The sequence below is a fragment of the Thermobia domestica genome, chromosome 1 (genome assembly GCF_964235325.1).
Source record: "Thermobia domestica chromosome 1, izTheDome1.hap1.1, whole genome shotgun sequence".
Taxonomy (NCBI): domain Eukaryota; kingdom Metazoa; phylum Arthropoda; class Insecta; order Zygentoma; family Lepismatidae; genus Thermobia; species Thermobia domestica.
Genome location: NC_137454.1, coordinates 210,383,071 through 210,455,159, shown reverse-complemented (window position 1 = coordinate 210,455,159; position 72,089 = coordinate 210,383,071).

The window sequence follows — 72,089 nt, the reverse complement described above, 5'->3', positions numbered from 1 at the left end:
GATATGATATTTAAAACCATCTACCTCATTCGATATGATATTTAAAACCATTTACCTCATTCGATATGATATTTAAAACCATCTACCTCATTCGATATGATATTTAAAACCATTTACCTCATTCGATATGATTTTTAAAACCATCTACCTCATTCGATATGATATTTGAAACCATCTACCTAATTCGACATGATATTTAAAACCATCTACCTAATTCGATATGATATTTAAAACCATCTAAGTCATTCGATATGATATTTAAAACCATTTACCTCATTCGATATGATATTTAAAACCATCTACCTCATTCGATATGATATTTAAAACCATTTACCTCATTCGATATGATTTTTAAAACCATCTACCTCATTCGATATGATATTTAAAACCATCTACCTAATTCGATATCATATTTGTTTAATCACATATTCGCAATAATGTCCTTTTAAAAAGTTAAATTTTCAATTCCTCGTAACTTTTTTCTATTTGTTCTAAATTCTTCTTACGATGACCGTAGTATTAAACATTAAGGTACTTTGGATGTGCATTACCTTGCGTCTCTCACTTGGCCTCCCTCCAAATTTTGGTTGTTTTTTTCGATGTCTGTGATATTGTAGCGCTCTCAGCTTGCAACAAGCACAACAAGTGTGATATTGTAGGTTTTCGTTTTAAATGAAATTTGAAATGTGTAATAACCTAAAGCAGTTATTGGAAAAAGGTACAACTTTATGTTGTGTTGGAAACTCTGTTAATCTTGTGGTATTGCAAAGTACGCCAAATAATGTCGTCCTCAAGATATTTGCACGGTGTGAAAATTTAGTGCTTTTGTGCATTAATTGAAAAGTTGCAATGATGTATCAATATTAACGGTCCTCTCTACATTTATTTATTTATTTATTTATTTATTTATTTATTTATTTATTGAACAAATTTCAGATACATCATAATTTAGTAATTTTACAAATGTAGATATCTTGTATAAATTTTTCACCACTGGTCTATATTCTGTAGCATTTTTTTTGTATAATAAATAAATAAAAATAAATAAAATGTTAACAAACAGGAAAAAAAGTATCATACAAGGTAATGCGTATATATACGGGATGGTGGGTATTGTTTCTACTGACTTCAAATGATAACTGAAACATAGTGAATGTACGTTGTAATTTAATCCACTTATGAAATTCAAATACATAAACTGGCAATTACTACAGCACGTAACACAAATCGACTAACCTCACTACACTTTCAAAATAGCGTTCTTCAAATGAACCCCGTCTGCCTTGATGCACTGGTGAAGGTGACGTGGGAAGGCTTCCATAATATGTCTTAACATATCTTGCGGAATGACGCTTGTTTCATGGTGAATGACAATCTTAAGTTTGTGAATTGCTTAAAAACGATTCGCAAGACCATTTCCTTCACATTAGTCCAGAGGAAGTAATTCGGATCTGTTACCTCTGGGGAACAGAATGGTCACGTCATATTGCCAAAGCGGGATATCACATTGTTTGGAAAATTTTGTGGGATTACAGCCATACTTTGGCGTACTGGGTGTGCAGTTCCATCATCTTGCAGAAATCAAATTATTTTCAGCAACCTTCTTGCCTGCAATTCCAGAATGAGAAAATTCTGCAACATTTTGAAGTAGCGAACGGTATTCACAGACGCTACACGCCCAACAAACCTTAAAAAATAAAAAGTAAATAGAAAAGAAGAAGAATCCCACATGTGCTAACTGCACATAATACCGACTCGACTGTAGTGGATATTCCTCAGACCAATATCGGAAGTTTTTCTTATTAACATTCCAGTGAAGAAAAAGTTTGTTTCATCGGACATCAATAGTTGTTGGAGAAAGAGTAGTTTTCAATTTATTATTGCAAGAATGTCAGTGCAGTTGGCAAGTCTGTTTTGCATACCATTGTCTCTCAACTCTTGAACCACCTGCAGTTTATACGAATGGAACTTCAAATCATCCAATAAGTGGCCGAATGTACTTCGCTAAGTCATAATGTTCGTATATGTCGCCGTGCTGAAGATCTGGGACTGCGTTCAAGTGATACGTTCTAGGTTCTCACACGGTTGAACACTTTTCTCAGCTTCGTGACTGTCGGTTTAATACACTACAAGTGTCCCTCCATTGTATCACCTACCTGAGAATACTGCCTCTCTCGAGTATAGTTACATGACGATCGTCACTCTTCAGCCGCAGTGCCTGATAAGCCTCCATAACAAAACCAATTCGAATAAAGGCCTAGCGTCTGCACAAACCACTATTCCATGGCATACTGACTGCCTGATTCCCTTCAATTTAGCGATGTACACAAGCGCAACACTAGAACGCGCATTTCGTCAGGGTTGCCAACTGCAATTAGTAGACATACTGCGCTACACTCTATATATTTTCTTAATGTAACCTCTTTATATATATATATATATATATATATATATATATATATATATATATATATATATATATATATATATATATATATATATATATATATATATAATAGAGTGTTCAATTAAGCAACATACTAACCTATATGTACAGCGAGCAGAAGGCTTGGGTGCCATCATTTGTTGTTTGTTATCTTTTCATGTTTCACTGCAATCATAAATGCATTTCCCACGTAGCTTTAGCCCTATACTAAGTTTTTAAAATTGTATGTAGTACCCTGATGAGAAAAGCGTTGATTATGCTAAATTCAACAAAGGAACATAAACACATATTTATGAATATATTCAGTCATATCTATACTTTCCTTATAAAATTAGTATGTTATCTTTTTGTTGTAAATGAAATAAATAAGTAAATGAAGGAACAGACGCTAGATGTTACGTATATATTAATCTACCCCTCTGTTGTATTTCTTGACATTAGCATCCCTGTTGTGTACTGAGAAACGACGGAAAAGACCAGGTTAAAAACTATACTACTTACGTACTTGTCAGCATACCAACAGAAAATGCTCAAAGGAATACCAAAATCAACAAAAACCAATCAGCACATAAGAAGTTTCTGTGTATCTTTCAGTGAAAGAGCATACAGCCAAAGCAAACTGAGTTGAGACATCACGTACTGTCACAGTGAACAGAGCAAAACCTACAATAAGTTGCATTTGCTTCTTTCTAGCCTTTTTTCTCTTTCTTTTCGATTTGTTAAGATCTCGTTATATTCAAGAGAAACTACTAATCCATATATATTTCCGTCTTTATTCTTATCCGATTGCTTCTAATTTAACAGCATTATGAATGTAACAAACAATATTTCATATATAGTTGCCGCTTAAAGTAAATTTGTGATCTATCGCTCTACATACGTTACTGAAAAGAGGGCATAAATGTTTCCCGGGAATTTAAAGTAAAATATAAACTTAGAACTGTTATTGATGAGAGCTCCTTGATGGCTGAGCGGTTAGCGTATGCACCTGTGGCTTAAGAGACCCGAGTTCGATTCCCGACGGGAGCTCATGTGGTTCGGATTCTACGTTAATCAGTAGGTCCACGTCTCATATAGCCTCGCTGCTGAACGAAATGTTAAACTCAAAATCAACTCAACTGTTATTGGTGATTAATGAATTTATTGTTGCTATTTCTCTCTTATAGCAGTTATATTGAGATTTGATCGCCTGGAATGGAGTTAATATCAATAAAAGTACAGAATGTTATATAATTAAGCATAATTTGCTCTGAAAACATGCGTAAATAACAAAACACGTTTAAAACAACACGAGTTGTATCAGCTTACACAAATAAAGCTATTATCAAACAAGCAAAACATCAATATTTATGAAATAAATTACACGCTCGACCAAATTAAAATAACGCTTCACAGAAAAGTTAGTCTTTACAAACAGTCATTTCATATTTTATTTTTGTTAATCATGCAATGTAATGCCGTGCAATGTAATATAATATTATTACAACCATTAATAATTATTTTGTAGAATTTTGTAATTACTAACCTTAGATGGTTCATTGTTTCAATAGAAAGCGTTCATCTTCTTTGCCAGAGATCTCTAATTCGTTCTGAAGCCATGTAGGTTTGAGGTTAACAACTTCATGTTCATAATGTGTTTTAAGAACTCACTTTTTCTATATACATTATCATTTCACAAATTATTTAATAATCATTCACTTTCATTAATTACACAGCCACACACACAAATAAAAGTTATGTGCATCGGACTCCAGGGTATGGATTCAATGTATTGTGTTACACAGAATCCAAATTTCTAAACCCCAGGACGATCGACTGTGTCAATGTTTTGTTATGGGCGAAAACCTTGAGTGATTGTGCACAGGGACGACACATGCGTTTCGCCCATAAAAACAAAATTGATCAGGTTAAGCGTCCTAACGTTTCGAAATTTGCATTTTATGTAGAAATACAGTAGAGCGTCGATTATCCGAAGTAATTGGGGGACATGGGTGTTCGGAAAACTGTTTTTTTTCGGATAATCGAACTGTACATGTTTATTTGCCAAAAAGAAGTACTGTATAGTAAATTTATTCATAAAAACAGGCATCTCTTTAAGTATTACAAAGTAACGTACAAAGACAACTTTAGTAGGAATATATAGTATGTGGTACAGTTTATTAAAAAAAATATGTACATATTACATACGCATTTTGCATGAACAATACACACAGTACACAAAATTAACGTTTAAAAAATCCTTTAAGCGAGCGAGTACACAGTTCGGTTAAGCGGTCGTTCGGTTGACCGACGTTCGGATAATCGACGCTCTACTGTACATCGAATCCATTCTCTGGAGACCGCTAGACAAAACTTTTTTTGTATGGCTATGATACATGTATTCTCCCTATCTAAAATAGCTCAAGTTTTTCGCCCATAACAAAACATTGGCACGGTCGATCGTCCTGAGGTTTCGAAATTTGGATTCTCTGTAACAAAATACATCGAATTCGTATTCTGGAGTTCGGTGCACAGAACTTTTAGTTTTTTCTGTGTGGCTGTGTTATCTACCCAGGGTCGACTCATGGTCCTGTAATTCAGCTTTCTTGGAGGCAAGACAATTGTGTTAGGAAACAATGTATAATGTAGGGAGTTAATCTTGCATCACAGTCTATGCACTCGCAATTACACCAGATTCAAGGCTCCGTCTTGATTTGGACCCTACGCTAACAGTAAGTTCCGTTGTGTACGACCACAGTTTTGTATAATGATGTAAGAAACAAAAACATCAAAACTCATCGGTCATTCATCCTCTCTAATCTACAGGAATAATTTAGTGATAAAAGCTGTTCATATTTTCTCAGACATTTTCTACCATAATTAAAATTTATATCACCAAACATTGTTAGGGACATCAAGTCTAGGAGGTTCAAGTTGGCAGATCACATAGCCATTATGGAATAAAGAGGAATACTTTTTAAGCTTTAACTTGGAATCCAATCGGAAAATGACCATTAGGAAAACCTAGGCGAAGATGAAAGGAAAATATTAAGATGGATCTCGCAAAAGATAGGATTACAAAGTAGAAACTGGATCAAATTGGCTAAGAACAGAAGTTAATGGAGAGCTTTTGTGAACACGGGATTGAACCTCCGTTGGCCATAGAGTTAGTAGCTATTGTAAATATTTGTCGATACATTCTACGCAATCAAAAAGTCCAAGTTTAATAAATTGTGGTTCTGAAGATTGAGATGAATGGAACAAAAGTTTACATTATTTTGGAATCATTGTTTGTTGTATCCTATAGTACTTGAAAATTACACACAAAGATTTTAATATTATTCTTTCTGTAATGAAATATATTTTTAAAAGTTGAAAAACGAATATGAATGGAATGTTTAAACTAAAAGCTAAATTTCATAACCTGCCATATTTTTTGAAAGAAAAGATGAAATTCAGGGGTCGATAGCGCTGCTGACCTACTTTCATACTCGATGAACAATAATTATAATTTTCATCTGTAGTGTATTCTACTTTAATATCTCTAAAAATGTTCTTTCATTTGGTGTTCTATTGGTTAATTGTTCTGGTACTATTATATAGAACATGACGTCATGTCTGGCTCCGTGATTTGAATTCCTTCTGCCGTTTGTCAGATTGACTTCAAATCGGGTGCGTATTGGTTGGATTTTTTTTTAAGTGTAAAATTGTGCCTCGCAATTCAATGGACAACGAGGGAATGGATCGAAGACGGAAGTGTTCAGTTATTTAGTTCTGTAGTTTGTGATTTTTTATTATAGTTTTTTTCCTCCAGTGTTTTCTTTTTTTTAATATACGATATTTTGTGCTTGTGAAACTTCCTGCCATCGTTCGCTCCCGAGTTGACCATTGGAAGTTGCCCTTTTCATATACAGGTAAAAGTAGTGTTAATTTAATGTATAATTAAATTCAATTAATTTTGCTAATTTGATATGAACCTACTATTACTACCGTGTTTATATATATATATATATATATATATATATATATATATATATATATATATATATATATATATATATATATATATATATATATATATATATAGAGAGAGAGAGAGAGAGAGAGAGAGAGAGAGAGAGAGAGAGAGAGAGAGAGAGAGGTTAATTGAAATTGAAATTTGAGGATATATACTATATATTTATATCTTGTTCTATATGAGCTTCACTTATATATCTATTTGTTGTTTGCTTGTTCTATATGATTCGTTAATAAATTGTTCATTGGTATACCTTTTAATTGAGGATAATGTTTTGATTTTGAAAAGCCTCTGGTTTCTACTATATCTGCCTAAGGGGGGTATAAAATCTAATAACGTGCCTTTATGTATGTGTTGTATAGGCTGCTGCTATGATGCGAGGAAGTATTGCTTATTTTTAAATTATCTAACTAGTGGTACAGTTCCTTCCTTGACTTCCGGTGGGGCATGTATGATACACTACACATCCTTTATTTTATTTTATTTATTTATTTTGACAGTACCCTAAAAATAAACACGAACCAAAAGTATTTAGCTAAAATGTTCGTTCTTCGCACGAAGAAAATAGATTTATGGAAATTATTTGAAGTCCTTAGGATACGGATGGGGATGAATTTCGCCTTGAACGGTATCACGAGCGTCACTTTTCATATCAGTGACACCAAAACCTAAGGATCGGACACTAAGATCGATCTCTTCTGAATATTATTACACGTCAACCCATTCCTACCCAACCTTTACCTCCATATGCAAATGGAGGGATAAATTTACACTTAAAAGAGATCAGAATTGTATTTTAATCATCTATGCAACTCCAAAACTACGGACTGGACACTAACACTAGTCCTTTTTCGATTAGTTTGCCGAAAATATGCTGAAAACCTAAATTCGGCCAGAGTTTACTTACATAGAGATAGTCATCAAATTCGGTGCTGAGGTCTGAGATGAGTTAAATGTCATACATGCTTTTAGATATCACCCTTATCACCCCTTCTCCTCCTCGCCAAAAATGTGGTAAAAATCTAAGTTAGAATAAAGTACACTCATGTACCAAAACTACTCAAAATCGGTCCAGTGGTCTAGGAGAAGTTAGTGACCAAACAGCGTTATATTCATTTTGTATTTATATAGATTACAGTGGTGTATTGATTTGTCTATATGAACATGAAATCGATATGCATTGTTGTTTGTCGCATTTTCTTGACAAAACGGATAAGTCGTTTGAAACGAATTTTTGAACATAACACTTGAATCAAGATTAGCTTTTGTCATTTCATTTTTATTGAAATACGTATCCTAAGAGGAAACGGGTGTTTAGATTGTCAGCCAACGAAACAAAAGAGTATTTTAAAAGGCTCTTAACTTAGAGGGATGAAACTTTGCATATAAACTCCTCGTTGAAAATAAGTGGCACGTGAATGAGAGTTTTTCGAGAATCCCTTTTAAGGAAGGGAAAATGGAAACATTTTCCAATTCTCTAATCAATTTCTGGCTAAGTATTCATAAAGATTTGGTCTAAAAATGTGCATTAAATTAAGTGAATCTATATCTTTGGATTGTGAGTAAACGAATTTCACTGAGTCTCGACGTTGTCAAGAATTATTTTGAGGTGATTGTTTTATGTTTTACGTAGCTCCAGTGAAGTTAAACTTGCATCAATAAATATCTTGAGAACTCTGGAAAAGTTAGTTTATACCTCTCAAATGTTTTCCTTAACAAAATCTTCCAGTACGAAAGATGGATTTCCTGCTGGTTCCTTAGAAAAGAACGAGCACACATTAATGCAACAATAGTAAATAATTGGTTTTTTAGGGATATTTCTACAACTGATACCAGAAATTCATTAGGTGTAGGTATTCCAAAATCAAAATTTGAAATAAATTACTATAAAGAATTCCTCATTTCTTTATGAATGGAAACCCATGGAAAATTTCGATAAGATCAGTCAGATTGTTTACCATTGAAGCACGAACAACTAAAATTTACTCCTTCAAGGAGCTCCACTACCCACACGCGCTTGTATTCAATAATGTACTACTATGTGACCCTCAATAAGAGCATTATTGCTCACGATATACATACTCTAACACATTTTGCGTATTTCTACGAGATATTTAAATCACAATCACAATAAATAGAAATGTATTTCTACAAGGTATTTTAATATTAATAAAAAACACATAAAGAATCTGCCCTTGGTCCTCCTTACCCTAACCCTTTGTGCTACTCCCATGATTCTGATCATTATCAATTGCTTCGGCTTCTTCGGGTTCCGATGGATCACAAAGAATATTTGCTCTTAAATATTTTACACCTAAGTAGAGAAGCAGCACTAACAAGTATACCTAGATAAATGCTTTTGAGAGCAGGATGGAGAAGTGATAGAGTCCTCTCCTCTGATGCAAGAGATCTATGTGGTTCGAATTGTGAGCCATGATAGTTTGTGGTAGACAATATCGTATTAGTTGTTTTCCTCTGGGATCTCCCGTTCCCTCCCACGTTCTCAATTAACCAATTCTTAACTTTCCTTAATCATAAGTCTCCTTCAGAATGCGAAACATAAACATGGAGCGTAAAAACTACTTATATCATTTCAATTCATTTCAATTGTATCCCTAGATTTAGGAACTTTCTCTTCATTGACTTATATGGGAGATGTATATATTCGGTTATTATTTCCCCGTGGTTCAACCAATTTTAATTTTTATTGCCTATAAATTTTGATATAAACAGTATTGATTGCTCAAGACACGTTAAATGGTTCAAGTAGAGAAGTATCAGGAATATGTTGCATTTCTCGATTATAATGGAATGTTGCTTTCTTTGCTCAACGCACTTCACACTCCTTTAACTGCATTTAAGACTTGCAAAACTGAATTAAGACAATTAAAGCGAAAATGAAATAAGGGAATGGATCTAATTAAACTTGATGTTCTATCGTTTTGTTTAACGATTTATGTAATATAGTTACAATAGATAAATGCTATGATTTGTGTTGGCCGTTTCAGGCAAAATAAGATAAAAAAAATAGAAAGATGAAAATAATTTTTAAAAGTTTCATTTCTTTTCACCGAAAACACGAACTTTTGAAAATAATATTTTGTTTAATTTAAGACTATACAGAGCGTTCAAAAAGTCTCTATACACCTGAATTGTGGCAAGTCAAAGTCGCATTCAAAGTCACATGAAATAAAATTTTATGCGAAGGTTTGCAACACTGCTATATTATTGCCTTGCGTGAAGCTCCTTTATTAGATTCCAGTCGGCAAAGTGACGTTGAAGTGATTGTTGCATCTAGTTAGCGGTCTCTGAAACAATGGTGCTAACTTTGGAACAACGAATATTCCTGGTTGAACATGTGTTCCGAGTACAAACAGACAGTCAAAGATAAGTTTGCAGCTAGGTTTCAGAATACACCTGTTCCGAATCGTCACACTGTAAGGGCACTGATCGATAAATTTAGAGTCATTGGAAATGGACTATGATCGAAGTGGTAGACCGTCAATGCTCGATGAAGAAAAAATTCTACACATATCGGATGCAATGCAACGTAGCCCCCATAAACCACTTCCAAAACTTGCCCAGGAAGAAGCAATAAGTGTTGGTACGGCACAAAAGGCGGTTCGTAAGAAACTGCGTCTTATGTCGTATAAGGTAAGAGCGGTGCAGCAGTTACTTCCTCCCTACAGTGTAAAACGAGTGCAGTATTGTGAATGGTTTACACGGTTTGTAATGGACAAGTCTGACGATGTTTTGGATAGTTTTTTTTTTTTTTTTTTTTTTTTTTTTTTTTACTGGTGAGGCCAGGTTCCATTTATCAAGTTACGTCAATACCCAGAGCTCACGTTTGTGGTGTACAGAAAACCCACATGTCATACATGAAGTTCCTCTGCATGACCAGAAGATAGGGGTGTGGATTGCATTATCCAGCAGAAGAATAGTCGGCCCCATATTTTTCAGACAAACAATAGATTCAACTCGTTATTATGAAATTATTCACCAGTTCATGGGAGAACTAACGGAAGACGAAATTCGTAATGCTTGGATACAACAAGATGGCGCTACAGCACATACAGCTCGCCAATCCATGAGATTACTGCAAGAGGTTTTTGGAGATCGAATAATTCCAAAGGGAATGTGGCCATCTCGGTCTCCTGATTTGTCTCCTCCGGATTTTTACTTCTGGGGTTATGCAAAGAATTCTGTTTATAAAGGGAACCCCTACACGCTACAAGAACTCGAAACAGCTATTCGAGATTTTGCTCATAGCATTTCACATGAGCAACTTGTGAGAGTATTTGGGAACAAGAAGAAACGTGTGCAAGCATGTTTGGAGGCTCGTGGGGGACATTTCCAACATTTGCTGTAAAAATGTGTGTTGAAATGTGTGTGTATATGTTACGCCCTGTACATAGTGCTTTTATGCCATAAAACATAATAAATTTTGAGTAAAATAATTTTCTCGTTGCTTTGAATATGTGACAATTCAGGTGTATAGAGACTTTTTGAACGCTCTGTATAAGAATAGATAATCAGAATATGATGAGCCAAATAAATAGAAAAGCATTTTCTTCCATATTATTCGAGTATGTCCTAGATTTTAGTAAAGATGTGAACAAGACTGATCATAATGTGTTATTTTGATTTTGTCTATATTTGGACTTTGAGCTCGATTTCTTTTTAAATCTATTTGAATATTATCTTAAAACCAGAAGGCAGTTCCCACGTTCGTACCAGTTACTTGAATATAACGTTAATTCAGATTTTCTCAAGAGTCAGAGCTTTCTTATCATGTACATATATATCGATATAACTTCACAAACAAACCAATGTCATTGTTTAATACTTCCTTAAACTATTGGAAAGAACGGGATTCACATATGTGAAAAAGACACTATAGATTTCCGAAGTGATGTAAACAAAATCCATCCAAGTGAGTGGATAAAACAATATTATAACTGAGCATTTCAAAGTATTGGTATAATAACTATGAGTCCCAAGAACTTACAACAGCAGAAATGTTTTGCTAACAATAAACGATTGACAAGAACAATCTTGTATTACTTAAGGTACTAATATTTCCTGTATTCAGCATTCATTAAATAAGTCACATGTATAAAAATACATTTCATTATTACTAACGCAAGATATTTTATTAAAAAAAACTAAAGCAATTACAATACACGAAGTACATTCTTATCCAATACGTCATAAAGTTATATATACACATCTACTTACCTATACATAAAAGTAATATCAAAATCAAACTAAAGAGTTTCGAAAATATCTTGTGACTCATTGTTTACAGAGAGCATATTTCAACTTGTCCAATATTTTTTTACTAGTAATTTCTTGTCAATGGGTAGTTCTTTTATACTTATCAGTAGAAGAGAAACCTACTGATGTTCCTTACTAAAAAAAACATTTGACGCTTTTCTGAGTATCGGTAATAATACGTTTTTTGCACGATAGGTGTTCATATGAGAAGAAAAAGTGTCCGTTTAGGAACTACTGTATCTTAGCATGTAGTTCTACTGATACCAAAAATGTAAAATTTACCTCTGTTGCCTGTGTGCTCCAAGCACAGTATATTAATAAAACAAATTTATCAATATATCAATTTACCCACGTTGGCTTCCTTTAATTCAATTCTAAATAATTAGTATTACTACAATATATCGCAGGTGTTTCCACAAACTGTTTTTGTATTGGACTTTCCTCATATCTCAATTTGCGTATTTTTTAAACTTTATTGCATTTACAACATATAGGTTAATAATTTTTATACATATGGCTGGATGCGTTCACCATATGGTGTAAAACTGTGTGTGGTTAGGTGAGCGTGCGTGTATGTGTGTGTGTGTGTTTGAGATGGATGGTTCATGAATGTGTTTGTGATGTTTTAATGACAGTGATAATACTTACCCAGCCATTTAACTCTTAGCGTATCAACTTATGAAATAGTGTTAGCTCATTCGTGTAATTTATAAGTGCGATGATCCATAATAGTAAATCTAAGTTTTATTTTTTTCTAATTTTTCTCACAATACTAAATTAGACATATTGGAAATGAAAATTGTAATTAACTTACGAATAACAGAAAAAGTTTTCTTTTCTTGCTGAAGTGTAACAAGTAAACATAGAATATAGTGTAGACCACCTAAAATATTTTTAGTATGAAACATAGTTTAATTATAAACGACCAGTTTAAGAAATGAGAAAGAAATTTGTTTAATATTTTAATATTCTCTTTCTTTCTTGATTTGCTTAATTTTGTATTCATAATTTATAAGTTGGAAATGAAACTTATATAAGTTAAAAATGAATATTGTAATATTTAATAATGGTCTTCAACTTAGGATCCGAATTATTCTTGTCTTTGTTGGGGTGGTCAGAGTGAGTTCGTTCTGAGGGGTTTCTATCAAGTATATATCTGTTTCATAATGTTGTTAAACCTTACGTATGTTATGGAACGATGACATATCAGAACTATAGGTTGGCTACACTTGAGAGTCTTTAAATATGAACATGCAGGCGCATATGTTACTTATTCGTACACTATAACATAATACTATAAAGTGCTCCTGTAAAAACGACTTACAAACAACTGGATATTATTACGAGCTTGTACACAGCTCTTGTTAATCGGGTCACTCACATAACTTAGACATATTTGCGTAACGCATAAATTTACATAAGACTTTCTATTTTCTAATGTATTCTCGTCTGTGTGTTGGAATTCGTCTGCATTTTTATAAAGTGATTACTACGTTGCTATGAACATTGAACATTCGAGCTCTTATCCCTAAAGCCTGACACTTTGGTATACAAGGTCCGGTCTTAGATTTCCGGTAGGAAGCATCAAAAGCATTACACTGGTTCACATTCCACTTTAAATTGTAGGTCTCGACCTATACTTAGTTTTGCTTCTGATAAAGTACGGAAATATACGAAATTGCAAACTTAAAACTCTCTTCACTGCTGTAGTCTTTCGAAAAAAAAAAAAAAAACGTTTGAGTGTTTGATCCAAATCTTCTGTAAGAAGTTGTCTACGTCTGAATGACGTCAATAGTAGCCAATGGAATGCATATATTGAAGGGTAAAGGATGCGATGGCACTATACCCCGCAGATATAGAGTGTACTTCTTTCTACGTCAGTATTTTACATATATTTATATTCAAAATCTCACCTTAACAAATAATATATTGCCTTCATACTGTGGTTAAATTCTGCTATTGAAGAAAAAGTGGGAATATTTTTCTTACAGCTCCTCCGTGGCTAAGCGGTTAGCGTATGCGCCTTTGGCGTAGAAGATCTGGGTTCGATTCCCAGCGGGAGCTCGTGTAGTTCGGATTCCACGTTAATCAGTAGGTCCACTTCTTAAAAAGCCTCGCTGCTGAAAGGGACGTTAAACTCAAAATTAACTCAACTCAACTATTTTTCTTACGGCTAGAATGCTAGATATAGACATACAGTTATTGACTATTACAAATAATGGAAGTTGTCGCATATGGAAAAGATGCATAGCTTCTGTGTCTCTGGAAAGTCACTGTTGTATATACTTTCTGATGCGATATACAAATCATCCACTGATTCTTTTTATTTTCTTTATTTTACTTTTTTGGTTGCCCAGAGTTTCGTACAACCATAAATGACGTTGCTATGGAATTCAGCGATCGATCAGTGTCTGGATGTTGCTTTATTCTGCAAGTACTATATATCTACGAGATACGTGCCAAGCGTTTCGCAAAATTATTTTTTTTATTTTTTTCTTCTTCCTCCTCTTCGCAAGTATTCTCTATTATTTCTGTCTTTTCTTTCCTCTGGCAACGCATACATGCATATAGAACTATATTAGATTACTGTCCTATACGTTTCTAAATTAATTCTGTAGCTTATACACAGTAATCGTTCTCTTAATAACATTAGAAAAATATGCAGGTATATATAAAAAGAGCGGCGTTTCAGAAAGGAAAAACATGACAATTGCACTCTTAAAACCTTTATTTGCCTGGTGTTTTCCATCTCTTCACTAAATTTGATTGTAATTTCTCCATGGTAAAGTAAATAGATTATTTCAGTGAGGTGCAACCATATCCCAATCTTACTGTTAATACTTAGTCAATCTTTATTGTAAGTCTGAGTCATGATATAATTTGCCTATTTAAGGGTGATTGATTATCGAATTATTCATTATTCTGAAAGTTTCACACATATTGTTGAGATAGTATCGGTCTCTGGAAAATGATGCAAGTAGTAATAAGATATAAGTTTGGTATCCGTAACGAAAATGAAAGAAATATAAAGGTATATAATTGGAGATCAAATTTTCTATACAAGTCTACGGTGGAGGTTTTCCAATTGCCCGAAAAATGTAGTGTATAATGCATGACATTTATGACTCACATGTGAAAACTCTTTCTAATCGCATTTTTTCTCCTGAATCCAAATCTGTATTTGTTTTTTCCATAGCACGTCAGGTTTTTTCACAATTTGAGAAAACGTGTTGACTCACATATGAGGAAAAATGTCTGTGCATCTACAAAACGTACATTTGGCAACCGCGCCAGGTGTGGCAACTTGCAACACCGAGACGTCAGGTGAGAAAGCATATAGCAGACAGTGAAAGTCGAGTGTTGAAGTGTTGTTGTGTCTTTCCTGCAGCTGTTTACGATTTTCCTATTCCAGTTGTTAGAAACAGCACGTTTTTTGCTAATATGGCGACTCGATATTGCGGGAATCATCCAGATTCATTTTGTTATATTTGTGGCAAGTTTGTTGTTGAAAAACAGTGACCGAAAATAAGTAAGTTTGTGAAGGTAGCGTATCGGGCGTACTTTGGCATGGATATTGGTGATCAAGACAAGAGTTTCGCGCCTCACATTGTGTGTCGAACTTGTGTTCAGGGATTGCGATTGTGGATGAAAGGCGTAAAGAAATCTATACAGTTTGCCACACCTATGGCTTGGAGACATCAGAGAGACCATAGCACTGACTGCTACTTTTGTCTTGTGAAAATTAAAGGTCACAGTAGGAAAACGAGAAATAACTTCCGTCACTGCATATAAAGTTGGGCGTTATGAAACAGTTCGTGAAGGCTTTGGACAAAAATGGGGCATGCTTCAAATACATTTGTGACAAGTTTCCAAAACTGATACAAAAACTGAAGGAAGGTATATTTGTAGGGCCACAGATAAGACAGTTAATGATGGATCCAGGTTTTGAGAGTACGATGGCTGAAGCTGAACGGCTTGCGTGGACAAGTTTTAAAAATGTGGTCAATAACTTTTTGGGTAATAACAAGGCTGAGAACTACGAAGAGCTTGTCAATGATATGTTATTGCACTTCCGACCTTTAGGATTTAATATGAGTGTGAAGCTACATTTCCTGCATAGTCACTTGAGTTACTTCTCAAGTAACCTTGGACAGTTCAGTGAGGAACACGGCGAGAGATTCCATCAGACAATTAAACTTATGGAGAAAAGATATCAAGGAAGATGGAATACAAACATGCTCGCTGAGTTTTGTTGGCTTCTGAAAAGGGAATAATGTTTGCATTCTGTTTTTTCTTAACTGGCTTCATATATGAATTTCTGTTTCATATATATATTTCAGTAATTGTTAGTATTGTTTATTGCACTACAAACTACTGAAAAACTTTAATTTACGCATTTGTGTTACATGTATATTTGTTCCTATAGTAATATTACTACTGCTGCTATAGTTACTACAAATAACACCAATGCCGATTCTAACATTGCAGACATATGTTTGGCTATTTATCATAATATACATAAATATCCATAAATAAAATTGAAGTATTTGTACCTAGGGTTTCCATTCCTGCTTACGTAATAAATAAATATGTGAATATTTTAACACTAATATGTGAAAATTAGTTGTAGATTAAAAAGTGGACGTGCTATAGAAAATGCAATCATATTTTTGAAAAATACATAAATGTATAATTTTGAAACATACTTAACATTGTATTCATCTCGAGTTTCAATTTTTTTATTTTATTTCAAAAATGCACAAATTCCGTAATTTTCACATATTTCTGTGCTTTTTGTGCAAAAACCTGATGTGTTAGGGTAAAAATAAGTCCAGTTTCGTGATCAGCATCCCCAAATTATCTAAGAACACAAGAAAAATCGAAGTCATCAGAAACTTCATCCCAAAATGTCGGACAGTGTACTTAGTCAATCTTTATTGTAAGTCTGAGTCATGATATAATTTGCCTATTTAAGGGTGATTGATTATCGAATTATTCATTATTCTGAAAGTTTCACACATATTGTTGAGATAGTATCGGTCTCTGGAAAATGATGCAAGTAGTAATAAGATATAAGTTTGGTATCAGTAACGAAAATGAAAGAAATATAAAGGTATATAATTGGAGATCAAATTTTCTATACAAGTCTACGGTGGAGGTTTTCCAATTGCCCGAAAAATGTAGTCTTTCATTAATTTTTCAAGAAAATCTTTACAAGTATTACGCTTGTAATTTTAGGATCGTATTTTTCAGTGTTAAGGGTGTGTGTGTATCACTGTCAAAAGACACGATCTGATGGTAAATAGCGCATTTTTATCTACAGTACACAAATGTAAACAAACACTCTGTTCCAGCAAAACTCTCACTTGTTATTGGCAAGGATTTAGCATATATTTTAGTACCATAAAAGTTCATTTCTGTTGATTTTCTTGGAAACAGCGCATCAGAATTTACTTGTAGGTATATTACTTTAATAAATTCAATATGATCTAGCTAGTGATGTATAGGTTATTTTTATATAATATTTTAATAAAATAGAAATTAAAATGTACGAGTTAATGATAAAGTTGGCCTATATCTTATTAATCATACTACTACTGTTATCTTACGAGTGTCATTATGAAGAGTTAATGAGAGTAAGATCTAACTATCACACTCACTTTTATTGGTAGCGTAATTCTTGCTTAGCATCAATTTTTAGATGCACAAATAAGTCCTTTTTCTCTTTTTTTTTTTTCGAAAAATTACATATGAGGTTTTACATTGGTCTATAATTTGGGAACCAAACGCCTGTACACTGTAATGTTTGGTATGCTTATTAAGCATGTCAAGTTCTTCTATTATGTCAAACTTTGTCACAATCGGTTGAGTTTCAACGATTGCGTAGAGGACTTGCTTATCCGAACTCCAAATTTAATGGTACATAACTCTAAAACCAAAAGTCTCTACATTATAGGGTATTGTGTGGTATAGCAGGCAAAGGTCTATCTCGACACCAAAGTTAATCTAGATCGAATGAGCTCGATTGATCTCATGCCATCAAAAAGCACATTTAATGGCCCATAATTTGAGAAACAAACGTCTGTACATCATAATACTCCATATACCTATGAAGCTTGTAAAGATTTACCACGATGCCTACTTCGGCGAAGATCGGACAAATTTCTTATATTTCCTATAGAAATGGATTTGCAAAATCATTTCACTAAGCGCAAACGCCAAATTTGACGACTCATAAACTCAGGAACCAAACCCTACAAACCATATTTCGCACGTTCGTACAGTAAAACAAGTCAAAACCTACCGTCACACCACGTTCGAGCCAGTTCGGATGAGTTCAGTTGAACTTGAATGATATATGATAAACTTGATTTTTCAGGGAAAGATAAATGAGCGATTCAAAATGTGAGTCATATACATAATGTTAAGATTAAAAATAAGAAATGATTCCAATGCAGTGCCTCTCTTTCGTTGGGTACATCTCTTCAATCAAGTTGTTATCAAGTCATTTTAATTCATAAGCGATTTTTTGTCTTTGTTTAGTTCTTACCATGGAAAGAAAAAACTACTTTCGCACAAGTACAATGTACCAAATGGAATTATTACTTTTAAAGCAGCAGATATCAGACCAGGATATTCTTCTTTTCTAACTTTACTTTTTTATCATATGACCCGTGTAATGTGCCATTACAGTCTAATGAGATTATGTTCTTAATAGGAGGGTGCCCGAAATTTTTTGCACCGACTGTACTTGATGTTTAACAAAAAATTTCTGGCTGTTCATATAATTCGTAATTTTATTTGTTATTCTATTTCAAATTAACATGGAAAAACTGTAAAAAATTTCATTGGGAATGATAGTTTTGGGAATCAATATCTTTATTTATATTTTAAATTAGTTATAAGTCTTGCATATGTATATGTAAATGGATTATTACAATTCTTACGGTGTCAGTGCTATCCGAAAATATAGATCCACTATTGGACGGAACTTTCCAGATCAAATAACCAATCTAAAATTCGACAGAATTTTCGGGACCACCCTTCACCTCTCTTTTAGATACCCAGGTCCCTCTAAAAAACTAGTTTAATCCAGATTTTACCAAATTTTATTCGTTTTAAAGCCCCACCGCCAAGAATGCTTTGTTTTGATTGGATGATAAACCCACGCTATGATATTAGGGCGCAATTATTCCATTCCCTGCAAGAATTTCACTGAAGATGCCGGACTAAGATCTTCCCAGCAAAAAAACGTCGAAAAGGAGCGAGAAAAGCTGCAAACAAGGTAACATTTGGGATTTTATTAACACCTAAAATCGTTGGAAGTCTCTAGGAGCCAAAAAACTATTAAATTTCATACTAAAAACTGAACTAAAAAGCTGAAATAGGAAGTGCAATATAGTAACGCCATGTTGAGCAGATATAATGAGTGATGGACAGGCTCCACGAAGTGCATCAGTTTGCTAGTGGTTCTTAAATATCCACAGACAGTTTCGGAAGAGTAGTGTTTTTTCCCTTTAAATACTTTTATCCTTAAAACTATTCCTGTTAGAGTTACGTTAGACCTGCCCCCCTGCCGTTTGTTTTCGTCTATGTAGTGGATGTGATTTCGTTTGTATTTATTCATTAGTAACATGGCGGTAATTAATTTCGTTGTAGTTAAGATAGGTAGAATAATGCACTTGTAAATTTACAATAAGGGCTCCTATCTGACTCCCAAATTGGGAGTACGGCTTCCAGCGGGATGAGTTGAACATGTAGTTTGTTCCGGGTTCCTGCCCCTTCAGGGCAGGGGTCCTATTGCTAGCTAATACTCCGATATGTCCCCTCAGGGCATTAATTAAACACTCAAGAATGTGATTTAGTGAATACAGGGCCAGTTGGCCCTGTTTCCTTTCTTCCCCTTTCCTTTCATAGAGCCGATTTAAAATGGTAAAATATGAATGTTTTCTGTGTATATTTATTAGTATAACATGTATTAATGTAGTGTGTAGTATGAATGTGGCATGTATGTGTTCGTAATGTAGAAACATGTTCTAGTAGTAGTAATTGTGGTAGTTAAGTGATGAAAGAGTGTGTGAGATAATTAAATATGGACAGTGTAGTATTTACTATGCGATAAATTCTTTATTATTCCGTCATTAAGTGAACTCATACACAATATTCAAAAGTGAACGTAATATAGTATAATAATTCCGTGTACAAGGTCACATTCAGTTGTTCAAGGGTTGATTATATCGTCGCTAGCCCTAGTGTCAAAAGTCAGTACTAACCGCCATTCTTCTGCCGAGATGCTTAGTGATTTAGTTTTCATGAAATTGACCTTTCTTTCCGAAATAAAACCTAGAAGGTATAATTCACAGCCCATATGAATGTACAGTTAGGTCAAGTGACCCAAAATTAATATATTCTGAAAATTTCAACACTCTGCCTAGTCTAGAAATCGAAATACTTAAATAAATAAACAATACGTAAATTTTTAACAGAAGTCGGGCGATATGATGCTAGTTCTTCGCTTTGAAATTATAATAAATGTCCATTTTTTCTTCGTGGCTGCAGAAGCTCATTGTTGCTGCAGAATTTTATAAACATTAAATATTATCGCGGATAATTCTATTTTCAGTGAACATACGTAGGATTTTTTTTTCGTTCTTAATAAAGCTACCAGGTATTACATAGTATTGTGTGTGTGTGAAAGAGTCTTGAGTTCGAGTGAGGTTGTCGTGCGGTGATCGGAATGGGAAATGTTTGTAGTGACTATAGATTTTAAAGTATTATGATGAAATGTGTAAATAGGCTGGGCGTAGATAGAGGAAACAGGGTGTGTGTAGAATATAGCGTCGTGGCAAATGAATATTAATGTGAATATGAATATAAAGTGTATGAATATTGTAGTAAATGAATATAGAATATAGGACACCCATATAGTTAAATATATAGTAGCCCAGTGAATACTTCGCCGTGTGTTGATATATAGATATTGAATAGATACGTGTAACTACAAACATCTCAGGTTCTGACCCCTGCACCATGATATCACGCGGACCGGAGGGCGATATATAGTCGGACTACGGTAATACTTTGTAGTTTTATGTGTTATAATAATAATCAACCATAGTAATACCATCTGATAGAAGGGGTAGCATCATATAATCGTTGACTAGACATTGAATAATAAATTATGAAAAGACAATAGTAGCTATAGAACGGGGCTGTAGTGAATTATATTTTCTGGTCGGTTTTTTAAAATAGAATATCCTGCTCCGTGAGATTTTTTTTCCTTCACGTTACCTACTCAGGCTAGCTTACAATGTTCATGGAGGCGACAGCTCTGATAGGGTTACAGAATCAAAACAATTAGTTATTGAAATTTATTTTCGCGTACCCGGATGTCGACCCCTAGTCCCTTTAAGTATTTTCATTTCTTTTCTTAGTTTAATTAGACGAGGGAAATTAACGACATCCCAGACTGTGGCGTGTCTGCGCAGGGTAGCTATCGGCGGTGAGGTTTGGCATAGAAATCACCGATCCAAAATTCAGTTTATTTAATTTTTTTTTATTATTTCGGCAAATCATTAGTTAGGGATATCTTAGATAATACTTCTATTCTAGTTTCATTACTGTCCTCGAACCTTCTTAGTTTTTCTAAGGGGTCGAATATTTTTTTTACTTAGAGATTTCAAAATTGGGGACGCAGTTACCTGGTCCCTTTTCCCCTCTCCTTTTATCCTGCTGGTCTGGGCCGGATACGGGGATCGGATTTCAATCTTACAAGCAAACTCTTGTGGGATTGGGATCTGATGGACACAGAACTTGCATCCTTGGCAGCAGGGCGCCCCTTGAGTCTACGTATTTGAGTAGACCACCCTTTTTGGCATGTTAAGAATATTTTGGCTATGGATTTTGTTGAGAGCGAAATTCGACTTCTATCTTTGTAGCGTTAGTTATTTCTCACTTAAGTCTTTGGCGCCCCTATTCTTCGTCTTCCTTCTTCTCTATCCCTCTCTCTGTCTTCATTACTTCAAGATTTTTTTTCCAAATTTTCAACCTTTCCCCCCCCCCCCCCGATTTTGAACTTGTTGCTTACAATTTATTTAACGTACAACTCTGATCTGAAATTACCAGCTGAGACGTTGCAAGACACGATTCATGGATAAAGTAGATAGTGATTGGGTCCTCCATCACATTTTGACCTATCGCCGAAATGAACAAAGACTTCGTAGTTGACGACACTTCGATTACGTTCTCTCACCGTCGTCCCTCTTAAGTTTTTTTTTTAATCTGTTGGTCACTTTCCTTTCTGTTTTGGTTTTCAATTACCTTGTAGTTAACCTGGGCCCAGAAATTGTACTTTGGTTTATCTAGTTATATCTTTAGAAATGCTCTGTGTTACGTGCCTGCCTCACAAAGTTTTTTTTTCATTATTTAAGCACGAATTGAATATATAAAAGTGAAAAAAATTTATAGATGCGCGGTATCAGGTAGAAAAGCGATTTTCTTTTTCATATGTAATGTCGGAAGTCATTTGTTTCGGGACAATGTTTGCAACCTTTTAAAAAAAAATTTATTATTGGGGTGATTAATTTAAATGTGTGCGCATTTATTGAATATAAATATATATATATATAGAGAGAGAGAAATGAATACGTCGAATGTATATGTACTTAGTATGTGAATATGATTTTAAAGTAAAAGTATGATATTAAATGTATTATGAATATATGTAAGAGCGCTCGTGTCTGTCCCCCTAAACGTGTGTTGGTTGCTATAGTTTACCAGTAAGTTCTCCGACGAATGTAAGAATGTAGATTTTGTTAAGAATACCGCCGTGCACTTAAGTAATTTTCCTTTTCTTTTGAATAAATGTAAATGGTACCTTATGTAATTATGTAATGGCATGTATTGGAAAAGTAACGGCAGGTCTAAACGTAACTCACATCATAACGCATATAATCCCTGAACTACCAACCTAAAACCATTGTGGAAAGTGCACCTTGAATCCTTCTCACCTTCATATGTATCCTGTGACTTGACCAGTTTTTTTTTATCCTCAATTTGAACCTTTATACTCCGTACACCTGCGGGAGATCGTTTTAAAAAATCCGAATTATATACACATATATACGAAAGTGATCCTAAGGAAAAGCCTCATAACGTGTCCCAGTGTTGCATAAATAACTTAAAACTATTCAATTAATAAGTTTGGAAATGGACCGTCTAAGAGGAGAAACGTCCTCTAGCGATAGTGATTTTTCGAAATCCCTGGATGGGTATAAAGCGTCGCAGTGTGCGATTGCAGATATAAACTGTTAAAAGTTATAAACCAAGTATAGACGACGAATGGTTTTGTAAACCAATAGATATATATATACATATAGAGATATATATAAACACGAACGAAGTTAAATGGAGCGAAATGTTCTGGATACTACGAGTAGTGCGTGATTTGTGATTTGAACTCTCAAAATCATTAATATCTTATTACCCAATGTGAGGTAGAGACTCATATAAGATCTAATACACCTAAAAGTTTTTTTTTCTTTTCTTTCCTTTTTGTTCATATATTTTTTTTAGTGAAATAAGTGTCTTCTTTGCGTATGTCGCAAATCATAATTTGCTTTAGCATGCCTAAGATATGATACATGTAAATAATTTTTTCCTTTCCATTTGTCAATATAATTGAATATATAAAGATTTACTAAAGTATAACTTCATGTACTCTATTAATATATAGCCAAGAACTTGTGCTTTTAATATTTTCTTATAATTATTTGTTTTGTCCTTCTTTTTTTTTCACTATGAATGTAATAAACTATTTGTACCTTTGTAGTTAGTTGGTTTCCTTTAAACATATATACACTGTCCTGAGTGAGTGAGCGAGTGAATGCATGATAGATTTAATATAAGGAATTTTAGTGATATCATCTGTTGTATTAACATCTATAATATATGTGTCATGTTTTAACATATGTGTTAAGGTAAATAACTTAGGTCATGAAGGACCGTTACTAACGGTTTAAATCGGCTCGAGGAGTGAAGCAAAAATAGCAGGATGAGCCTAAATACGACATCTTTCTTCCAGGAAGTTGAGACTCTTATTGATACGATACATAAATTTATATTGAGTTAATAAGTTTGATTTTTTTTTCCTCTTGGCTAATTCATATGTGTGGTCGATCCTAGAGAACAGAGTTCGGATGCTGGATGGTTATCAATCACCGGTTGGAATAACAGTACAAAGAATGATTTCACTTTTCTCATTTCCAGGTCTAGGTCTGGGCAACCCCATGATCGTGGTGCCTGGAGCTAGGTCTGGGTGGTATGAGGGAACATGTGTCTATTCCGAAGCATTCCAAAATTGATTAGTCGTTAATAACATTTAGAATGATTCATCTTTCAACGACTTTCCCGACCTTTTACTATATTTCCGGAATTATCCAGTAATCTGTTTCTTATTAAAATACCCTATTTCTTTTCTTTCTTCTTTTCCTACCTCCTTCTTTTACCCTTCTACTTTCTTTTCTTTCTTTTCTATTTCTAAATGAAAGAAAACGGAGTCATGACAGAGTAGTCGCTATTGGCACGGTCAATAAGTTGTTTCAATGAGTTTTCTTCGGGAGTCCGATATGGAATAATTAACAATAACAAAAGGTTTATTGGAAGTTACTTTATTGGAGAATAATCATGATTTCGATTAGTAGATGATGTTTCGTAATTCGTCCTCGTTAAAGAGAATTAATTTTAGCGACTCTCTCCTCTCTTGCACGTTTACACATATATATATATATATATATATATATATATATATATATATATATATATATATATATATATATATTTAACGTTTTCTTTCACCCGAAGTTAAGGGAGTTATGAAGTATTAAAATTTTCAAACGGCCTCCATTTTGAAACATTATGAAGGGTCTGATTCAATATTTGTAATAGGGATGAACTGGCCAAGATTGGTTTTAATCCATTCGCTTTTAGGGAAGTTACTGCATTAACTGTATACATGAAATGGATTTTATTATTATGGAAATAAATGGATATCGTAAAATCTCCGCAGTAAGTATATTAAAATGGTTATTACAAACCAGAAATTATAATGGAGTCACTGGCAAGAAGATGTGGTAAAATGGGGGTCGTACACTTAATCTTCGGCTTTCGGGCTGTAATTGATTTCAGTATTATTAAAAACAACTAAACATTGAAGTTTTATAAATATAGATATTTATTTTCAGAATATATTCTTGAAAGTCCTATGTATAATGTATACATATCTTATTTATTACACAGAGCACAGGAATAAGATCACTTCATACATCTTTGCAGATATTTGAAAACGAATTTTCTTTCCTTCTTCAATAATAACTCTGTCACTGTTTGAGATTTAAAACTATCCCTTAAAACTGGTTTAAAATCACAGTTAAGGGACCATATGTCGTTACTCTTTCAGCACTAGTCAGTTTTTAAGTAAGAAATAAATACAAGGAAAAATTTAAATTGATTTTATGACAAAATCGTAATAGTTCGAGATACATAGTCTAGTAATGATCGCTTTACTGAAAAAGCTATTAATAACTTCCTGCCTTTATTCTTCTATTTTTAATTTTATTAATGTTAAACAATGTTAAGGAGCTGAATATTAATAAAAGTTTTTTTTTAAATAAGTTTTAAGTTTTAGATAAAATCAGATAGTGTGTTGATGATTTTAGGTTAATTCGTATTCGAAAGAGTGGCATCACTATATTTGCCGTTTTGCTCAGAGAGGTGTTTCCGTATTGGAACCTGATCCGTATCAATGTGTGTCGCTTGGCAATGGTACTCATGAAAAACCGATTGTGAACAAGTTGCAGATATTGTCATATTAATTTCATAGTAATATTTCAACTCTGTCAGTAGATGTCATGGGTTACGAGTACATTAGGGAGGCAAATAAGTAACAAACTCTTGTTAGCCCGAGAAGAAAAGCTACTAGCCTACATCCCACAATAGAAATAATTTACTTACCTTCGGTATGATATTAAATTCTCGCTCGCACGGATAAACCACTCGCCCCGGGCGAGTTGTTATTTGCATCCTTGTGGTACATTATATTAACAAATACCAGTTCATACGATATCGGATTACAATAAATGGATTTTTTTGTGTGTGAGGAATGCTATTCAAAGAACCTAATTACTGAGTCAATTTCTTTATTCAATCATTAGTTGCTATGCCCGAGCTGTTCTGATTTCTCCATAACCTAGTGGAATTGGAAACCAATTAAACGTATATATATATATATATATATATATATATATATATATATAACTATATACCTGTATACAGATTACAGATATAAATAATAAATAAATAATAAGGTTTTTTCTTGGGGGCGGAAGGTTTTTCCTCATAGAACGCTCCTTTTGAGCTGAAAAACCAGATAGGCTATCTTCGTATTTTCTTTTTTTCTATTTTTGCCTCTTTTTGACTTTCTTCTTCAAGTACTGATTTCGTTTCCCTCTAATGCTTTCTACAATTACAAAAAGTGCTTGTGACTCCTGTATTCAGTCCCAGGCTGGCTATTTTGATTGGTTTTCAAACTGTGATTGTAGGTGTTTCCAGCAAGTGTACGTTATGCAACCAAAACTTTTCAAAAGTCGTTTTAGTTTCCTAGCCATCTTATCAAGTTCGTTTAAGTTATACATTTTATATATGTGTTTTACTGGTTACATAAGTTGAATCTGAAGGCAAAAAAGTACTATAATCCGAAAAGCAGAAATATTATTTTTCTTTTCTTAATTTTTCCTTCCTTCCTTTCTTTCTTCTTTTCTTTTTCATTTTCCTGGGATAAAGTCTTGTCTTGCTTACATGTAGTTTTCTGTTCGGGAAAGATTTTGTTCTGAGCTTCAGAGAGTACAGTTTAATTTGTGAATAGCGTATTTTAAATTTAAGCGATCTCAAACGCTTATAGCAGGGTCTCTCAACCTGGAGATCGCAACCCTAGGGGGGTCGCGAGAGCTTTTCATGAGGGTCGCGAAGATAAGCTGAAGAGATAAATATAATTATAATCTAAGACCGGAAATATTTTACATTTTGAGTTTTGTTCTAATAGGCATACTTTTATTTTTATACATACTGTTAAGAACAACAAAAATAAGTCTACTAAACATTATCAACAGGTGCAGAGTTGTTTAAAAATCATTTGAAATAAAGGAGGTACAATATAAAACTAATGAAAACTGCATATTGAAATACCGGCACCATAAAAATACAAATGCAACAAAATCTGCATATTGAAATACAGTTAAAATTGAAAGATAATGAGATAGCTGAGCTGAACATGCTGTGATTTCACTAGTGCTGTAGTGAATCTTCGTGACATACGTTATCTAGTCATTTTTAACTAATAAGCGATTTTTTGTCTTTGTTTAATTGTTACCATAGAAAGAAAAAAATACTTTCACACAAGTACGATGCACCAAATAGAATTATTACTTTTAAAGCAGCAGATATCAGACCAGGATATTCTTCTCACTTTACTTTTTTATCATATGATCCGAGTTATGAAGTTTTAAAAAGTTTCAAACGCCCTCTATTTTGAAATATTATGACGGATCTGATTCGATATTTGTAAAATGGATGAACTGACCAAGTTTTGTTTTAATCCATTCGCTTTTAGGGAAGTTATTGCATGCACTATATACATGAAATGGATTTTATTATTATAGAAATAAATGGATATCGTAAGATCTTCGCAGTAAGTATACTAAAAATCCCACACAAGCTTATTACAAACCAGAAAGGGAGTCACTGGCGAGAGGATGTGATGAAATGGGGGTCGTGTTAGGAATTAGGTTGAGAACCACTGGCTTATAGTTACAATGTAATATTAGTAAATGTAATATTCCCAAATTTTAAATGTTATTTTTTCCCACAAATCAACTACATTTTCAGAACAGTTACTACTAACACTATTATTTTTTTTTTTTATAAAAGAATTTGGTCGTTAAAAGTTGACCTAATAACTCTATGTATAAACAATTCGTTTGGACTAAAATGTTTTTACCAATTAGCTCTTTATCCGTCCAATCGATTACCCGATTTCTTTGATTCTTGAATTTGTTTCACTATTTTCTCTTCAGAATGAAGTAATTAAATGTTTTAGTGTTACAATGTGAAAAACAAGATGAAAAGCACTGATAACTCTGCGTTGAACTTGAAATATTTTATAAAGCACACTTCCTGTGCAAACAAGCCATAAAAAGAATGTTTTTTTTTTTCTAAAGATTTTTTCGAATCCTTGCACCTCTTATCAATTTAATAAAAAGTCCGAGAAAACTGCAACTTATGAGATTAATATGGCGTTGGTCCACCTCTAGCCCTCCGAGCGGCTCTGATGCGGCGTGAAATGGAGTTGTACAGGTCGTAAACAGTAGCAGCTGGAATCTCTCGTGCAGTGCCTCATTAACTGCCATGAGAGAGGACAAAGACCGTATTGTTCATCGAATTCATGTCTCCAAAACGGAACAAAGATGTTCTATTACGGTCAGGGCACTGGATGGACCAGAGGGAACGTCCAACTTCATCCTGATGTTTCTCAAACCACGCTATAATGGCTCCAGCTGTATGAATGGATACAAAATCATCCTCAACTATGGCGTCATTACCGGAAACAACATCTGGATCATAGAATAGCCTGCTCTGCTGTCCTTGTGGCTAGCACATGTGCCTTTGATGTACGTGGCTCCTGGTTTGGTACCCGGTGGGATAGATCAAATTTTAATTTCATTATCATTTACTTTCGTTAATCATCTGTCTCCTTTAGCCTAAAGAACATAGTTATGGGACGATTATCTATAAAAAGAAAAACTTGGTTTCGACAACAGGATGTACGTAGTACAAAAACGAGAAAGCAATGCAGTAACTCGTTGAGAAGTATGGTATATCACGTAATCTGGGTTTTCGGAAGATCTGTGTGAGACATTTATTTGTGCTGACATTCCTTTGAGTAAAGTGGACAACTAAACTTGCGTACAGTTTTAGAAAAATACTAGTATTCATACAAATATCTCCCTGATTCTTCGACATTAAGGATGGACTAAGTGAAACGGATTTACGTAAGAACTATGCTGAATATTATGCATGAAGTGTGAAGAAATAAATTATGGGTATTAGTGTAGGTAATCCATTACGCCCCATATTATAAAATGTGATTTGGAGGGACGCAATGTTGTAAAGGTAGTTATTGGTGTAATGGAACATGATAGACGTGGTAAAATATTTTTTCTAAACTATGACATCTTGGAAAATGTTACTTATTTCTCGATTAGTAAATTATTTGGTAAAGCAACGCATCTGTTATGTCCTGTACCTCTTAATAAGAGAATATGCTATTGTTTGTAACAGACGCTGGGGCGTATATGTTGAAGTCAGCACACTCAGTGTATGTGCTATATTCAAAAATAGTTTATGAAACTTGCCTTGTACGGTTTCCACAAAGTGTGTGAAGAGGTACGGGTGCAATTCATCGAGGTTTGATTGGACTGAGTAGCTGCTTTTACATTGAAGCATCCTGAATTCTCAATATCATCAACCCAGTTCTAACGAGGTAGGGAACCAGAAGCGTTTAGATAAGGTGAAATTTCAGAGCTTTTAAGAATACTATAAAATCCTTCGACGCATCCGAAGCCTCCTCGATTCAAACAGCACAGGACATACTAGCCTCTCCTTAAGTTGAAGGTAAGCTTGTGTACGGTAAATCTAATTTTTCTCCCTACCTGTTGTCATTATTTCTTTAGAAAAAACCTGGAGAAACAGTTCATGAATTTCTCGAGAAACACATGATAGTGAGGAACAGTTCATGATAATGAGGAAAATTTAGAAGATGGTATCACAGAAAATGAAAATTTTGCTAAGCAAAAGTATAGGATAATGTGTAATATGCACCGTAATAGATGTTCTTTCAGAAACAAAGTTCTCCTCAACTTGAAATGGAAGTTGCTGGTATGTTTTCTTGCGGATTTCAAGGGTGCTCCTGATATGTATATCGGAACACAAAGAACATTTTCAATGGTTAAATCTCTGTTTGCTGGCAACAGCCATGTCGTAGCCGTATTCGACAATTTTTACACGTATCTGCCTTTGTGTGACATTTTTTGTATGTGCTTTAAATAAAGGACAATAGTAGTAAATTGGTACTGGATCGAAAACAAAAAAGGGTACTGGATCGAAAATAAAAACATAGTATTATAAATATTATTTTCATTTTCAATTACAATGTTAGTGATTTCAAAACACATTGTAGGATTATTTACAAGATTTTAAGTGCATAAATGCAGCTTTTGTTTTGCATTTTCTGCAAATTTATAGTGCAGTAAATATTCTGTGCCTATTGACAAGTACTGTATAAAACTATATGGAAAAGCAGTTAAACTTATTTGTATTGAACCATATTTTTCCTTGAGATTTGAAGTGTCTAAGAGACATCGAAATTTAGTGTCTTGCTGGTATGGAGATGTACAGAAAATATTTTCTGCATTATGAACTTTAACCTGACGAGCACTGCTACTTTTGCCATACATTAGTATCAATTGGTTTAGATTAGACTACTTTTATTACAAGTGTATGCAACCCTAAAACCTTCAAAGGCATTTGGGTTGCATAACTCACGGGTGACTATGGATTATTACACTGCTCAACAAGAAATTATCTTAATGTTTTTACTTTTACCGAATGATTTTGACGTGCAATTACGAATCTGGTACTGGTTTTCCTCAAATGTCGATTATTTGGAAGGAATTTTACAAAATCGTCTTTGTTCAAGACCGCCATTCTAGAGGAAGAATTTCAACCTTTACTTCGGCTGTCCATAGATGGCAGCACAGGACGAGCTTGTGGATTAATTAGCAAGTTCCGTTTCGTAACATATGCGTTCTATGATTACAAATTTTGAATACAGCATTTATTTTGAATGAAAATAACTGTCCAGAAAAATATAATTTCTTATTTTTCCCCTTACTTTTACAAAAAACATCAACTTTTACTTAAGTAAAGTCAGTAAATTTCTATATGATTCCACTTGGATTGCCAGCTGCATAGAATATTGAGTAACTATAGTGGTAACTATATTACAACAGTGGCATTTCACTAGGTGCTGTGTGGAAGATAAAATGTCTACAAGTATGCATTGTAAAATGTCAGCAGACTCATTTTGTTATGTTTGTCTATATTACATAATCCCCAAACAACTTAAACATAATATTGTGCTAGAGACAAAGTTCTGTGTTGCATATGAAGTTTACTTTCGAGTGATCGTAGGTGATCAAAACAGACATTGGGCTCCGCATGTGTGTTGCGGTAGTTGCCACTCTACACTAGAAGGTTGATTATGGGGAACCAGAAAATGTATGACATTTGCTATTCCTCGAATTTGGAGAGAGTCTACTAATCACCATAATGAATGCTGCTTCTGTTCAGTTGACGTGACACACTATAAAAACAGAAAGAATAGGAGAAAAATAGAATACTCCAGTTTACCTTCATCCATTGCTCCAGTTCCACACAGTGACGAACCACCAGAGATATTGTCATCGGAAGGAGAGCAAGAGGAATCTCCCAATTTTGATATTAGGTTTTCGCATGAAACCACCAAAAAGGAACCACATTTGCTTAATCAGCAAGAACTTGATGGCTTGATAAGAGATTTAGATCTTCCCAAATCAAAGGCAGAACTTCTTGCTTCACGTTTAAATGAGTGGAATTTTCTCCTTCCAACATGTAAAATATCAAAATATAGGAAAAGTCTAAAGCTTTTTCACAATTCTTCAAAATGGAAGGAAGTTTGTGTTATTGTCATTACGTTAGTGGTCTATTTGAAGCTATCGGTTTCCCACATCAACCAGAGGAGTGGCGTCTTTTCATAGATAGTTCATTTAGTAGTTTGAAGGCAGTTCTTCTGCACAATGAAAAAATGAATCCTTCTGTACCAGTTGCACACTTAGTCCACATGAAGGAAGACTATAAAAACGTGAAATTATTGTTGGAAAAGATTGAGTACCAAAAATATAAATGGGATATTTGTGGAGATTTTAAGATGATCGGTTTTCTTCTAGGTTTGCAGAGTGGCAATATAATTTTTTTTTTTTTTTTTTTTTTTTTTTTTTTTTTTTTTTTTTTACTTTGGGATAGCAGAGCTACTGACCGTCATTATACACTCAAGATGTGGCCAGAAAGGAAACATTTACTTCCTGGAACTCACAATGTCATAAATGAGCCTTTAGTTGAAAGAGAAAAATCTTACTGACACCACACCATATAAAATTTGGACTTGTAAAACAGTTTGTTAGAGTATTAGATCCACATTCTGCAGCTCTTTCTTCCATAAGACAAATACTTCCACAGTTAACTGACACTAAAATCACAGCTGGCGTATTTATTAGCCCACAGATACGTGTGATGCTTCAGTCTCAAGAACTTCAGAATAGAATGAGTAGAGAGAAAAGAAGCGCTTGGGAAGCTTTTAGGGCAGCCGCTGGTCAACCGCTGTCTCTTGTTTTATATATATATATTTCGTCGAGCATGTTGCTGAACCTCTCCAAGCAGCGAATTGCGAATTTGCAAGCTTCGATTTCATACTTTAATGTGCAAGAGTTTGAACTTCGAAATTGTTTAAACATTTAGAGAAATGTTGATGCAGTGAAGGAAGCTCAAAGCTAGTGAATCTAAAATCCGAGTAAAATGGATTCTCAGATGTGGAATTCCCTCTACTGTATGATGAAAGTTTTTGAGATAAAGTAAATAAGACAATCAAATTTTAAATTGTTTATCTATATAATTATTCAACACACGGCTTTAAGTGTTTTCTAGTGAGATATCTCGCCTGGTTCCTCTTCACATGAGCCCTCTACTCGGAATTTTATCATAACTGCTAACCGCTATTTGAAACTCAAACATAAAGTACGGTAGAAAGTAAGACTACATGCAATTAAATTGTATAATTATTAAAAACTTCTATAGATGCTGCTTCTTGCTAAATCTTCAAACATTTGCGAAGAAGAAAAAATGTTTCTCAAGCTAAATGTTAATATATATATATATATATATATATATATATATATATATATATATATATATATATATATATATATATATATACAGGGGTAGACAAAAAATCTAAAAAACACTTTATACAGGACACGTAAGTTTGGCCATCCACTGTACAACGCGTGTTGCGGTTGCCGATCGTTTTTTGTTTTCAATGTATCATGTGGACCTTCCTCTTCCGTCAGCAGTTACCCGTTCACCTGTTAGTGTCGTGGTGTGAAAGTGGTGCGGTAAAATGGGCGACATGACTTCCAAATAGGCATGGTCGTTGGTGCCCGTCTAGTTGGAGATTCAGTCGCAACAGTGGCGAACATTGTGGGGGTATCGAAAATCACTGTGTCCAATGTCACGAGGGCATACACAATTCATGAGCAAACGACGTCTGCAAAGTACAACAGTGGTCGAAAGACAATCCTGTCAGATAGGGAACGGAGGGCATTCAAACGGATTGTAGCAGCTAAAAAGAAGACCACTGCAATGAAATTTACGTCTGAACTCAATTCCGGCCTACAGAACTCGGTTTCATCGAAAACAGTTCTTCGGGAACTTCATAAACTAAAAATTCATGGCAGGGCTGCTATCGCCAAACCTCTGGTCACAGCAGTATATGGGAAGAGGCGTATCCAGTGGTATAAGGACCACAAGGTGTGGACTCATGAGCAGTGGAAACACGTAATATGGCCCGATGAATCGACCTTCACTTGTTTCCAACAACAGGTCGTGTTTACGTATGGAGAACAAAGTCGCAGGCCTATGATACAGACTGTCCGCTCCCAATTGTAAAGCATGGGGGTGGTTCTGTTACAGTATGGGCAGTGATATCGTGGTTTTCTGTAGCTCCCATCATAGCCCTGCATGGACTGATGAATACTAAGGCGTATGAAGCTATTTTGTGGTACCAGGTTCTACCCATGGCCCAAATATTGTTCCCTGATGGTGATAGCATCTACCAAGATGATTTGGCACCTTGTCACTCTGCAAAAACGGTAAAATCATGGTTTGAGGAGCATGACCAGCAGCTATCACACCTCCTCTGGGTTCCACAATCACCAGATCTCAACATCATTGAGCCATTGTGGTCTGAGTTAGAAAGGCGTGTTCGGTCTCATTACCCTCCACCAGCATCCCTTAAGGAACTGGAGCATGTTTTGGAGGGACAATGGTATAACATTCCACACACAACGATTCAGGAGCTGTATACGTCCATTCCACGTCGGATCCCAGCTGTTTTGGACGCAAAAAGAGGTCCCACACCATAGTAGGTATGATTTTCACACTTTTGCAAACGTTTTAGATTTTTGTCCAACCCGTATATATATATATATATATATATATATATATATATATATATATATATATATATATATATATATATATATATATAGATAGATAGATAGATAGATAGATAGCTTAACTTCCCACTATTATGCCCTTTAGGATAAAGGAGACATACTCGTATAATTGATGAAAATTAATCATTGTAAAAGTAAATTAACTTTTGCGCTCTCCGACTAGGAAATATAGTGCTCTAATTTACTTATATCGACAGTCTAACAAAGAAGTATAATACTATTTCGCCGTATAATATAATGAGTACCACTGTTAAGCTTATATGTGAGGGTGGGAAAATTACGTCATCTATCCAAACAAAAAAAATATCCAGTCTCGTTCCTTTGTCTAACATCAACAATAAACATTTTCACATAGAAAGATGCTATAACGGTTATTTTGCAAGGGTTTTGATGTTTCGGGGGAAAATCGTGCGGAAAATTGTCATACCCTATTCAAAGTTGTTCAAAGTAATTCCAAACTCCGAAACTATTTTTCTTTTAGGTATATTCTAGTTTCGTGTCTTTGTTTCCGATACTTTCTTTTTCTTACAAAAAATCTCGGTTTGAATACTGGACTCGCATTGAAAATTAAAGCATAGAACTCACCACAAAGAGGGTAATCTTATCTTATCATTATTTCTATATGATCTACTGTCAACCTTCAGCATGTAGTTAATGAAGATGGTTTATGACGAAGAATAAGAATCTTATGGAGGAAACATAATCACAAAATGAATGAGAATCTAAATTAAAATTTGCAATATGAACAAGAATAACTATGTTTATACTCATATTCAATATATATATATATATATATATATATATATATATATATATATATATATATATATATATATATATATATATATATATATATATATATATTTGATATTTGATATAGTAATCCAGCTAAAAATGCATGTAATATATACAGACGAGATAAATAATATAATTCTAGTGAAATAATTATTAAGAGAAACTAGTGCCATAAATTAGGCAGCCTGAAGTTTTAATTAATAAAACAATTCTTACATTCTATTCTACATATACTTTACTAGGACAAAAGAAAATGTTAAATGCAGCTAAACTTGCAAATTCAGAATTCGAATTCAATGTTGTGTTACTGAACATAAATTACGTACATGTACTTGAAGTAAATACGCTATCAGAATTCGATTCGTCTACGACATAAAATGTGACCATGAAACTAACATTCGAGCAAGGCTACGACAAATCAAAATTCTGGGCGAGCAGCGACCTACTTTCCCCCAATCGTAACGCCAATTGTCGTATCCGGACACGTACAGTGTACTCCTTAGTGCCAATCACGCTCTTCCCCTTAAGCATTAGAAACTAGTTTCATGTAACCTATTTTCTAGTTTAACATATTAGGTGCAGAACTTGCTTTCAGTTGCTGCTAATATAAGAAATCGTTAGTTTTGAAGATGATATTTAGGAGTAAATGTTGAAGTTCAACATTGTGCAAGTTTAACATAACGAAGTCTAAACTTACATTAATTATTCCAAGTGTTCGCCACATATTGATCACTGGATTTTAATCTAAATTACTGCATTGATTAGTAAAATTCAGTTGCATTGATATTAGTTAGCAAAATGCATTGATTAGTTATTCTTGTATAGTACATTCGGATTGGAAATTCTTACCTTTCCAAATAATTCATTTTACGCAGCTGTCTGTGAAAATAATATCAAGAATAACAGACGTGGTTGAAACAAAATTTATACCATACATTTTACATGGTATAAATGTCTATGTAGTATCGTGTATAAATTACGTGAAGATACTGGGTTTGAATGACGTGATATTTTCTAAATTAGTGTTAAAAGCGGAAGCGAGTATATTTTTTACAACTTCCGGTTTCGGTACACATATTTTATTTGCTTCTTTACATTCCACTACCAGAGGGATTCGAAATTACTCTATGGTAATGCTACTTCAAAGACCAAAGAGATGGCACTGCTCGGTTCGCGCACACATCATCGAGCTGATTGTAATCTTTTGTTATTTCCTAATATATTAATTGTGTAAATTTGGATGCGTTCCCGTCATTCCTTCTTTGTGTTACACTTTTTACAAACAAACAGTGTATTTTACATTTAATTGGTATATTATTCTACGAGTAATTAAACTCTCCTTACGTTTGTTCTATGATTTTTTTATTTGTTTATTTTAAGCTTAACGCCTTTTCTTTAGTACTGAGGGTATATGAGACGAGAATCTACAAAACACAGAACTACGTACGTAAATGCATGAGTACTCATTATGAATCAAAACCAGACTTCTCTCACAGATTTTTTGAAGATATTGTGTGTCAGTCGGACCGAAAACTAACTGTAGCTACGAAATTTCTACTTTACTCTCCCTTTTCGGATGTTTATCGTTTTAGTCAACTATAAAACCATTTCGACCTTATCACTTAAATTGTTTATATATTAGAATTGATTTAAAAGTTACAGTGTGGGCTGTTGCCAAAACGGACTGTCGATGAAGATGAATGGTAGTAAAATTGCTAACATTTAAATTGTAAGAATTAATAGGGGTAGTGGAGTCAGTCATACATACAGAGCTGTTATAAAGCCCTTCCTATAAAACAAATACTTATAACTTCAAAAAGTACTCTTTTAAACACTAATGATATTGCAGTGAAATAAATGTTAAGATCTTTACTGAGAATTACACTTTGTATCATCATCCATATATACATCGCCGCCATCATCGCCACACCTCCAGCTGGGTTTAGTTAGCTACTTTAACTGCAACCTCCGGCGAAATCTGTGAATATTATTCCATCTGACGTCGTCAGAAACGTTATGGATCACTTCACTAATCTTAGCTTTCAGGTCCTGCAAGTACTTTGGTTCTTCCGTATACACCTGTGTCTTAACGTGAACCCATAACCAAAAACCACAAGGTCTCAAATCGAGGGATCTGGGTGCCCTAGGGCTAAAGCTCTGCGTCCAATCCACCTACCAGGTAGATCACGGTCAAGGTAGTACCTGATGACTTGTGAAAAATGTGTAGGGACCTCCATCGTATGGGTAGTGGATGCAATCCTTGATTCCCAACTTAACCAATTCGAGCATCAAGAAATTTGTAAACATTTGAAAGTATGTCTCCCCTATCGCAGTGTTTTCTTCGAAGAAAAACGAGCCTCTGAGGTGATCCATTCATACGGCACATCACTATTCACTTTCGGGCTGCCTCTTTCGTGCGTTGTTTCGTATTCATGAGGGTTTTCAGTTCTCCAATCAAGACAGTTGTGCCTGTGTACCATCCTGAAGCATGCAAAGTTGCCTCATCTGACAACATGAGTAACTGCAGAAGCTCCCTGTCATCATTCAGTCGTTTCAGCATCAGTTCACAGAACTCCAGTTTCATGTCTTGATCTTCTTCTGTCAGTTCCTGCACAAATTTAATCTTGTACGCTTTGGCTTTCAAATGTTTAAGCATAATCTGCACGTTGTTGACTGACAGATTCCCAACTCCAGCGACCGCTGCGGAATCGATTTTCTTCAACTTCTTTCGAGGCTGTTAGCAACCATTTGTAATGTATTTGGATTCATTGGCAGCCGACCACTTCTTTGCATATCACAAATACTCCCGGTAGTCAGAAACTTGTTCTGCCAACCCTTTATAATACTGACATCAGGAGGTACTTTTTTTGTACACTCGTCGGAAGTTTCGTTGCACCAACACACCTGATTTCAGTTCTGCATACTAACACACACACTGTGCGTTCTCTTGTACAGTCAAAATTTTCATGTTGTCACCACGGCTACCAATCTGATCATTGTGAAAACATTGCCAACCAAAAATTTACAGATCATTGCACAATTTAAAAGTATTTCACTGTAATATCATTATTTCAGAAAAACTTTATAAGCATTTGTTTTATAGCAAGGAGTTTATTACAGCTCTGTATATTATTCTACGTGTTGGGAAGTGTTTCAGAAGTTTTAAATTGACTAGTAGAATGTGATTCATTTCTGTGACTGCATCCTGTATTTAAGCTAGCCTGCGCAGTTGCTAGATGTTCGGATTTTTATTTGTACACTATTATGGTGGTTTCTTGTATGATACATAAAGCCTTTGTGTGGTATAAGATATTGTTTAATCCCTGTGCTGTTTTAGGGTTAATTGGCGTTTGAAATAAAACTAGGATAATAACACTGGTTTTATAAAATTGATTTCAAACTTTTGATAGGTGCTGATTGTTATGCTCTGTATTATAAGGGCACTTCAACAATTTAAAGAGTGAATCATTTAAACTAACAAGGGAAGTATGCGAATCGTAACAGCTAGATATTTATGATAATTGGTACCTTGACTAATTGTGGATCGCTAATTATCGTGGTGATAGTCACTCAGTGCGGAAATGTATTGTTTACCCGCTACATATAATACATATTTCACGCAGTGACCGGGTGAGGCTGTGCTGAATTATACCCTAAAAACGACAGAAAAAGGCAGAATGAAAAACGTGTACAAGTAACCTGATATATATGGTAGGGGGACACATGACCAAGAACACGTCACACAACCAGTGTTGCCATCCCAACACATACTTATATTTTTCCAAATAGAACGTACAGATGGTGATCAGAAAAATGGAAACACCTGAACGAAATTGCAACATACCAGATTAATATGCTGTCGGGCCACCTTTCGCCTTCAGAACAGCCTTGATGCGACGAGAGATGGAAGCATAGAGGTCGTGAATGGTAGAAAGTGGAATTTTACACCATTCCTCGTGCAGGGCATCGGCCAGTTCTGTGAGAGAGGATGATGGTGGAAATCGTCGCCGGAGTCGTGTTTCCAATACGGACCACAGATGTTCAATTATGTTGAGATCTGGTGATTGGGCGGGCCAGGGGAGGTGTTGAACTTCATCCCGATGTTCCTCAAACCACGCTGCAACAACGCCAGCTGTGTTAATGGGTGCATTATCATCCTGGAAGATGGCGTCATTGTCCGGGAACAACATCCGGACCATAGGATGCAAGTGGTCTCCTAAAATTGCGACATCGTTGGCAGTGATTCGTCCGCTAAGTGTGACCACAGGACCCAATGAAAACCATGAGATGGCGGCCCACAGCATCACCGAGCCGCCGCCATGTTTCACAGTTGGGCGGAGATACTGCAGATCATAAGCTTCTTCGGGCGTTCTCCACACATAAACACGGCCCGTGGTTGGGAATAGGGTGAAGAATGACTCATCCTACCATATCACACGTTTCCAGTCGTCAACGATCCAAGTTGCATGGTCGCGGCACCATTTGCGGCGTGCGAAAGCGTTATGGTCCCTGATGAGCGGTTTGGCCCGTGCAACACGACCCTGTAAGTTCATGTCATGTAATTCGCGGCGGACTGTGATTGTTGAAGCAGGGTGGGGGAGGTGCTGATTGAGTTCCTCCGTCACTTACTCCGCAGTGACACGACGGTTCTTCGTGACAATGCGCTTTAATACCCGGCGTGACATGTCACTCATGATTTTCTTCCGCCCACTGTTCCGCTTCCCCGATGTGGTTTTCTCGTGTTTTGTGTAGGCCGTCATCACCTTCAACACTGTCCCACGCGACACACCTAACACAGTAGCCAGTGCCGTCACACTCACTCTACATAACCGCGCACCAACAATTTGCCCTCTTTGAAAATCTGAGAGGTCTCCCATTTTACACTACCTCCGTCTGCTGCAGCCACTGGACACTGCTGTCCCACTGCGCCTGACGTAGTATGGAGACCGACCTAACACACCACCACCAGCGGTCGGCGCTGCGGGCGCCACGACACCACTGCCAACCCATACATCTGACGTGTTGCCAACTATAGGTGTTTCCATTTTTCTGATCACCATCTGTATATCATTTTATGACATTAAAATAATTGGCATAAAACGTGAAAGAAAATAAACAAACGGCGAGTTATCAGTTTTGGAAAATAAGGGAGCTGTGAGGATCCAAAGCTGAGGAATTATGGGGCTCGTACACAGAAATGAACAAATGTACAACAACAATAAGACTAAAGAAGGAGAAAATATACAGTAGGGAGTAAACCACAGCATGCAATACATCCAGTGACTAACAGGCTTCATACGGAACTCTCCCCCCCAAAAAAGGCAGATGTTAGATTAGCCGGAGAAAGAAGAAGTCCAATGTGACATAAGGCGGAAATGTGAACAGGAAGCCTTCCTGTAGCCCAACAATTCCAATGGTGTGTGAGAGGAATTGATATCTCGAGAAGTTCACGAGAGGTATAAAATGAACTGTTTTGGGATTGCAACACTGCCTGAAATTCTGAATGACTTCCAAACCACAGAAACGACGGCGCAGTGTCTGAAAAGATTACAGAAAAAATGTGGCACGAAAGATAAGAAACCTGTGGCAAAAATATATCACAATGGATTCGCAAAGTTTAATGACCAACGATAGGTGTCAGTCACGAGTATAAGAAACGTTAAGATGTGAGACAACAATGAAGACAAAATACACTGTATTCGTGTTAACAGTAATATACAGGCGCAAAATATTTTAACATAATACACCAATACACACAACAGAAAACTATAGATAGTATGACAAAATATGTACATTTCTCGCCCTTAGCCCCACACTCGATATGAAACATCAAGTATTTAGTCACTACATGCTGTGCATGCTATGGCTTACTCCCTACTGTACATTAGTTCCTTCCGTAGTCTTATTGTTGATGTACATTTGTTCGTTTCTTTGTACGGGCCCCATAATTTCTCAGCTTTAGAGCCTCGTATCTCCCTTATTTGACAACGCTGATAACACACCGTTTGCTTATTTCCTTTCACGTTTAATGACAATTATTTTAATGTCATAAAATGATATACGTTTTATTTGAAAAATTATAAGTTTATGTTCGGGTGGAAACACTGCTTGCGTGACACTACTGCCGTGTTCTTGGTCATGTGTCCTTCCGTACCATAGGTACCAGATTACCTGCACACATTTTTCATTTTTTGCCTTTTTCTGGCGTTTTAAGGGTATAACTCGGCACAGCCTCACCCGGTCACTGCATGGTATATGTATTATACGTAGCAGGTAAACAAGGCATTTCCGCACTGAGTGATTATCACCAAGATGATTAACGATCCACAATTATTCAGGGTACCAATTTTCATAAATATCTAGCTGTCACCTTTCGCATACGCCTCTTGTAAGTAACTTAAAGATTGTATCGAAGTAGAAAAAGTGTTCGGGTAGTTTTCAATGAGTTATTTGCATGAGCAAATGCTAGTAAATATTCACCTAATTTATCTAGAAACACGACAAAAGAAGCATTATGTCTAGGCACAAGAAAGAAGGGGCTGCTTGGAATGACATAGTATTTTTTGAATCTTAACCTGAGAAATACCAAATTTATTTGAACAACTTTTGAGAGAACTGTCTTTTTCTCTATTATAAGTTTCGCATGAATTAATTTGTAGCATAAATAAATACTGCAATTGAATAAGAATACAATCTATTTTAGATCATTTCTATGCCTATTAATGTAGAAACCGGAAATGGTTGATTTCTACCACTTCCGGTTCGTATTTAGGATCAATGAAGAGAATGATACCTATTCCTAGAACTTTGAATCGATTCCAAGGAACTGCTTCTAGATAGCTCTTTCCGTTTGTGCTCTATGTAACTCAATACTGGAACGGGACGTACTAGTAAATTACAAGCACTTCCGGTTTTGGAAGATTGTTGCAGGGGTTAGTGATATGGTTTCTTGAGACTTTACATCAATTCCATTCAAACACTTGTCACTATTGTTTACCATTTCTTCTCTTTGGCGATCAATAAACAGGAAATTGCTTATTTCTTCCACTTTCGGTTTCAATAGAAGCTTAACGAAGAAAATGGAACCTATTATTAGGACACTGGAACGATTCAAAAAAAAATGTTCTCGATATTTCTCACCGTTTTTAGTTTGATAACCGTCCACAGACGGACGGACGTAGCCATTCTGTAAAACTTTCCCCACTTATACATAGCATACTTTGGAAGTCTAAAATACAATGCTCTTTGGCTTACGAAGGCGTATTATGTTGTCAACATATCCGTAATTTCTGACATTTTGAAATGGAGTTCGCTTAATTTAAGTAGCTTTGCAATTACCTTACTATGCTGGGTTAACAAAAAAATCCATGTCTCTCAAGAAATAGAACATGGCGTAACGCACAGAAAAGATATGACCTTCCAGTTTTACTAGAAAATTCCTTTAGAGGACTACCAATATTGGAAGAATATTGAATGTCAAAATTAACATGTTAAATTATTGCACGAGTGTTTCGTGTAGAGTTTCACCCAAAACTGTATACTGGTGCCTACCTACATCAATAAATAAATAAATAAATAAATAAATAAATAAATAAATAATGAATATCAGCAATGTAATATTTCAAAAAGTGCTATCGAGGGAGCCCAGATCCCCCTGAAATTTGCTTGAGCCTTCGTATTTGTATTAAACTTCTCATTAATGTCTGACAAATTTGAATGCCCCTTTCATGAAAATTAAATATAGAATTCGGCGCCAGTGGCTATTATTTCATGACTCCAAAGCAGATTTAAACTCGTATATCATATCATCTCAATCTCAAGACGTCAACTAGATGTGTAACATAAATTATTGTATTTCTAAGTTCCAAGCGTGTTATTTCTAAAAAGCATTTCTTACTCAACAAAATGAAACTAATTGTCATATACCGAAAATAGCATTTTACAATTTTTGCATCTCAAAGAACCCAGTGAATGTGAAGTTATTATTACAAGAAAATTGTAAGAAAAGGAAGTTTATCTGATTCCGCCTTTGTTTCCTTCATCTTGACATAAAAGGCTACACTTGCAGTAATGTCTATATATTCTATTGCATTCTATGAGAAAGAAAAGTACGAAAGATATTGCTACATCTTTGTGAATTCTTATACTGTTGCCAGCTTAATGACAAAAATGATCTTCAATATGTGAGACAAGCTTTTTGTATGTTGAATGGCTGATGTAGTATATGGTTAGAATTGTTCATCATATTTTATATTGAAATTTTGCATGAATCCAGCCGAAAGAGAAAAAAGCGGGTATATTGAATACTAACCAGAAGCTGCAAACATTTTATGGCTTAATCTTTATGAAGTTGGGGCGTTGTAGGAAGAAGATATGCGACGTCTTCCCCGCTCGTTTTCCCAGCTGACCTTCAAAAGCCGTGTTCTCAGAGAAAAGTCAATATAAATCTTCGTCGGAGTAACAACGCCTGACACACTCCAATGTGGTTTCACGAAGCCAAACACATCTGCCTTTATACAAAAGTTGGAGAACTTTTATGAAACTAGAAGACACACACACACACACACACACATATGAAATATATATATATATATTTCACACTATATATATATATATATATATAATCATAATATAAGTAACAGTTCTGATCCTTAAAGTGTATTATCTTTTCTTTCTTTGGATTTATACGTAGTATGGGTGTCACAGTTCGGTGTGTGATACATGCAGTGCACACATAATTTATCTGTTCCAGCAGAATAAAATATAGGGATTATAGTTGGCAAAGAAAGACGTTACATAGTTGAATAAAAGTATGTATTCTCGATTTTATGAAAAACTACGCATGACGTTCATAAGTTCTAAACTGCTTAACTATCTAAACATCCAAACTAAAGTATTTGAAATACGGACACAAGGCCTAAATTTTAGGTTTTCTGCAGTTTAGAACTTGTGCTGTTAAGGAACAATGTTGTTTAGATATTATGTCGTTTAAATCTTGTGCTCCATTCACTTATTTAAGGTTTGAAATGTATCTTCACCACATACATCCGCCCGTAGCTGAGAGTAAGGGGGGAGTTGCCTCTCCTGGAATTTCAAATGGTGTTCAGTTCTTGGAAATACGTGTCCAAACATACTAATTTCACATACTACACTACATAGCATATTTGAATTAAATACTACAGCACTATAGTTTATTACTGTAGTTCATGAGAGTGGATGCGTAAATAATTGATATTTTTAATCGACTTCAAACGGAAGAACATCACCATCCCATCGTCACGTATATATTTCATCAGAATATAATGATAGTCTTTGGAGATAGACCATCTCAATGGGTGCAGACTGAAAACCGTAGTTAATCGACTTTAATATGCATATGTCTAGGCATAACTTTGACATACGTTGCACCGATTTTGATCATTCTTTCGAAAGACTATTTTCTTCCGTAGAATCATATGTAAACTTCATTAGTATCTACCGATTCTCTTTGGAGTTACACCATGAGAATCTTTAATGCTGACAGTGTTGATCGTTAATTTTATTGTATATAATTACTCATAACTTCTACAAACATGTATCGATTTTGATGATTCCCTTTTCTGTTTGAAAGAGTATGCTTTCTTTGTGGTTTCACATAAATTTCATAAGAATCTAAACACAGTCTTCAGATCTAGACGATGATTCTTGTCAATGGATGACAGTGCTCATACCATAAAGATGTGTATGGTCACGCATAACTTCCAGGTAAATACATCAATTATGGCTTTTTTGGGGGCGAAACAACATTCCTTCCTTGTGATCCCATCTAAAGTTCATATAGATTTAATAGTGATCTTCAGAGCTAGACTATAAAACTCTTCAATTGTCGAAAGTGTTAATATCGTAATTAACCGACTTCATTCTATGGAAATTCACTCATAACCTCAAAACAGATCTAACGATCTTGATTTCCCTTTTGTGTAAAGGTAACCAAAGAAGTTCTGTCGCCTTTCCAAACCACTTTCGAACATCGATATGCCACCTAAGATGTCCCAGGAAGCTCAAAAACAGTCCCCATCAGCATTGACGACCTTCTGCCAACGTTCTGGAAGGCCATGGATTCCATCACGGTAAAACTTCCTGGGCTGTGAAGAGTAGGTATCAAGCTCATTTTGCATCTGTATTAGATATTTGGACTCGCGTCCTCTAAGGTGATTAACCAAGGAATAGAATAGCTGATAATCGGACGGTGCAATGTCCGAGGAATATGGCGGATGCAATAGTGTTTCCCATCCAAGACGTAGAATGATGTCTCGGGTTATTCTAGACATGTGGGTTTTGCGTTGTCCTGTAACAGGAGGGCCCCTTTGCGATTCAGAAGTGCTGAGATCCAGAGTTTTGAGTTTTTATTGAACACGGTTCAACTGATGACATTAGACAGTTCCATTGATGCTCTGACCAACTGTTAGCAGTTCCCGATGCACGATCCTGGGAGCAGTCCACCAGACATACAGTGGGACTTTCTTCTGGTGCAGTGCTGGTTTCGGTTGTTTGCGAACCAGTTCATGGGATTCTAACCAATGATGACGGCGCCGTAGAGATTCGTACAGAACCACTTCTCATCACATGTCAACACCCTCTACAGAAATGGTTCCTTCCGCAACCGAGAGAGCAAAAAAAAAACACAGGTGTCTGCTCGTGTTGTCTTCTAGCCCGAGTCAAATACTGTGGGACACATCGACTCAACTTGTAGTGTTTCCCAAGTTGATGGAGGTGTTGCTGAATGGCTTCTCCACTTACATTGAATTCTAGTCCAAGTTCCTCCATGTCTCGAAACTGTTCTCTTTAATTGCTGCCTGAAGATTTTCATTTTGTACATGTGTTGGTCTTCCAGCACATGGTGCGTCTTCGAGTGGTTCGTCACTGTCCTTAAACTTGTTAAACCACTGTCCACGTAGTCACGATATTCTCACCAAAAGCCTGGCGTATCTTCAGCCAAGCTGCAGCTACGTTTGACCCCAGTTTGAACTTATAAAACATACACACTCATATGATGTTCTGTGGATGTTCCATGTTCACTCTGTCCTCACGCAAGTTCACGTTGTAACTAAACTGCCACAACCGGATATAGTAGTATATTAGACATACCCACACCAACAATTGGTCTTCGCCTTATCTCCATTCGCATTCAACTCACGGTGTTAGGTCAATTGAACACAGACTTCCACAAAAAGCGACAGAACTTTCTTGGTTAGCTTTGTAGTTTTAAACAGTATATTGTTTCGCAGATTACAACAAATTTTCTCAAAACCTAAATAAAGGGATACGGTGAAGCCACCACCGATCATGTTCTATTGGACCCAAGCATTGTGGGCCACTACACGGCATCGCAGTTTCCATTGCAGCAATCTCCGGCACAGTACAGGGATGATAATTCTGTCCCATTCCTCCCAGCAATCCAGAAACAATTTAGGATGCGCGAGAGGAGATATTGAAGACATCGTTTCAACAGTCCAAATGCCCAAAAAGATGGACTGGCATCCGCACTTTTCTCAAGAATGTCTTCAAACGGAAATTCCTAATTCCTTTGCCATGTCCTAATAAAAACGTAGTGATGTTTTGGTGGTATGGCTCGAAGCCTTTTCCATATAGATCGTCACCTGGTTCGCCTCCATTCCATACAATTATAGATTACCTCTCCGATATATGGGTGTCAGAATGGATTCTTGGAAGTATCTTGCATTCATCTTCACGTTTTAGTTCACCTTGCGTATCAGGAACTTACCCTCACATGAGGGAAACTTCCCTGCAACAAAGTTGGTGCACCCCTTACCGTCAACGCCACTGTTTCTGATAGCCCGAATGTGACCACCAACAGTGAGATGACCAATGGATTCATCCATTGTGACAACTGTCTTCCATTTGGAACCCGCCATGTACTTTTCATTCACTTCCCTGCAGTTCGTCTTACGTTCGGCAATGTCACTCGGTAGCAAACGGTATAAATGGGCCTTCCGCACATTCTTCAATCTGAAACGCTTACGAATTGTTTGTTCACAATTGACGGTCCAAGGTGGAATCTGTGGCCGATATTACGTTGCGTCAGAGAATTTTCTTGGCACCAATCGACCAATCCTCCTTAACACTTTGCTTACAACCCTTCTCCTGATGGTTTTCGTGAGTGAATGTTTGACAAGGAGAGCCTGTTGTTTAGAATAGCTTCTACAGTTGTCATTCCGAGTGTCAAATCATTCTCCCGACACAGTTTCGCAATGCGCACATACGAAGTCAGCGCAGAAAAAAGCCACTATGTAACCTTCGCAATACCGGTTGATTTTCTGCACCATTTGCTGACCCTCATTCACCTTTAAGGTCAGATACAGCACTGCTTCCGCCAGCAAACTCAAAGTTTCAGAGAAAAATCAGACGAGTAATAGTTAAAAGCTAATTTTGATGCGTAGTTTACGAGAAAATCGACGAAAAAACTTTTATTGCGCTAAATAGAATATCGCTCATTACCAACAATAAAGAGTAATGTACTCAAACCAATACTTTGTATCCATCTACAGAATAACACAACTGAAAAGAAATAAATATATAACATGGAATATATCTAAACTTTAAACGCCATTAACAAAAAAGAGTAATATATCGCATGGCAGCTAGCATCTCACGAAGACACCTCCTTAACGAAACGGCCAGTTTATACATGGAATATTCAGATTTCTTTTGTTTGATAATCAAACACAAAACTTACTACAATCCAAAGATGAAACATTATAAACAATCTATAGATTTCATTGAGCTGAACAAAAAATGAAATGTTTGACTGTAAATCCTCATTCGTAGTATTTGACAAAATGATTGAAAACCTTTGACAATTTTTTTAAAAAACCTAAAACTGAGTAATGTGCGGTACATTACGTCACCTATTAAGATGATAATAACCCTGATGAACCAGATTCTGAAGCATATCAATATGATAGTAAGAAGATGACAATATTGCAATGTTTTGTTCGGTACAGTCTAAATAATAAATCCTGGATTTATACCCTTCACCTTTTAGTACAATAATAAAAGATTTATGACAGTTTTTACAAAGTTCTTGTAAGTCCATCAAGCTTTCAGAGTTCAATAAAGTCCTCGGCACACAAAAGGTGACCTAAGAATAAAGGCTTAGTTTGTCGTTAGGTAACGAGGATAACTCCATCACTCAGTGCAGCCTCAGGAATGGATGGTTAAAGGGTATCCCCTTTGCTCATGGCAAGCTCGGGGGATAGTTAAAGGCTTTCTCCCTCGCTCAAAACAGCCTCGGGAAAAGATGTTATAGGATATGTCCTTCGCTCATTGCAGCCTTAGGAGATGGGTTTTATAGGAACTCTCCATAGCCCATGGCGGCTCCAGGAAGTGTTGATAGTTGAGCGATCAGCGGTGAACTGACTGATTGCTCCTCTTGAGGTCTTATTTTATAGGCCTATTCTTGTAGGGAAGTCTATGTAGGGAGAGTCGACCTTCATGTTTCGTACGAATCCTTCTTCGTGGCTTCCTGGAGGCGTTTTATTATTACGACACTTATTAAATACTATAGTTGGTTTATGACCTTAGAACCATGTGCTCGTAGAAATCACATGTCTACTACCGTGACAACCGTGTGATTACAGTGTGTGCGGGGATAGTACATTGCAATGTACAATGAGGTTAATGATATATAGCCCAAAATTATGATTAACTCTTAAACATTACTTTTTTTGTTTAACTATGATATTGTTGAGAGATAACATATATAGCAATCGATAGAAGACATCGAGAAAACAAAATTGCATGCTTTAAGATGAATTCTCATGTGTAATTTTTGAGAAAATTGAAACAAACATTTTTTAGGGTGTTTCGTTCGTTGTCAGTCTCATGGAGTTGATTTATCTTTTCATTGTTAACTAACAGAATACCTGTTCTTCGCAGGGGAAAATAAGTTTCATTTTGGGCATAACGGGGTGAGTTTGAACTTAAACTGCATCAGAAGTGTCACTGTTCCTCCCAGCAAACCAGGAAACTATGGAATTGAGACTAATATTGGTCACTTTTGATTATATATATATATATATATATATATATATATATATATATATATATATATATATATATATATATATATATATCCTCCCAAGTTGCGGGGTTAAATTTAGATTTAAAAGACATCGAAAGTGTTACTGTTTATATCAGTGAATCAGCAAAGTATGGATTTGGCACTAATATCGGCCATTTTCGATCACTTTAAATATCTCCCCTTCCCCTAAGTTGCACCATCGAAGTGAAATGATAAAAACCACCACAGGCCCTAACCTTATTTATGTAGAAAATTTAACCGAGATCAAAGGGGTAGTTCAAGCGGTGCGAAGTCACAAACATAGTCGCTTTCATTTTTAAATACGTATATAGATAGATTTATGATTTGTGTAAAAGAAATGTATGAACTGTTTGATAGCATATTATATTGTAATGTTTACGGGTAGAGTCAATGATGGACCGAGACATATCCCTTCACCAATTTTATTATAAAATTAAGTCTTTTGTGTCTACAAAAGTTCTAATAACAAAGTTTCTCTATAATGACCAAGGTTTGCAGGTTATAATTTCTGTACGGGTAACCCCTTAGCTTCATAGCAGAATCCAGGGTTTAGTTGTGATTAGAATAACCCCTTAGCTTCATAGCAGATTCCAGGGTTTAGGACAGGTTGCGATCAGTTGGTCGACTGATACCAGGTCCCTCCGTGGTTGCGCTTTTATTTGTCCTCTTCGAGTCCGTCCGTGAGGTAAGTCTCCTTTCGGCTTCCTCCGGTGTCTTCCGTGTGACTTCTCGTCTGCTTCATTGTTTGTAATCAATAACACGTGTTGTATTGACATGTATTTCTGTTGTGATGTGGGAATCCTTACAATATTTATTATTATTTGATTTCTGTTGGCAGTGACATGTAAAATATATTCATTATAAAACAGTCATTTCAACTGCAAACCAGCTGCAACGGATTGTTGTTGAGACAGCATATCGATAACATATTAGAATAAACGAAGAAACATCGGAAATTTAGTTATCTATATGGAAAGCAGTTAGTAAATAATTTTAGATAATTTGAACTAGAAAGTGAACAACTTTTCAAAATGATGATGCTATTTATCATCTTTGTTGTATTTAGTATTTGGCAAAAGAAACGAAGTTTCTCAATGAAGGCGACATTGATCATTCGTGTTCAATAAGATTTTTTTTATATCCTTAAGGATATGAAGTACGTCCTTAGGATATTCTTCCTATCTTTATTTCATGGAGATCGGGAGTATCTTATTGATCTATTTCTTTCAGCAATACACGCGTTTCTAAATTCCACTTCATTGTTCACTCCAAATGAAATATTTCCTTTCCACTGCCTTTAGACAAACAAGTTTTTAGCTGTCAAGAGGTTATTGCTCCTGTCACTTGTCTTGATATCACGAAACAGACGTAGAACTTATTGACATAAATTTCAGGTACAATAAAAAGATTCCGTTTTACGCTCTACTTCCATGATTAGAACTATCCTATGATTAGAACAGTTATATTTCCTTCGTTTTCTGATGACATTAAAAAAAAAGAATTATATCGAAATGCTTCAGGGAAGGATTAATACACTGTATTAGATTGGCATTTTCCAATGGTGTTTGTGGCATTTGATATCCATGGCAGTTACTATGGAGATTTCTCGGTTTCAGAGTGAATTCTTCTGAATATTGTTCATTGACCTCCTGAATCTCTAATTATTTTTTTTCTACGGTTAAAGCATATCTTGTCAATATATATAACATTACAGTAAGTGTAGTTAGTAGTTCATAAAAGGTTCTTTATAATTTATCTGTGCCAAAATATTCTTCATATCTATAGATGCCAACTTCTTTAGAAAATGGATGCGTAGAGCTAGTTCCAAAATATAAAATACAAAGTAGCTACAAGAAACATGCACAAATTCTCACAAGCTTCCATATAGAGGAAATTGCACAAAACGTCCGGGTGCAATAGAGAATATTGAATGTAGCACCAAGGCTGTAATGTGTGTTATGTCTGGTGTTGCTAAAGAAATCATGTTGAGCGAAGTCGAATAACACTGAAACTGAATCAATTCTGGGGAAGCTACATTGTAGCACTTTCCAATGATCACTTCAGTTGTTCCAGTATCAGTGCCGCAAACACAAATTTCCTGTTGGACGCTCCAACTGTGAGTGCAATGATGTGCAATGTGACCGCTTCTCTACTGTGTTGATATACATATAGACGGACTACGAAAATGCCAAAATGAAAATGTTGAGTAAAAATCCCAGATGTTATTTCAGAACTGGTGAAACATTAACCATTCTCTGGCGATTGTTTGAACTACGTCCACAGTGTATACTAGACAGCCCTTTGTTTACTGAGCTGCGTTAGGCACATAGGCCACATCTTGATATTAAACCGAATTTTTTCATTTTTGGTACTTAGCACGGATTTTATTTTCAGACTACATATATATATATATATATATATATATATATATATATATATATATATATATATATATATATATATATATATATATATATATATATATATTTCACGCAGTTCGAACTTTAAGAAACGACAGTAAGGAACATAATTAATAAGACAAACTACCAAAAGGCACTTCCGAACAATAACTTTTAATATTATAATGTTTTTCGTTCTCCCTGAAAACAAAAATACTCCAGTGGACTTGGGACGTTAATCAATTCAGGTCTTCAATTAACTTCAAGTTTGTATTCTCGAGATTTGTACTGAGAATTTGTTTCATTTTATATCTCTTAGTAATGTCTATGAATTTACCATTGTCTCTATTAATTTTTAGATATCACTCCTGAGGAGTCTAATTAAAAATGTTAATGTTCGATTTCATTATGATATTGCATCGAAAAGCGTTTAAGGATATCAATATATACTTTATTGTAAGATAAGTGTAAACTATTGAATTTTCACTAAAACATACTATTTGTCGAATTGAAAAAATCAAATTACTAAATGAAAAAAAGGTAACTATAATATCAGTACTTGGCAGATAATAGCTGTTAAAATTTCAACAAATATTTAGTGATAAGTGTTCGTAGTTTCTTATTTATAAAAAGTTATTATGAGGTTATAAGTAAATCACACAAATGTTTTTTTTTTTTTTTATTTCCTAGAGGTATAAACACTTGTCCTGAAACAATAAATAAATGCTAAGACACTACGAAGGAACGTTGAAATTATCTTGCCGGTACAATTAATCACAAGAAGACGCTCTCAGAATAATAGACACTTTTGCAGTTGTAAGTGTGATTTTGTACTGCATGACGCAATAGTCCTGTACTTTAGACAAGATTTGCAATATTTGTGCAATGTGACCTCCATTGAATTACTCACATGTTTGTAAGCAGAATCACAAACTGTTGAACAGATGAGGTACATAATCTGGAGAAATTTGCAATAGAAGCTGCACATTTGTATTTCTCCAGCAAACAGTCTCATGGTGGTCGTTCGTGATGACCTGTATTAAATCCACTGGCAACAGTGTGAGTAATTTTCACAATTTTGTCCTGTGACAACGACATTTACCACAAGAGAACGAAAAAGTATGTTCTTTCTATGTGGCAGTACTTTTCAGACACCATATTCGTGCTCGTCATCATTAATTTCCAGAAGAGTATCCCATCTTTTATTGACGTTTCCTTATCAGCTTTTATACACGAATATTTTCTAGTGAGTGTTGAATGTTTCTGGAAAAAGAAAAAAGGAATATTTGTGAAAATATTCTTATAAAGTTTTGCACATGCTTTTCTAAAAGAAATCACTTGTTCGGACAACGCTTAGCAAGTAAAGCAAACAATCAACTAACCATGTCTACTTTATATTAAACGCAAACAATTAGTATTTGTTTTTATTTCGTAAAATGTGTTTTAAGTTTATGTATTTCAAAATATTAAGTTACACTTTTGAAATAGTTTATTTAAAGAAAACTAAAGGCCTCACAGAAGACTAAATATTTAAATAATAATAATAATAATAAGAAGAAGAAGAAGAAGAAGAACCTTGGCACAATTAATAAGTAGTAAACATTAAGATGATTTTTTTTTCCTTCTTTTAGTTTTCAAATGACTGTATTAACCCTTAACTAGTGTCGTGGATATCTGCTACGAAACTGGTGTGGTACGGGTCAAAATGACACAAACATTTTTTTTAAGCTAAACATAGTAAACATAAATCACGAAACAATGTGGAAACATTTTTTTATGTTTATTCACACCTTTAGCGCCATTTGTAAATGTTTATTCAATAGCAAATCACAATACAAATTTTAGGAAAATGTAACTAAGTTAGGTTTACACTTTCACAATAGCAAATTTTAGCATCGTATTTGTTTTGTTATTCGAAAAGTATTATTTATAATAAAAGTATTTTTTCTTTAATTATGTTCTAAACAAGTCCTCAATACAGACACTTACCTCATTTTACATGACAATTTACACGAACTCTAACTGTGCAGTTTCCACAAATTGGTCGTTTGTATTTTTTTACATGATTCGATTGTTCACTGTCGGTATCGTGTTCACTCTCTTCCTTAACCTATCTTCAGCCTCAGAAACATCACTTTCAAATTCACTGATATCCGAATACATTTCACCCAACACTGTCCGTATATCCTCGTCACGTAGCACTAAATTTTGACGTGAACTGCATGAAATATTCACAAAATGTAATACACAGAATCATATACAATACTGGGCACATACCTTAGTGTCAAAATAGAATGGTTATTAAAAAGACAGATTTCGAAAATTTATCAAACGGTGGGATACATTGGAACAAAATTTGTAACAGTAACTATGTGGTATGGGTCTTGAAGGCCCGAGCGCGCTATAAATACCCAACTGTATGGTTCACGCCTTCAGCGACAACTGTTTCTCAGAGAGCAATCCAAAGAATTCATCCACTGCTTGGTGCAATCATCTAGCATGAACAATAAAAAATATACATTCAAAATCTTACTCATTACAGCGATCTGACCCTACCACACTAGTTAAGGGTTAAATAGGAAAGGCCTATTATTCATCATCGAAAAAGTTGGGATTCTAGCTAATATAAAGTAATGAAAATGTTACAATATTAGCACATTAATGTTTAAAGGAGGAAAATTCATAGACGAGACATATACCAATCATTAGATGTCTTTAATGGGAGAAAGCGTGATATAGAGTGCTCGTAAACACTCATGCGTAATTTCCCAGAAAATCGACAAAAATAAATTTTGTTGTAAACTACAAATTTAATCTACACGAAAAAATATGAAATCAAGTTTTACGTCCCATGGTTATGCCGGCTAGGCTACAGGAGACGGTGATTATGAGAAATAAATGAAATAGTGCATTGAAGAAAGTAGGAGGAAACGGGACAACCCCGAAAACCCACGCACACGGTGTTTGTCCACCACAAAGTTCACTTGGCGGGAGCTGGTATCGAACCAGGGACCCCATACACCAGAGGTGAACGCTCTACCACTGAGCTACTGCGGCCCCTTGATCTATACAAAAACATCGTTACCTATTAAGGTGAAATTGATACTAAAGCTCTTCACTATGACACTACAAACAGAATAGTTCATAGTGTTTAGTTAGTGAAATATCGTCCAAAACTATCATTAACTATTATCACATTTTAATTTACGGTCTTGCGTAAATTATGTGCAAAGTTGATGAATGTATCAATCTGTAGATGACAGCTGAACAAATTTTCATGTTTGAGGGTAAATTTCCATGAGTAGTTTTTGAGAAAATCGAAAAACAAAAGGTTTTATATTGCACTAAAATATCTTGTTCGTTGCCAATAATAAATGACAGTTCTGGATTTTGATACAAAATATCGTTTATTTATTTATTTATGAACTTTATGTGTAAAAAATACATTGTTAACAAGGAGATTATACCTACTGTTATTTTTTGTTCGTCTAACTATGACTTACATATTCCTCCCTAACAATGGAGCAGATACTAATAATAATTACGCACGTACAACTTCACTGAAAAAAATTACTTGGTCAAGAATCCAAATCTGTTTGGTCAGGGCATTTGATCATTTTATTTGATCAATTTAACCAAAATTTGGCCAGTTATACCAAATGTGTTTGGTCATTAACACTATATTATTTTGTCATAACCAGAACCCGGATGTTGTTGACCTAAAAGTTTCTAAAAAGTGACCTATAAAATGACACTAAAATTCCCGTAAAATGACGCTAAAAATCACAAAAATTGACCTTAAAACTTGCGTTTTCTTAAACGTTTATTTCGTTAAACTGACATTTTTTAATATCCATTGTATTTTTAGTTAACATTTCTCACTCATATTCAAAAAGTATTGTTTCACTTAGTTGCAGTCCATTGATCATTTATTTCTATTGATCAGTCCATTGTACGGCATTGTAAGTATTGAAAGCGTCAATTCACTCCCGAGTTGAAGCTAAGAAGCACTCTTAAACAATAAAAGTTCGCAAGTGTAGACTACATGAAAATAATAGATAGAAACATGTTTAAAATCCTTGTACGCCTTCTAATCCATTTTCAGTTATTCACGTGATCACATCCTTTGTGGTCAACAACCCAAAACTATCTGTTTGGCCACCCACCAACCCCACCTTTCGTTAACCAGCTACAGCTTAGTTTTCATTAGCTTGTTAAGAATTCAGTTTTTCCACCCAAATAGTCAGGAAGCAAGAAAAGAGGTTATCCAACTTCGTCTTTACCACATTCGTAAACCGTGTTCATTTAAAGATTTCCTTATGTAGAAGAAAAAGAATAAAAAGACCATAAATGACCTAAAAGTTACCTTAAAATATTATTAAAAAAATGACCTGAAATTTCAAAACGGCAAAAAGTGACCAAAAGTTGACCCTAAAAAACTATATATTTAGAACCTATAGCTGATGGATAACGTTTTTATTTGAACTTGCCTTGTCCTATGCGTAACAGAAAAAAGTTGACTTGTCAACAAGATTCGGGTCCTGGTCATAACATTTAGTTGATTAATTTTGTAGTGCCGACCAAATCTTCGTTATTTGGATTTCCTGACCAAAATATTTAGTTACAAGATCATTTGTATCTACTTGGCTTCTGGGTAATCATTGAATGCAAATGGAAGCTAGTCAGAAGTAAGTGCGTACGACACATAAGAAAAGGAAAATGGACGAGTTACCACATATTAAGAAGATGGGAGTTACCGCAGACAATCGACATCTTTGAGATAAGCTTACTTTTTCGTATATATTACTTTACTGTTAGGTAATGTGTATTTGTTATTTTAGTGGTCTTAAATTTGGTGTAACAAATAGGCCTGTAGACAGATGAAGGGGCTAGGCCCAGTGACGACTCTAGAGCTGGATGCAAAATTGTTGGGTGAGGAGTTGGGGGAAATCCCTATTCCCCGACTAGAAACTTTCGGAAACGGGTAAATAAAGTGACACAAACGCCAGAAGTTTGCGGAATAATTGGTGGATTCAGTTTACAGATGCACAAAATTTAAAATTTACGGTGAAATATGAAATATAATTTTGAAAACATTTCATAAGGAAAATGAAACGAAATCTTTAAGTTTTATGTCCCATGGTTATGTCGGTTAGGCTAAAGGAGACGGTGATGATGAGTAATGAATGAAATGGTGAAATGAAGAAAGTGGGATGAAACGGGAGAACCCCGAGAAAATCCAAGCACACGGTGTTTGTCCACCACAAAGTTCACTTGGCGGGGGCTGGGATCGAACCCGGGACCTAAAGCACCAGAGATGAACGCTCTGCCACTGAGCCACCGCGGCCCCCACATTTCATTAGCAATACAAATATGTGAATCCTTATATGTGTGATCAATATTTCTTGAGAAATACGTTAATAAAAGTTGCATTATTCAAGCGCGTAAATTGTATAAGAAACAAAAGTATTTATTCCGAAGTTGGTCGCCCGCTTGGTTTTTCAACCAAAAGTGTGATAAAAGCTACGAAAATTTAAAAATTAATTAAGTTCACTTTCGGAGCCCCCATCTGCGGCATTACCCCGGGCTGAGTATAATACAGTGTAGACATATGGAATAAAAACTATAGTGCACACAACACGAACCAACTTGTCACTAAAATCACGAATGTAATCTAACCGAGCCAAGGCAGAAGTCCAGCAAGGGGTCAGCAAGAGCATTGTGCGCTTGGTCCGTTGTGAGCAGGTACGTCAGCGACGGTGGGCATACGCATAAGCGAGGATAGTGAAAATAATACTTTATATGACATAAAATACATACATTATGTGTTGTACAACTTCACAACACTTTTATGATCACTTGGTACACCGCCTTGCCACAACACTTTACTTAACCATGTCTTTCTTATGGAGTATTATTTTCAGTTTGCTACCTGTAAGTAAAGTATTTGGTAATTGCCACCAAATGTTTTGGTAAATCAAGTTTGGTATAGGACATTTAGTTGAATTCAATAAATGTAGATTTAGTATTTACAACAAAATTTTTTAGTTACAAGAACCAAACCTCGATCATTTTAACCAAATATTTTGGTATTCCTAACCAAATCCTTCATATTTGGTCAGGAATACTTGGTACTGGTAACCAAATATTAGGTGTTGCAACCAAAGAAATCGTAAACAAATTATTTCGTGCTGGCGGAAAAAAGTTTGGTTGGCGCTATGTTGACCAAACGATTTGGTCACCAGCACCATTTTTTGTTCAATCTGACCAAACTTTTTTTTTGAGTGATTGTACTTCAAAACAGCATGATTTTATTCTTGTAGCAAGAAGACTTTTGACTCATCTATAAATTAATTCAAATTACAATTTAATGTAAGTACCTTAAATAAATATTCTGTACGCATAAAATATTCGATGTGTTTATTTTGGTAATCAAATCTAGGAAAGCGATTACTTGATATTTTAATTAAGCGCCTCGGGGAATTATAATGGAATACCACATTTTCTAACTTTTGCCATCTGTAGATACCGGTACGTTCTCGAAATTAAACTACCTACATATTTTTCTATGGTTCAATCCCAACCCATTCCACCTAATAAGTCCATTTCCCCGCAAGTGGCAGTGGTTAATATAACTTTACCATTATGTTAACCGGAGCCATTCAATTATCATGCAACTGAATGTAAAGTTAAGGAAACTCCCCTTTAAAGATCCTCAATAAACACTAACCGATCTGAAAATATCTATAAATTAGCAACATCTGTATTATATATTAATATATATATCTGTATTATTTAAATGTTGATCCATCCACCTGTAACATAATATTTATTCAAATTGATTTTATGATTAAATTGTTATATTTTATTATTCAAATATTGAATATTTGAAAAGATACAGTATATTGTTTGAATATTTAAAGAATGTCATGTTCAAATATTTATTATATATTTTTTAATTGACGAAAGGCTTGTCGGTGTGTTTGAAAGTACTGAAAAGTAAATAAATAAATAAATAAATAAATAAATAAATAAATACGACATGCTAACAATCGTATTTAGATGTACAATGATAATTGAACAATAATAGATAATAAAGATAATATATTTGGTCTGGAATTAATTCGTGCGGGTGGACAAGAGATGGCGCAACGAACGGAGCGTCCCACAGTTCCGTGTATCGACACATGTGTTGCAAACCCCTGTCATCGCGTATCGTTCGTAGTATAGGGCAGTGGATTAAAGCGTCAACAACACCAGTTTGTAGTTAAGTGAACATGGCGCAATTTGTGCCTGATAAAGTGTTTTTGCGGGGTGTCCTGCTGCATTACTTTAGCATGCAGAAAAGTGCGACTGAAAGTCATCGTATTTTGGTGGAAGTGTATGGTGACCATGCTCTGACTGAGCGAACGTGTCAGAAGTGGTTTGCACGGTTTAGAAGTGGTGATTTCGGCTTGGCAGACCAAGAGCGAGCTGGACAGCCAAAAAAATTTCAAGACGAAGAATTGACAGCATTGCTCGAGCAGGATTCGTGTCAAACGCAGGAACAACTTGCAGCAGCATTAGGCGTTGATCAAACAACAGTCTCCAAACGCTTGAAAGCCATGGGAATGATTCAAAAGATGTCACATTGGGTTCTACATGAATTGAAAGACAGAGACGTTGAAAGACGAAAAACCATTTGCGAATTGCTGCTTCAACGACAGAGCAGAAAGGGGTTTCTGCATCGAATTATTACGGGTGATGAGAAGTGGATCCATTACGAGAACCCTAAACGAAAAAAGGCCTGGGTGAAACCAGGTGAACCAGGTCCATCACAACCAAAACGAGATATTCACTGTGCAAAGGTTATGCTGTGCATATGGTGGGATATGAAAGGTGTGGTGTACTATGAGCTGCTGCAACCGGGTGAAACTATGAATGGAGAACGTTATCGACGACAATTAATGCGTTTGAAGCAAGCTCTGGCCAGAACACGACCAGAATGGGAGAACAGACATGATAAACTTATTGTTCAACATGATAACGCTCGCCCACATGTCACAAAACCGGTCAAAACCTATTTAGAAAATGTCGGATGGGAAGTTTTACCCCACCCGCCGTATTCACCAGACGTTGCTCCGTCGGACTACTACTTGTTCGATTGCATGAACAACGATTTGATTGGACAGCGGTTTACTTCTTCAGAAGATATCGACACATGGGTCTCTGACTGGATCGCTTCCAAGGATGAGGACTTCTTTCGCCACGGAATCCGTTAATTGCCTGACAGATGGGCGAAAGTGGTGGCTAGCGATGGACAATATTTTTCTTAAGGTATTTATGTATTTTGTGTTTGTACTACAGCTTCAATGTGTGCGTACCAACCGCACGAATTAATTCCTAGACCAAATAATATAATATAATATAATATAATATAATATAATATAATATAATATAATATAATATAATATAATATAATATAATATAATATAATATAACTTTAATAATTCATATTAATTGGGGGAAAACACAATCTCAGCTTCCTAAAGTTAAAATTACAGAAATTGCTTCCATATGTTTAAGATAAATGAAACGTGATAATATATGGCGTTTGAAGACAATGAAGTCCTGAGTACTATCACCATTAGCTAAACTGTGTGAAAGAGAGTGAAGAACAATAGCAAGTACAAAGATAAGTAAAACATATATTTAAGCAATTGACTTTACAAGTTAAAATCTAATCGACGTACCCTTGTGTTACTTGACTTTTCCAAAGTGTAAGACTTCCAATCTTTGTCACAAGACTTTCAGTTTGGGAGATTATCATGTAGGCTACTGACGACCATGGTCGTAGCAAATTGGAAGATACTCGGACATTTTTCATTTTCACTAAAAGTATGTATGTATGTTTTTATTCATGTATTTTCTTGAGCTATATTGTAAAACTCTGACGTGTTGTAATGAACATCAATAGTGGAAGCAATTGATTGGTTAGTAATCTTGGAACTAACTCTTCCAATTCTTCTCTAAGGAGGGTACGGTGGTCTATTCATAATGCACGAATTACCGAACTTTGGGTAAACGAGGGGGTGCTGTGAAGTCTGTATCTTCGCCTCTTTCCATTGTTTTTCAAAAAAGTTTTTTTTTTTTTTTGTTTGATTGCTGCATGTTCCTATATGTTTGTTACCTCAGATCAAAGCCCTGGGACTAATGAGTTTATTTTTATTGCAGGTGAGGGGTGAAGATGGCGTATCAGGAAGTGGAGCTCAATGATGATGGGACTAGAGCAGTCAGTAAATTTCTCTTGCTCCAAAGGAAGTCTAAGAAAGGCATCCATGATTAGATGCTACAAACTAGTGCTCTCAACGGGTCGGGTCGGGTTGAAGACCGACCCGATGACCCGTCCCGACCCGTGATCCGATCCGATTGACCTGACCCGACAACCCGACCCGAGCTGACAATATTGGCCTGACCCGACAACCCGACCCGAGCTGACCCTATTGGCCTGACCCGACAATCCGACCCGAGCTGTCCCGACAACCAGACCCGTTTGAGAGCACTATAGTCACGACACTGAGTGAACGCCAAAATACACTCCCATTGGGAATTAAACCCGGACCACGTATACCGAAGTCTTACACGTTAACCACTAGCTAGATTTGTATGTGCATCTTAATGAATATTTGGCACTTTTGAGGTTTGGTTATTTCTTTTTATAACTGATACCAATGTCCGACATGAGAGAAATTTATTTTTTTATGTTATTTTATTTTTTATCTTCTTTTTTCTTTTTTCTTTTTTTCTTTTTTTCTTTTTTTTTTGCTTTAGTTCTATGTGACGGAATTTTTATTCAAGGTCAGTGTTCTCACCTGCTCGGACGGCAGGGGGTCTTCTCGGAAGGCAGTAGCAAGAGTCTCTTAGCGGAGACAAAAGGAAATCGTTTAACGACAACGATAAGGGTTGAGGAAACGGGAGAACACCTGTGATTTTCTCCAACTCTTCAACTTTCATTCCAAAATAGATTTTTATGATTCCAGGACCCGCGCCACTTTGATTTTCTTTCTCGGTAATTAAAACGTATTTTACAGTATGTATAGTTGCAAGTAAGAAGATACATAATATGAATTTTGTAATTTAAAATTTAAAAATACAGTATGATAATTATAAAGTACTAATTTTATTTCATCACTTTCAGTTCCAGAAATGAAATTCAAACAATTCGCACCCTGGATCTTGGTCATCAATCTTATTCTTTGTCTCACACAGTCAAGTCCCGGTCCTGCATTTTGTAGTCTTTGTGGTCTTTCATGCTATACAAGAGCCGAGAATGCTCGCCTCATCGGTACAAATGAAGACCAAGTATGATTTTGATTATGGTCTTTCATACTATACGGAAAGCAAGAAAATATGCTCATCGCTACTTGGTGATCACCAAAACAAGGCCAAGAGCAAGATTACTATGCACTCCGTATTGCATATCCAATCTTCATCTTATTCTTGTATTGATGTTCTTGGGCTTGGTGAAATAACATGAAATATTCAATTTAAGGTCCCTCGATTCTGCACCTAGGCTAAGGAATATGGTGACCATGAGAAATGAATGCTTGGAGGAATGAAGAAAGTGGGAGGAAACAGAAGAACCTCGAGAAAACACACTACACGGCGATCCTCCACCACAAAACCCACTTAGCACAAGCTGGGGTCGAACCATGGACACCATGCACCAGAGATGAATTCTCTACCACTGAGCCACCGCGGCCCTGCTTGGGCTTGGTCGTCCATATCCAGTCTTTCTTTTGGCCTTGCTTATACAACTTCTAGTTTTGTTCTAAATCCAGACTCCATATTGGCGTAGATATTAATATTGCAGTCGATTGGTAAAATCAATCTTCCATATTAAAGTACACACAAGTACAAAAATAAGCATTTACCATAAAAACACTAGCTGCAAGTGTTCAAAATAGATTTATGGTTTCTATAAAATCAATTGAAATTGCTATTTTTAATTAGGCAGCTAGTGAAAAACAGCAGCTTTCGACTCCAGCCGAGTTTAAGCTCAACCTAAACTCAGTTGACCAAAGTGAACTGACCCGACCCGAGCTGACCCGATAACCCGACCCGAGCTGACCCGATTGATCCGACCCGACAACCCGACCTGAGCTGACCCGACTGACCTGACAGACACGACCCGACAACCTGACCCGTGTAGCCTGACCCGACAACCCGTCCCGAGTTGACCCGACCCGTTTGAGAGCACTATTACAAACTATGGGGGTCCACGCTCTACTCTATTAGGAATTAGGTTGTCAAATTTAGGACAGGATATTTTAGCACTGAAGATGAATCTCGCCCTAGAAGATCCTCCATAGTGATTGTCCCCGAAACAATTGGAAAGGTGCATAAAAAGATTCACTAAGACCCGGAGATTTCTGCTAAAAAGATACCAGAAGATCTACGCATCTCTCGTGAATGCGTTAATGTCATTATTCATGATCATCTTGACATAAAATAAAATCCGCCAACTGAGTGCCCAAATTTTTGTAATCAGAGCACAGCATGCAAGAGTAATTGCTTTCAGAGATGATTCGAGCCTTTTTAATTTAGCAGGTTGCCACTAATTTGGTTGCATGTTTGGTTACGGAGGATGAAACATAGATCTATTTGTACGATTCAAGAAGAATCAAAAGAATGGCGTCACAGTGGTGCACTGAAGCCAAAGAAGATTTAGGTACAAAGGCCGCCCAGTCTAAAGATTCAGGCTAGTATTTTCTGGGATTAGGATGTGGTAATCTTCGTCGGTTATCTACAATAATATAACGCCATAACTAGGGTTTACTATGCACCATTGCTAGATAGACTTCGCTCAGAGCTGGAGAAAAAACGCGCTGCATAGTTGTTCCGAAAAGCACTCTACCTTCATCACAATTCATCCCCTCAAACGAGCAATATTACGATGGATAAAATGGCTATATTAGAGTTTGGTACGTTGAATCACGTCAAATCCATAGTTTTCGCGGTCGCTGTGATCAATAGTGACACTTCCGTTAGCAATGACATGCATATTCAGCTACAATTGCATGCGGGCCGGAGTCAGCGGGGGAATACTGGGACATGTAAAAGGAATCCAAAGTGACCGACATTAGTGTCAAATCCATAGTTTCCGCGGTCGCTGAGATCAATAATGACACTTCCATTAGCAATGGCATTCAAATTCAGCTACAATTGCATGCGGACCGGAAATCAGTGAGAGGGGGATACCGAGATATGTAAAAGTAACCCAAAATGACAGATATTAGTGTCAAATCCATAGTTTTCGTGGTCGCTGAGATTAATGGTGACACTTTCATTAGTGATGCCTTACAAATTCAGCTACCATTGTATGCGGGTAGGGAGTCAGTGGGGTACGGGAGATACCGAGACATGTAAAAGTAATCCAAAATGATCGATATTAGTGTCGGATTCATAGTTTTCGAGTCGCCGAAATGAATAGTAATACTTCTAGAGGCGTTGAGTTCCAAATTCTGCTCCCATGCGAAGAATGGATATATTCAGCTAGTACTATAATAAAAATGAAAAATATTTACTTTTTCACAGTCTTTCTGAGTTTAACATTAAAAGTGGAAAGAAGAGAAATTCAATTCAAAGTATTGTGCATATTATATAAGTGAAGAACAGACTTACTGTTATTTCCTGTATACAAACTTATATTCAACAGACATTACTGACTCATCTCTCTTTCAGGAATTACCTAATTATGCAGCAAAGTAAGAGTTCCATTATCTTCACGTTCCTGGCATTAGTCAAAGCCTGGTTCGTACCTATGTGTGAAAACTTACATTTTTCAGGACGAAGCTTAATGTTTAATTTTTAGACAATCTTTTCTATTGAGTGTTGGGAATCAGTTCGACCCGTGATTCATTAAATAACAAATTCCAAGTGCCGATCATTTTATTTTGTCAACAAAACCTTCATTTTTATACATTAAAAAATGAATATTTATGCAAACATTGTGATAAAACATTTGTACATTTATTTATTTATTTATTTTAATAGAAATTACTTCTCCGCACAACGCTAGCAAATAAAGCAATCAACCATGCCACTTTTATTTAACGTAAACAATTTGTATTTGTGTTTATATTTTCGCGTTTTGTTTGTTTTAGTTTGTGATGTTATTTGTACAGATGTTGTGGTGAGTCAGGAGATTTTTAATAGTATCGTTTAATAGTATCGTATTTGATGTTTTCTTTTATCCATTTAATAAATTAATATATTTCCGAAGAGTTAATTAATGAAAGTTATACTTTCTCAATTACAAGAAGTACTGAAAACTTAACTTCAAATTAACTCAGTGAAATGGAATTTCTAGTATTATGTATTACCTTATGCTCTTTAACTTAAAGGAGATGGATGGTCAAAGAAAGTGGATGATAATGAAGTAATTGGCGGAATAAAAAGGTGGGATGAAACGGGAAAACCTCGAGTAAACCCCCACACATGTGTTGTCCACCACGAAGTCAAGTGGCCTGGGATCGAACCAAGAACTACTAGTATCGGAGGTGAGCGTTCTAATACTGATCCACTGTGTCCTCGTCTAAAGAAAATGCCATACCTACTTGCTGGTGATTGACATGATTTAGAACCATATAAGATAATACATGATCTGGAACCATGTAAGACAATGTTCTAGGAAAGACTTAAATAATCTTTAAATCTTTTTAATCTGCACAACTAACTAAAATTGAACTTACGCACCGTTTAATACTAAAGAAAGTCTTATATAAAAAATACAAACATTTTGTAAGCATTTCAAAGTCTATAAAATGTATTTTCCACTGTGAAAAAGATCTTCGGCACTCAAGGTGGCCTCTGGTTTGAGAGTTATATGTCTTACCCTATAGCAGCAGCGTAATTAAAGGATATCTCCTTTGGTAATGGCAACTTCCGAAGTAGGGATTAGAAGAAATCTCTGTAATCCATAGCGGTCTCGAGAGACTGTTTATGTAGGTTAGCGATCAGCACTGGCAGTGATGGCTCTGTCCTCTCGAGCTCCTCTTTTATAGACATCCTCTTGTAGGGAAGGTCCTTAAGGGGAAGTCGGAATCCTTGATTTTTCTTCCAAAACCTCTTCGTGTCTACCTTTTAGCCTCCTTCTATCGTCTGCTGCTGTTTATGTTTGAACACAATAACATGTGTTCGTGGTATGAAAATGTGTTTATAGTAAACACAAGCAGTTGCTTATGCGTGAGAGCATGGAGCCTTACAATATTGTCAACATAATACCTTAGTCAAGCTCTTCATTATTTGTAATGAAATGCAAATCAAACGATCAAAATTAAATAATAAGAAAAGTCCTTATTTAAACAATGTAACAAATATTTTATTATTAGATCGGCTCACATGGTTACCACAAGTTTTGTGGGGTCCAGTAAACAGCTGGAATTTTAAATACTGACCCAACTTTAAAAGAAACAATTGGACACTTAAAGAGTGAAGATAAATGAGGACGATGCGAACCAATATGCTATGACACACTCAACTGAAAGGAATGTGGCCTGGCATACCTTAATTCTTCTTCGGCTATAATGTTATGAAGTTTTATATACGATTAAGTTTCTCAGCATTTTCTTCCACAAGATACACTCTGCAAGAGTCATTTCCCACTGGCCAATGTACGGAGTAGGAGCGCACTTTTACAATGTAAGAACAGACAGAGAAACGCAATGAGCAAAGGGCGATGCATGCAAAAATCACAAAAACCAAACGACGATGTACTGTATGACGAAGTATACAACTTTTGCAATCTGAATAAAACAGACAGAAACACGGTGAGCTTAGGACGACGTATGATATAGGAGACAGTTTTATAATATTACAAAACCAGAGAAAAACACCATGGTCACAAGACGATGTATGATTAACGGTTCAGCTTTTACAATCTGAGAAAACAGTGAGAAAAACAATGAGCAAAGGATGTTGTATAATGTAGGAGACTGCTTCACAATATGAGAAAAACGCAATGATAAAAGACGATGTATGATGGAGGAAACAACTTTTACAATCTGACTAAAACAGAGAGAAACATGATGAGCTAAGGACGATGTATGATATAGGAGACAGCTTTATAATATGACAAAACCAGAGAAAGATACAATGATCAAAGCTCGATGTATGATGAAGGATACAGCTCTTACAATCTGAGAAAAACAGAGAGCAACACAATAAGCAAGGAACGAGAGTACATGTGGTATAATACTGCAATATGCAAGTGTTGGGAATGTTATGCATGGTCATGGATCCACGAGTAGTATTCCTGCAAAATCATCGACTACGCTATTGATGTTTTTGTTTCCATGTAATCACAGTCTTCTATCAATGGCAGGTTACCTACTAGCTTCTTCTCCTCTTTATATGGTTTACTGAGAAGGGAAGCAGCAGACTGTGATGTCACAGACGATTCACTTGGAAGTGACTTCTCTACAATATGGATAATCTTTTGGATTAGTACTTGGTTACAATTCAAGAGAAAAAATCATAAAAAGAAACTGAAAAGAAAGAAAAAGAAAGATTTTATATATATACAACGTGTAGGGATGTAAGAATGTGTATATAAGACACTGTATATACAGTATATGGTACAAAGTACACAACAACTTTTTGTTAAATTCTACGAGAGAGGTATTAAGTTTTTTCTTCTATTGTATGCGATGTATAAGTCTATATTAACTTCTGCCTCTTTTTCACCTATATATATGTAATATGGTTCACTTGCTTGCTTCCGGTTATGCTATAGAAACTAGGCTTGATACAAATCACGGTGTTAAAAGGATCAGGAGTATATGCATACATATACATTCTCTGATACTACTGAAAATGCATTCTAGGAACATAGAAAAAAAACTATTGTTTCCCATAAATCATTGTACTGAAAATCTGGTATTGAAATCTAAATTTATTTTAAAATTCACACTAATTCACTTATCATTTTTTCTTCCTTCTTTATCATGATATAAAATACGTTATTTGTGGAACCAATATTTCTTTACTTGCTTAATGCATAAATCCATATTTAGCTGTACCTATGACACAGAATGGTTTTATGCTAATTCATCAGATACCTGTCTCGTGCTTGGAAATCCATTTCTCTGTTGTTTTCTTACTAAAAAAAATGCCTCTTCAGCCTCATTGACGAACAGAAAAAAGGCAGATTGGATGCTAATCTGCCCTCGATCCCTAAACCTTAATACATGCATCGGCTTTCACTACCTGGTTTAGAGACTAAAATACATTACAGTAAATTTTACTCAAAGCACTACAAACCCTACTATCTTTTTTGTTTTCCACAGACCATTGGATCACCTACTTGGTAATGAATTTCTACTATATGTTCGATGGTTTCGAAGGCGTTCGAGGCGACTCGCATAATCAAACAAGCTGTAGCTATTCATGTTTTTCTTTTTTAATGTATTCACTACCAGTAATAAAGCGGTAAGCCGTTACCACGGCATGTTCGTTTTATTTTTTCTTCTTTTACTACAAAAAAACAAAAATATAAAAGCGGAGTTTTTTCTTTGAAAGAGAAAACTAGTGAACAGGTTGGAATCTGGCTCTGAAAAATAAATAGTAAAGATCGCGCGTGTTGAACAAGTATTAGCTATAGGGAAACTTCGGAGTTGGTTCTGGTGCCAATAATTTATTCAAAGCTTTGAATAGAACGTTAATTATGTACATGAGAATAGGGTCGGCTTTTGGATTATTTACACGGAAATCACGGAATATGTGTGTATCCAATATATCACGATAAAACCTTCTTGCAAGTATATATTAAACAACCCTGGAGTGCTACTAATGAACCTCTGCTGAGCCCTCTCCACTAATCTAGTGACTAGGTGTGTGCCTTTGGTGTACGTGGCCCAGGGTTTGATTCCCAGTAAGACAGCACTAACTAACTCTATGGCGCATGAAATCCAGTAATTCAATGCCGTGTTCACAAAAGCTCTCCATTGACTTCTGTCCTTAGCCAGCTGAGTCCTGTTTGTACTGTGTATTCCTATTGCTACGAGATTCATCTTAATATTGTCCTCTCATCTGCGCCAAGGTGCTCCTAATGGTTTTCTCCGAATGGATTTTCAGTTAAAAATTTGGAAGTGTTCCTTCTGTCTTTTCATTATTCCAAAACCGTTACTTATAAAACAAAATAGCAAAACCATTACTTTCACAATATTTGTTTGGTATTAGTACTTAACAATATTTCGAATATGTATGACGGTTTCTAATGTCTTACAATGATTTTTCTCCGAGGGAAAATCAAACGTAAAAAATAGTTGGAGTAGGTAAGATTGGAACCCTGGTCCGCAGGATGGAAATTCGACATGCTAACCACCAGGCCACTGCAAGAATTTGTAAATGATTCAGTTTAGTAATTTCCACAACACACTCTCCTCCTTGCCTGATTCTTTGGTGGTTATTTTATTTCATTCACTATGATGTTCTATGGTTTTCATGCTTGAAATAGTTTGACATGAGAAATGTTGTACATTAGCTTTAAAATTGTTACGTTGGAAATATTATTTACAAAAACTATTGACTGTTTCCATTCTGAAAATATTATCGAGGCCGTTTATAAGCCTATACGTATTCTTATGTTTGAGGTTAAAATAGTCCTCTTTGAAACTACTTTCGTCAGAAACAATATGTTTTGCTTCGTGTTAAACATATAGGGCGGTATTCAGAGAGAATTCGTTAATGAAGGGTTAGTCACAGACTAGTTAGTGAAATACTAGCTTTTTACTAAGGAAAATGTACTTTTTGGTATTCAGAGTCTACTTTGAATAGAACTAAAAAGTTGATTTGGGTATGATTAACTAATATAATCCCAATGCATTGGGTGAGAAAAATAAATATGGCAACTACGGAATGTAGATGTGCGCATGCGTAGTCTGTAAGAATGAAAATACATGAAATCCGAATCCGAAATGTTGTGTCGCACAAGCTAAACCGTGGCTAAAATGGTATCCTCTTCTCTAGATTAATTAGTCACATGTGATTAGTTTCGTTAACTACTACGTCCTAATCAGAGACTCTGAATACACTTTTGATAACCATTCGTTAGTCAAACTACTAGTAAGGGTTAATTAGGTGTCGAAACGACTCTGAATAAGGCCCATATTTTCGTTCAAACTTATATAGTCATGCTACATACTTAATAACATGACGATCTGCTATTAGAAAATAAGAAAAGTACATACAGTATTGAGAATATCAATTCAATAGGCTCTATAATGTGCATAATACTACTGAAATTTCTTATAGATTGCTTAAATACGTTTGAAGTTATTTGAATTTATCTTAAAGTGTAATCACTGTTTTCACTTTTCACCATTGACCATTTCACTTTTTCAAATCTTTATTGTCTCATAATTTGACTGTTTGTGCCCATTAGCCACTAAACCTTTGGAATGCATTATACCAGGGGAGAGGCTATATAAATCATTTTCAGAATATTCAAAGTCCATTTCACAGTTGGGAAACGTTCCTAGTTAGTACGACACTAATGAGACGTGAGCATGTCTCTAAATAGGTTGATCGAGCGAACTTGAGGCATCTTGAATCTCATTTATATATTATATACTTACAACTGAAAAGTCTCAGAGTTTTCCGATCTTCATTTATTAAAAATAAATTTAATCTGTTCCGTCAAGGAAAAAATACTCCGTAAGAGAAGATTTAATTCAATCCATAATGATGTCAAATACTAATAAAAATGCAGTTGAATGAATCCACTTACAAATTTCCTTGTAACGTTTGTTTTTTAATATTCAAAATGAGAGAATATATATATATATATAGCATCTTTGTACTTAGATGCTAGTATGAAAGAAAACATACTTAATTGGCTTGGTTAGTGAATATCTAATGTTATATCGCCGCCGCTTCATTAAATCATCTATTCTTTCAAAACCTAAGACCCAAGAAATACTTAGGGAGAGCCTGCTTAAAGAAACGAGAGTACATAGAACTGAACTATATTATTTGAATCTTGCGGATAGAGCATTCACTTCTATTACGTGGGGTCTCAAGTTCGTTCCCGACTCGCACGAAATGATCTTTGTGATGGATAACACACCCTGTGTGCGGGCTTTCTCAGGATACCAACTTCCTTCATTCCACCATTTCGTATAGCCTATATGCTTAATAATCACCGTCTTACAAATATATATATATATATATATATATATATATATATATATATGTGTGTGTGTGTGTGTGTGTGTGTGTGTTGAGAAAAGGAGAAAGAAAATCTAGCACTGTAAATATATATTTTTAAGTTATTTGTAAGGCAACCAATTAATTATTTTGCATTCTTTACATTTTTAGCGTTTAGTTGACAAAGATAACATTTAAATATAAGAGTAACAGCCAATTGAGGAAATAAAACTACAGTTTATACTCAGAAAAATCTGTTACCCGGACAGTGTTACATTTCAGAAATATATGGAAAACTTATATTTACTACGTAGATCAATATGGAGCATAATTTATCTGTATCTACATATATACTGCTTTTTTATCGCTTAGATGTAACATCATGCCGCTGCAGTATATCTAACATTTAACAATCATCTGTATGTATATACAGTGTGTCAGCTACATTTTACCATAAAACGGGGCTACTTTGACACTGAGGGTTACGTTGACATATGAGTGATTCTTCCTTTGTTGAGCGTCGTTGCATCTCAACGCATCTACTCAAGCCTCTGTACGTGAGCGTGTATGGACCACTAAAGAAGTGGAGAGCTGCACTGAGCTCATGGCGGAAGGAGACCCGACGAAGCGGATCGATTCCAAGGAATAGTTTCCTGGTCTACTGTCCTTACTCATGGATTTCCTGGCTCCCACCGCAGGCGAGTACCTGAAGGCAGGATTTCTCGCTATATGTCTGGTTCCCCTAAACGAAGCTCCTCTCTCAACGTTACCCAAAGAGTCCCATAGCACAAGGTCAAGAAAGAAATGGACGCAAGTCTCCTGCAGTTTCTTCACGATTCCAGAGCGGGGTCAAGCACCAGAGCGAGGACGAGTGGAGGGAAGCGAGGGAGAAAGATCTTAGTTTCTACTGGAAAGCAATTGTTCCTACGGCAAGAAGAACCGGAAACTTGGACCAGATATGAGGGTGGAAGAAAGAGATGTTGGTAACGGAAGAGGTGATCATCGAGGAACCCCCGATAGAAGAACTGGAAACCGGACAACCATCACAGCTCAAAATAAACCCCGCCAGGTAAAGAAAGCGAAGAAAATAAAAAGGTATGACGAAGAGACCTGTGCCATCTGTATGTGTGACTTTCCAAACTACAAGGGCGTAAAGAGTGGATTCAGTATGTCAGGTGCGAAAAATGGGTGTGTGGGTTTTGCAATATTGAATCCAAAAATCCACAGTATGCTTCTTACAATTGTGATGTTGACGATAAAGGTTTTCACTCCGTTGTTACATGTAAAAGTATGTTAAAAGTAAAGCTTTAAGAAAACCTTGTATAATAGGTATAATGATGTTAAAAATTCAATATTTCCTGGTTAAAAACATATAGCATATATAACGCATGATCAAAACAGTGTTTTACACTGAATTTACATTAACTTCATGTTAAAGTAACTC